We start from the raw sequence: 72,089 nt of genomic DNA, 5'->3' as shown, positions 1-72,089 counted from the left end.
GGCGAGGACGTCTTCGAGAGCATGGTAAGCATCTCACCTCTCACCTGAAAAGCTACCACTAACTCATTTCACATCATGCCTCATGCTGATTCGATTAGCTGAAGTACTCTAGTTCCATTGCCCGGAAAAAAACTAATGTGTGCCGAAATCTCTTCGCATATTGAGTTTTCTGAAGTCTGGTGGGTCAAGACAAAGGAACAAAACCCTGAAGAGCTCAAACTTGAGTTCCGAAAAGATATGTAGAATGTATGTGTGTGCCTCTGCCTATTCATATGTAATTTTTCTATCTATGTTTTTGCTCCTCTCTGACGCAATTGTGTATGGAGGAGGGGCTACCAGTGGTGAAGTATATGGTGCTTAGTAGGTGCATCATTTGTTCTACTTCCACATATTTTGACCTTGATCATACCATATAGAATCCTAGACGTTATGACAAGGAGTCCTGTTTATTCCATTGATGCAAATTGTCAGCAAATTATGTATTATGTAGATTATGTGATCTTGCTAGGAAAACTGGATCATTATTATGTGTATGTGATTATGAGGCTGGTGTTTATCTCTTTGAAAAACGACTAGTTACTCCAGAAAATTATTATTAGCACTAAGAAGAAGTTTTCGCAGTCAAAATTGTGATGACCGGGTGGTGTTCGGATATCATCCTTGCTCGATTTGGGCATCGGTAGTTTTTGCAGCTTCACATCAAAGTCGCCGGCAACGATGATCCAATGAATGGAGCTACATCAGGTTGGGTTGAGTGTGTGGTACGTTCACCCTGATCTCATGCTGTTTTAATATATTTTCTCTTGAGAAAAAAATTACCTTCAGTATTTAGAGTACATGTATTTTCCCCTGAACTTTACAATGACATATCACAAATGAACTCCGTTCATCTATCTGCACATTGTGGTCTGTAGTAATACATATTCTGTATATAGGTGATTGGTTTACTTAGTAGCTAGGCGAGTAGAAAATACATGAATATTGATTCAAGAACTGTGGTTCATTTATACAAATGAACTGTAACATATCAATATGATTGAAAGAGTACATGGATATTGATTCGAGTGCGACAACTACTTATCTATTAAGTGTGCTGATGGTCTTGGGTCAAGTTCAGTGTTCTTGGGAGTGTTTATTTGAAATATTGCAGCGTGGTAATTAGTTACTTTCATGTCAGTTATATCTTCTCTGGCACGCCAATTGTATGCCTCCAATTGCATGATTGAATCTTCCCTGAGCTACAAGATTAAATGAATTTAGTACTAAATTCTAGATTGTCATCTTGATGTATCTATATCTTTAGACGCTTGTGCATCCTTACCATGTATTGAATCAAGTTGATTCATAGCTCATGCCATGCTTCTATGTACTACCAAATGTCAGTTTGATACAGATCGAGCGAGGTGTCTTGGACTGATGGCATTTTGTTCTCAACACGTGTGAGCATTTCTGCTATGGACCCTCTATGTTTAATTAAGTGATAACATTATTTCTTTGAAGAATGTAACTTGTGCAGTGTATAATTGTTATTAGAGAGAACAACATTTGTGTCTTTCAAATAAAAGGTTTGTGCTACTTTTTTTTGTGAGAGACGGCTTGTGTTACAAATTTTAGGGCATTCCATTCCTTTTTTGGATAAAGATATGCTATTCTATTGAGGCAGTGTATCTCCTACTACTCCCTCAGTTTCAAAATACTTGTCGTGGCTTTAATTCAAATTCGAACTAAAACCATGACAAGTATTTTCAAACGGAGGGAGTATAACTTATGCATATTATCAGTATCCATTAGTACGTTATATGAAATGTTTTCCAATATGCCCAAGTGAAGGTGTAGTTTTTATGAGATATTTCTTTAACACGAGCAATGGTGCAGATCAAAAGAGTGCATGCATCGGGAGCAGGAAAAGGTGTGCTGTGATATAGGTAATCAAGGAAACCAAGGTCTACCTTATCCTCTGCTTTTGCATGCAGAGTGATGAATTTTTTTCCTTTCTTAGTGTTGTAATAGTAGCCAGTGACAATTATTTGTATGTGACCCTATTCGTCTCACCCCTCATGGATACTAGCTGAGAACGTTTCGACAATGTTGAGAGAAACATGCTCTATTTCAGGCATGCTGGCCTTGCTAAGTTCTAACACAAGTCCTTTTTACTTTCGCTCCATTGCAGCTAGCATGTTATAGTAGGGGGGGGGGCTCATTAAGTCCTTAGTCTTTCATGGATTTTAACTACTTTTTTTGAGAATTAAGTTGCAACAATGTATCTCTTTAAGAAAATGCATATGACATTTGTTTATTTTCTCCGGTAGTCTTTCATGGATTTGATAGGTATTTTCTACCTTGTAGATCGTCCTTCACTATATGATAGCTATTTTTCTTATTAATCTCGTTTATCCTCTTTGCAATTCCCTTTACTTTCCAAACGTGTTGGTCTTGAACTCTTTTTCTCCTTAATGTAGCTTTGGATAGGGAGGCCAAACATGCAGTTTTTGGTGATTTTATTGAATTAGATTAGCACAGAGCGTGTAGTGCATTGCTGATTTGCCACCTTAAATTTTCAATCTGCATTGTAAATAAAACTTTGGAGTGTTTGTAGCGGATAAGTACCTTGGAGAAGAAGCACAACAGAGTGGTAGAAGCCAAGATGGCATGGGCGGTGGTGCCGGCAATCCAATGCCATGTAAAGGTGCGGGGCAAGTCGGTCGTCCATAAGTGGCAGGTGGCAGCGAGTGCAGCCCAGGCCAAAGGGTGTGATGCCTTTTGTCTTTTTGGTAGCACTTGGTACAAAAAAGACAAATTTAGGGTCTGTGATTTTTTTACTATTCATGCATTATTCTGACCCGATTTGTCCTTTTTGTTGAGAGCTACTCATATGTATAAATATTTTGAAATTTGGAGCGCACCACGCACAAAATTAGCTTCCATGCAAAAAAGTTTTGGATTTGTTGAATTTGTTTAGAATTTTTTGTGAATTTTCTCTTCACCGGGTGTAGATGAGCGTGGGCTCAGAAATGGATATTCGATATAAAAGAGTATTTTACGAGCAAACAATGCCTTTGGGCTGTAAGACTAAAATAGGTTTAAGTTGTTACTTGGGTGGCAACAAAGTTATGGTTAAGGGGGAAATAAGGTATCCAGGTTTAATTTAGAAATGGGCAACTTGCATTTAGGTGATATTTTTTCGTTCATTTCATCTCCACCTTCCGACCTTGCACACATCGGTTTTATTGATTTTTATTCCGTTTTGATTCACCAGCACATGTTGCTCCTGTCTTCTCCTATATTTAGATACATTAAAACTGGCTTTCAAAAAAAATAGATACATTAAAACTGAACACTAATCGAGCCCTCTGAGGCCATCAGCATTTTGACCGTCGGATCTACAATTCTCAACATTTCTAGCCATTGGATGCTCCCTAAACAAAATTGCTGCCGTCCAATCCCCCTCCTCTCGCGCGTGGGCTGCTCCTGGGCTTAATATGCACGGGCCGCTATTCCCGAAAAAAAATCAAAGCCCTCTCGTTATCTTTAGAATGACCTCGACCTCGACCTCTCGCCTCTGTCGTTCAATTCCCACTCCCAATCTCTCCTCTCTCGCCCACGACACACGGTCCGCAGCCACCGTTGTCCTCCCCTTTGCCTCGCAGCTCCTCGTGCCTCAGTCCTTGGCCGCCCTCTCCTTTTCCTGTCTTCTCTCGTGACTGCGGCGAGCTCCACCTCAGGCCAGTTGCGGCACCACACCACGGGAGCCAGTACCTAATTTTTCCTACACAACATCTGGAGTCCTTGGCAGTGCTGCCGCCAAATCCAACCTCGCACGAGCACCCGGTCAGAGGTACGCCGCTGGACACGTTCCTTCGTCTGTACCAACAAGTTTTTTTTTGACGGGGAAAAAAAACTGACTAGGAGTTGGTATGTGGATGGCAACAGAAGATGATCAATAACTTTGAAGAAATCTCAACCTGAAGTTGTCAAACTTGAGTGCAATCTTATTCTCGTTTCCTTTTGTTGTTAGGACTAAAACTGACTAGGAGGCAACTGAATGTACTTTCATTTTCAGAGCAGCCGCTGTCAGGTCTTATCAAAGTGTCAATGGACAGTGAGCACTTGCGCGTGGGAAACCTTCAAGTTGGGTTGAGTTCATATGATTTCTTACCCAACTCATCCATGCAGAAATGCCCTGGACTAATTGCATAACTGTTTTTGTTTTAGAGGTGGCATTAGACAAGAGGTTGTTCATGTTATCATAAAGTGTCACAAGAATTACAGCCCAATAGAAACTGAATTTGTTTCCCATTTACCCAAATTGAAATTATACTGCAGCAGCTTCTCCGAGGTATACAAATAATTTCCTCTCGCATAAACCTTGCTTAATCTATCAATCTCAGGCTGTCAACGTGTTGAGCCATTCTATCTGAACTTCTATACGTTTCCGACCCTTGGATGTACTCCCTCCGTCCCATAATATAATTCTTTTTAGAGATTCCAATATGGACTACATGCAGAGAAAAATGAATGAATGTACGCTCAAAAATACATTCCATATCCAATCCTTATTGAAATATATAAAAAGACTTGTATTTAGAAATGGAGGGAGTACTTCCAATCCCGTGTGGGCTTCGGTGCTGAACACTGAGTGCTATACAAGCTGGGCCGATGCTCACATAATAAATCCACAGTCTGTTATTTAGGCGTATGGGTCTACTGTTCCATGTATGCCTCGCTGGCCTGGCGATTTTATGCCTTTTCCATTCGATACAGGCGAGAGGGTCACCGCATGAGCAACGATTAGTCGTTGGAAATCAAGGAGGTAAATAACCGATGTTACAAGATTTTAATGGTAACTGATCGACGTGTGCCACTTGCCGGCGAGGGATAATTGCATGCACATCTATTGTTGCTCTTTATTTACTCCACACACGTCCATATAGTCTCATCTGACCTATTGTTCCTTCTAATGCAGAGCTCTCGGATCGACAGCTAAAGGTACAAGATGGTGTCCATTCAACAAGGGGTGGTAGTTCGATCCATGGTGCCACTGCACATTCAGCTCCATCTCCATCCGTCTTGGCTGGCGATCAACCCTTCTTCCTAGCCGCCAGCCTCCGTGATAATTTCAGATTGTTGGATTGTGAAGCGAGATTCTAGCCATCAGCGGAGACATGATTTGTTTGAGATGAAAGGATCTCCTAGTCTTACAAGTAAGCTATCTTAATTTGTTTGAGCTGTGATCTCCCTATCATTCAAACAAGCTATCTTACTTTTGTCCTTCTATGTTTTGCCTATCTATCTTATCACTGCTGGGGCAACCTATGCAGGCTGTATGATTTGCTGAACATCTCCTATCTGTCTACATATTCTTGGGTTGATTAAGAATGTTGTAATGTTTAACTCATTTGAAACTTTATGCCCCTCTATATTTTAAGCACTGCCTACAAGGTCATTGTGTTCATCTAAAATAAGCAAACAATCTTATAATATTTATTGTAGATTATAAGACTCCCTCGTGCCATTCTTAGTTGAATCGTACATCATCTGGTTCAGACCATAATCTTGATATAATAGAGCTGAGAGCATCAAAATTAATTAACCAACCAAAAACATAAACATTTGCATACAACCCTCAATGTAAATGTGTACTATATGAGTTCTGCCAACTAGGAAATAGTAAGGAGATCAGGGTGTATGTTTGAAAAATGGATATATTTTTTTTGTTCCAAAGTTGCAATGGAAGACCACAAACCAACAAACATGTAAACATTAACATGAATATCCTGCTATGTAATCTGCATTCTCTGGATACTCCTACTTGATTACGACATGAGCATAACTTAGGTTTGGCTTGGCGCTTGTGAAACAATTTCTATATATCTTTAACTTTCTCAAGTGTAAGAAATAATGTTTGATGCTACTTCTAGAGTTTGTATATGCGTCAATCGATTTGCACCTTTCGGAAATCGATCTCGACTGAACAAAATCTCAGTCCACGTAAAATTAGCAAAACTTTACTTCTATGTGGAAATTAGTATAATGATCATTGAACGGAGGTATATGCATACATCTTATAATGAAATGTACGCTTGGACTTAAGATTCGGCAATTATGTGACTTGTCATGAAGTAGTGTACTACACGAAATCATAGTTTTCCATCCAGCTGCTTGGCTTTAGTTCATCCTTACAATGATGTTTGTTCCCTTACCTACAAAATCATGTTTCAGATTACTGTCAATCTGCCATTCCTCCAATCAGTTAAGGCCAGCTACTGCTCCTGATCATCGTTTAACTTTCACATGTGTTTTGAACTATATTCATACTCCATGTGCTTTGGAGTATATTCATAGTTCAGTAGCGAGTATAAATTAACTCGATGTACAGATGGACATATACAATTATAAGAAACTAAAATAGACCTCCCAGCTCAGTATTTTTCTCTTTTGTGTTATTACTTACTGCTGGTTGGAGTACCTGGTATTTCGGAAGGAAAGGGAAAACTTCTATGAAGTAACTTGTTTTAGTCCATTTTATATCTTTATAGTTTAGCTTTCAGTTATGCTTGCTTTCATTTCCATTTATTTACAAGCTTACTGATTATTGTATCGTTGAAAAGTATGGGCAAGGCAACATGGTCCATCATGGTGGAAGTCTTGCCTTCTCTCCACGACATACTGATGTTACGCAAGTTTCCAATTTGAGGAACACCTTATTCTTTTTTTTAATTGGAGGTAATGGAAGAAATTATGCCATATATGCAATATTTAATTGTCATGACCTTGATGTATGAAGTGCGAACTTGCTTACAATCTGAGTGTCGTCCATCCAACCCTAGGGTGACAGTCAACAAAATTTTGCCCACAGGTGCAGATGAAATGGCTGGTGTGCATTACCTATCAATCAGATGCCTATTGTGCATTACATATCAATTAGAACTGTGAATTCATTTCATCCTATTTTAGAGTAACACATTATATGTTGGGATCTTGACTTACAAAGACTGATTCTTCTGTACATATCCTTGTTCTATTGATACACATAATATTGACTGATCAAAATAATTGTCAAGTATGAATGGTATGGTTGTCTGCGGAGCAGTGATGCTATGCTGTTACGACTCTGCACTCCTTTACTATCAACGCCTAAAATTTGCCTCTTCTATTAATCTCTAATACATATATCTTTACAAACTTATCCCGCATGTTTTGGGCCTCTATACTTACAAATGTTCCTATCATTCTATTGAAAAAATATACGGGCGCGGCAACGCGCGCCATCATGGTCTAGTTTGTTATGTACTAAAGTCCCCTCGCCCCGTAGGATTCCTCTGGAGGTATTACACCATCGCCGTACAATTTCTCATCCCATGCTTGACCCATCGCCCTCTTTGATCGCGGGGGCCTATCCTTAGTGGTCCATGGAGAAGTACCGTGTGAAGGAGAAAGGGCGTCATGGTGATGGTGAGGTGGATGACATCCGGTTTTAAAGGACAAGACTCCAGAGAGAAATGTCATGCTACAGTGGAAAACCGAGCGTGAAGGGCAGGGTGCTTCATGGGTGAATTTTTGTGTTGAGACCACGTGTTGGAGATAGCATGTCAGATAGTCCGGACAACCACATTTCTCCCTCACATATGGGTTGGATTTGAATGAGCCCGGACTATCCAGATGTTTGAATTTCGGGGAGCCCGTAGCAACGCATGGGCGTTCTACTAGTATAACATAGTGTACAAATTTTGATGCACGATGGACTATTTTTTAATACATGGATAATTTTTTTAGTACATTGGAATATATTTTGATACATGGTGAAATACTTCCAAATACATGTCAAATATATTTTATTTCATATGAAAAATAAATACACAATGAACAATTTTTTAATAGACGGCGAATAATATTTTAGAAAAAATCATGCATTAATATATGTAAAGGGTGCTCACACTTTGATATATGAAAGTTCGAACATTTTTAAAAATATATTATATTTTAATTATATAAAATAATTTATTCATTTTTATGCATGATTTTGTGCTTAAATAAAATTTAGTATTTGAACCGAAGCAGGAAACTAAATAAAAATCGCTAACACTGGAATATTGCTCTTCTGTTTGTAGCTCTTTGTGATAAATAGTCGAGAAAACATGTGTAGGGAGTGAACCAAATGAGCAAATGGCCCTGCTCAATTATTTTGGGAAAGTTCCAGCTCCGCTCCCAAATTGGCCTGGTTCCAATATGTAGAATATATGTTGAATATTAATTTTCTTGGTTTTAGGAACCTTCTACAGGCTTTCATTTTGTTCTCTTGCTGTGTTTTCTTAATCAATTTGACCCTGTTTCTTCTTTCATTTTTTTGTGTTTTCAAAGATGTGGCAATCTTTTTTAAAAATGGTCGCAAACTTTTTAAATGTTTGTCTTTTAAAGAAGAAATGTTGAAAAAATGTTTAGTATTTTAAAAGATGTCCACAAATGTTTGATAAAATGTTCAAGCTATTACAAAGAAAATGTTCTATTTTTAATGTAAGTTCAAAAAAATCAATAATTCTTCATGTTTCTTTACGAAAACATGATTGAAAGTTAGTAAAACACTATAAACAAAAAAAGGACAAAAAACTTGACGCAACGATTGAGCCATAATGGACCCTACCCTCCCCCAAGGGAGCTCTTGTGCCAAATGTTGACGGTGTGAATCTTAGGGATCCTATTCCTCGGGCAGGTTAGGGGATAACGACCAAACGAGCACCCCAATGCTACTAAAGGCCCCCCCGTTAGTCCAGTTCCTTTTTCTGTCTGTTTTCTTTAGGTTTTTTCTGTCACTATTTTTGTTTTCAAATCTATGAACCTTTTAAAAACTTAGTGACAATTTTAAAATTCATGAACTTTCTTGTAAATCTTTATTTTTTTGGCAAATTAGTGAACAATTTCTAAATTCGTAATGCTTTTCAAATCATTGAAAAACTTCAAATTTAAGTTTTTTGAAATATATGACATTTTCAAATCATTGAACAATTTTCAAAGTCATGAACAATTTTCAAATTCATGAATATTTTTTTTTGAAATTAGAGAACAAATTTCAAACTCACGCTTTTTTAGAAATCATTTTGAAAACTAATGAACATTTTCGAATTCATGAATATTTTCCAAATTTATGAACATTTTTTATAATTAGTGTTTTTTAACCCATGAACATTTTGTGCATCGGTAAACTTTCTGAATCGACGGACATTTGTTTTTAACTTAGGGAACATTTTTTGAATTAATGAATGTTTTTCTGTTTGGCAACAATATTTTTAAAATTCATGAATTGTTTGCATTCGTGAACTTTTTTGAATTGAATGTTTTCTGAAACCCTAGACATTTTTCTGTGAACTTATTTTCCGATTAAAAACAGTATTCAAATTCATGTTTTTTTAAATTTGGCACATTTCTCAAATTAATGTACTTTTTCATAATTTCTCTAATTTTAAAATCCTGTGGCATTTTTTAATTCCCTTTTTTTGAAACTCAGAATATTTAGAATTGCAGGAACATTTTTGTAGTTTGTTTTTTCAAATGGTGAACATTTTTTTGGAAGTTCCGAATGTTTTTGGAATCAAGAACATTATTTTATGATGCAAAACAAATAGAGAAACAAAGAAAGTAGGGGCGTCCCACCCCGTACATGGGCGGTCCAAGAAGCGAGTGCGGGGGAGTGGGGGTTGGGCGTCTCCCAACCCCCCGTACCTTAAATAGGGTGTCCCATTTGACGATGTTACTGTTAGATAGGAGCTCCTGACACAAGCAGTACTCGTACAATGCTCGAAATCAATGACGTTGAACTGGCCAGCGGCCATGATCGTGTACTGTGCGTCATCCCTCCTATATATGGTACTAATCCTTAGCAAAGCTCCAAGAAATCTTTAAAAATATCTCTAAAGAAACTAAGCTACTTATATTGGGAGTTCTATCCTTGCTCTATGGTTGGGAAGGCTTGTGGGACTATTTCATACGTTTATGTTTTGCGTTTCTTTTCTGTTGCACCTATTTTAAAGCCACATGTGCACAAGCTCACAATAAAGCCTATTTGGCGCCAGCGCATTTTTACTTCTTTCTGTCAACTCGCGCACACCGTCTATACCTTTTTGGGCTCGACCCATTTACATCCTTCTTTCTTCTTTTCTAGTTGTCTTTGGAGCACACCCCTCCCGTCGTGTTCCTTGTTATTAAAGTCCTAGTTTTTCGTGTTAGCCGATTTTGGGAAGCTTTCAAACCGTTTTTTAATACTCCTTTTCCATTTTCTCACTTTTAAAATATATTTTTCATGAACTTTTTCTTTCTAAATTTAACAAAGTTTTTTGAAAATCATGAACAATTTTTAAATCCGTGAACTTTTATTCAATGCATGAACAATTACCAAATTCACAATCATTTTTTATTTGTGATATTTTTCAAAATCGTGAACTGTTTTTCAAATTCTTGAAGCATTTTAAATATTTTTTCAAATATGTGAACTTTTTTCATATTCGTGAACTTTTTTCATACACACGAACTATTTTCAAACTCATAGAACTTTTTCAAATTTAGAAAAAATCATATTCACAAATATTTTCATATATGTTTTGTATTTTCATGATTTTTTTGAAATTCTAGTTTTTTTTCCAAATACATGATTTGTCATTTTCATGTTTCTCCCAAAAGTCAAGTAGTCAACCGATTAACCAGTGTCTCCCAAGGGAACAAGGTGTGCATCAGCGAGCGAGCTCCAGTTGCTGGGCCAGCCCACAGGGCCCACACATGAGAGACAATTGTGTTGCTAGCGCCGTGAGCGTCGAGGAGGAGGTCCCTAAGTTCAAAGCCTTGGGATACGTAGTAGGGATACATTGCCAGCAAACCTTGAACGCTTCTCTCTCCGTCGAATTTTATAAGACAACATCAAAGATACCTAGTTAGAGAAATACGTGTAGGTGAACAAGAGTTAGCCCCCTTCTCTTACATTCCAGAAAGATCTAACAAATATGAACTGATGTCCAACAATAAAGCAATAGGCCCCATAAGAAAAGAATGGTGCGGCAGGCTAATAAAATACTCCATCTGTACCATAATATAAGACCGTTTCTGACACTAACGCTCTTATATTATGGGACGGAGGAAGTACAAAGCTTCTGAAATGGTTCCAGAATCGTTTTCGGAGTAGAACCTTCTATGTGCGTTCACTACTAATAAAATACACAACTCCTGAAACGGGTCCAAAAAAGGTCCATGAATTTTACATCACAAGTACACGCACTTGTTCGCACGCAGAACTTCAAAGTTTTCACACATCATCACTTGGTCATTTTGAGGATGTTAGGGGCATGTCATGTGCATCTCCTGATGCATGCGTATATTTGACATAGCGGAAGTTGGTTTGATTGTGTATGACGTGTTTTTGGCTTGTCCGCCATCAGTGCATTCGATATTCACATGGTCTTAAGGATGTGAGAACGCGAACACTTTTATGATTATACTTATAACATTGTTACAATGTGATCTTGTAGTATATCATTTGGTTGGATCTATTCAACAATGTGCTCTCATTGTTGCTCGTATCCTTGTTACCCTAACAATGCCATGTGATCAGAAAACGAGATCATCATGCAACACATGAGCTATTGTTAGAGGAGAGACTAGGAACCTACTTTGTGTTTATATTTCTACAGATGCAAATGAGTTTTACTTTGAATCTCATATTCAATAATCATTGCAATTGTCATCCTCCCCTAACTCTAGGCGGCTAGAGAAAACTCTACCCACCAGGCTTCATCGACGAGTCCGTGGATTCACCTCCCCTTCGTCTGCCACTCTGCCGGTCGTTGGCGGGGATGAGAATTCTAGTGACTCTGCTCTGGTTAGTACTTTAGGTTATGTTGTTTAGTCCTCACGGGTGCGGCGCTTGGGCGAATGGCGATGCTTCTTCTTCAAGTTTGTCTTCCAGGCTCCGACCCCCCTTGGGTTCATCCATCTGGATGTAGTCGACTGAGCTTTTGTGTAGATTCCTGCCATCTCCTTGGGCGGGGAGGTTAGGGTTTCTCGTCATGTGGCAAGATATGGTGTCAGGTGCTTCATATCTATGCAAAGGTTCAACGGCGACAACTGCGGCTCTAGGGCACTGATCCTTAGGGGCACGTGCATGAAAACTTCCCTGCTATCATCGACAAGGTCAAGCCGGCTCCGGTAGGGGAACAACAACAGCAACACGTCGACAGCTCATTCTAGCGGCACCGGTGGTCTCAGAATGTCAATGTAATTTTTATTATGATTGACATGTTTTGTACTTCCGATGAACTTCTATAATAGATCTGATCCTATTTGCAAAAAGAATAACCATTTCAATTATACCATAGAAAAGTAAATATTAATTACAAATATGAAAAAAATATTAACATTTATTATTGTCTCTAGGGCATATTTCCAATACGAGAGACATACCAGGATATAATTCCACATGTTGTTGACCCTGTTGAGGGTAGTCGGTGATATGACAGTGCTCCCTGCAATCATAAGCCGCATGTCTTTGAACCTCTTGTCGAAACCATTAGTATCCTTGATAAGCTCAAGGACATTGGCAGTTTTAGGCATAGATCCAAGCTGAGAAACATTTCAACTGTGACCTCAACCTCATCGTTCGAGGGGAGCTTGTGCTTAACATCCTCGCCATTGATGATTATCTTTATGCTCCGGTTTCAGATTGTAGATAGTCCCTTACCATTTCCTCAAGGAGTGACCCTGGGTATCAAACCCACAGGAGAATGTGCTCCATGAAAAATATTCAAGCAAGTTATTATTCTCGCAAAATGTTCTAGTTTCCTAGACCTTCTAAATAACCTTATTGGTGTAAAAAAGATATAGAAGTAGGCATGGGGATGAGGACTTATACTTACAAACTTATACTTGTGTGTGATCTTGTCTTGATTTATAACATAGTTCAGGTAGACACTCGTTACGATGTGCTCACAATGCAATGAAGTGAGGCATGTGTCTAAAGTACATCACGATCAGTTCATGACCTGCATCGAGAGTCGTTAACCAACTGTTGGCCTTACCATTATGCGGGGTTACCCCAGTTATTAAGGATTTATCTAGAAAAAAACATTTGACATTTAATGACCACACCTCATATATCCTGAAGGAATTGCTTTTCTCTACCGTACTAATCCTTGTTGTCACCGGTTTTCAGAATAGCTTTCCACACATTGTCGCTTCTTACCTCCTCCTTGATTGATCTCCAGGATCCCGGGTACCTTCAGGGCCTTACAATGAGAAGAAGACAAAAGACAACTCCATTGTGAATCACACATACAAATAACATCAACTAATAGAAGTCATCCAATGACCCCGTGCACAAATACATGGGGTTGAAAGGCCACGTGCCTCAACCCATTTCCTTTAGGAATTAATCACACGTCGTGATTGAATCACAAGGAGAAAACATTATAGACCACATAAAGATGATTGATTGATTGATGAATAGTCATACAATTTTGTCAATTGCGATGAACTGATTACAAGTATGGCTAACTCGGGGGAGAATGGCTACGGCGGTGATCGAGGTGATTGTGATGGAGATGAGAAGGGAGGCGTGTTGGAAATATGCCCTAGAGGCAATAATAGTGTATCATTATATTTCCATGTTTATAATTAAGAGCTTATATTCTATGATATAACTGTTATGATCTTGGAATATGCAATTCAGTGGAAAACCCATATGCACGTACAGAATGATAAACGGTAAAACCCGATTCCTACTCTCGCCTCTAAGACTAGCTCACGTGTTGTTTGTGATCATGTCTCTAATCATGTAATGTAAAATGATGGTAGTGCATGGTGATGGTCGAAATGGCTATGAAAATGCCATGTAGGTAGCTATGGTGTCTGTTTATGTGTAGGAGAACAAAATAAAGCCGTCATGCGGGTTTGGATGTACCTACAAAGTATGCACCAAGTTTCAATGTGAGAGTCTGCAATGCACGACACCGTAGAGGCTAGCAAAATAAGATGAATGGAAGTGTAAAAGGCTTCAAACTTGCTTTAATCATAAAGAACTCAACACTACTGTCGGTGTCAAAACCGGCGGATCTCGGGTAGGGGGTCCCGAACTGTGCGTCTAGGCGGATGGTAACAGGAGACAGGAGACACGATGTTTTACCCAGGTTCGGGCCCTCTTGATGGAGGTAAAACCCTACATCCTGCTTGATTGATATTGATATTGTGGATGTTTACAAGAGTGGATCTACCACGAGATCAAGGAGGCTAAACCCTAGAAGCTAGCCTATGGTATGATTGTAATGGTTGTTGTTGTTCTGTCCTACGGACTAGAGCCATCCGGTTTATATAGACACCGGAGAGGGCTAGGGTTACATAGAGTCGGTTACAATGGTAGGAGATCTACGTATCCGTATCGCCAAGCTTGCCTTCCACGCCAAGGAAAGTCCCATCCGGACACGGGACGGAGTCTTCAATCTTGTATCTTCATAGTCTTGGAGTCCGGTCGATGATGATAGTCCGGCCGATGATAGTTCGGCTGATGATGGTAGTCCGGCTATCCGGACACCCCCTAATCCAGGACTCCCTCAGTAGCCCCTGAACCAGGCTTCAATGACGATAAGTCCGACGCATATATTGCTTGGCATTGCAAGGCGGGTTCCTCCTCCGAATGATAGAAGATTGTGAACACCAGGATAGTGTCCGGCTCTGCAAAATAAATTCCACATTCCACCGTAGAGAGAATAATATATACACAAGTTCAATCTGCTGACGTTTTTTGCGGCATGACGTCACGCCACTACCAAGCCATCAGTTGAATCGTTTTTTACTCTACCACCTCAGCGCATTTAGCGAAGCGGTTTCCTTGGCACGTCTTGTCGAAGCAGAGATCGTGTTCCCCCTTAATCCAGGATTCTCATCAATACAGACGTGGGTAACCCAACCGCGCCATTGATGGTGACGCTTGGGGGATAAGCGAGTTTTACCAGGCCGGTGGGGGACACGTAGACTTCGCCCGCCCATATAAGGGATAAGGATTCACCTTTTCACCTACGCCTTCTTCCTCCTTTGCTTATCCATCTCCGCGCACTCGAGCTCCAGCACCCAAGCCCGCACATCTCGTCTCAACCTTCCCCAGTTATGTCCGAAGCGGGAGGCAAGTGGATGACCTCCTCCGTTACGGAGGAGCACATCGAAAGACTGCGCAGTGCCGGCTACTTGTCCGGCGACACCGCACACCGGCTGCCCGACGAGGGGCAGCTCATCCCCACCCCTAGGCCCCATGAGAGGGTCGTTTTTCTTCCCCACTTCCTCCGCGGACTGGGTTTTCCACTTCACCCCTTCGTCCGGGGGCTCATGTTCTACTACGGCCTGGATTTTCATGATCTGGCGCCGAACTTCATCCTCAACATCTCGGCGTTTATCGTTGTGTGCGAGGCCTTCCTCTGCATCCAACCCCACTTTGGCTTGTGGCTCAAGACCTTCAATGTCAAGCTGAAGGTAGTGAAGGGCACTCAAGCGGAGTGCGGAGGCGCCATGTTGGGAAAGATGCCCAATGTCCTTTGGTTCGAAGGGGCCTTCGTGGAATCCGTCAAGGGGTGGCAATCGGGGTGGTTCTATATCATCGAGCCGCGCGACCCTAAGTGGGCGGCGGCCCCCGAGTTCAGATCTGGTATCCCCACGCAGCTCACCTCCTGGAAAGAGAAGAGCTTGCTGTGGGGTAGTTCAGAGGAGGTGACGGGACTCCAAGCCTGTATCCAGAAGCTAGTGAAGAAGCTCAAGCTGGTTAACGTGGTCCAAGTCATGCTCGTCCGCCGGATTCTCCCATGCCAAGAGCGGGCATTTAATCTGTGGGAGTTCAATCCGGAACAGCACCAGGCGCTGAGCGGGCTCTTCGACACGACGTACGAAGGCGCCTGGAGGGTGCTGTTTAAGGGCGCCGAAGCCCCCGCATCCGCGACTAAAGATCGCGGATTTCGCTCGCAGCGCCAAGCCGATGAGGTAAGTGATTCTACCCCTTTACGGGACACTTGCTTTTCATAGTTTGACTCTATGCGGGTTTTAATTTCCCCTTTTCCTTTGACAGGACTGGATGAGGAAGGCGGAGCAGATTATCTGCCCGGCTCCTATGCCAGAAAACCCAGTAGACGCCCGTCTAGCGAGGCTGCTGGTTCCGGCACCGCACGTGGTGCCGGAGAAGAAGGCCAAGAAGGGGGCCACGGGTGCTCGAAAGAGTTCCCGTTTTCAGGTGTCCGACGACTTCGGGGCAGACTCCTCCCCCGAAAACGAGGAGGAGAAAGAGGACTCTCTCCCAGAGGAGGGAGAGAGAAAGAGGAAGGCTTCCCCAACAAGGGAGGCCGAAGGGTCCAAGAGGGGAAGGACTATTCCCCCGGACAGTTCCGCCAACATCAACGTTGGCGAGGAAGAGTGGCCTTCAAGGGCCAGGACTCCAGCGAGATCGTAAGTATCCGGATTCCTGAGTGATTTATAATTTCTTTTTTTGTGTCACATAGTGTCATCCTGATGCCGCATGCTGCCTGTAGTTCGGCCAATGATGATCTCCCCGCTTCATCGAGCGGGTCGTTGGCTCCGTCAGATGTAGACTCCATCCCGACCGCCTCCACCCCTCGCGACACCGAGGACGCCGAGGTGGGATCCCAAGAAGGGACCCATCAGGGGGAGGCTCCGAAGGCGCCACAAGGCGTCGTCCCGGACTTTGCGCTGGACTCCATATCAGAACCCGCAGTGGTTCCGGAGTCCGGCCGGCGGCCCCTTCACATGAAGGGCAAGACCGTGACGCCGGCGGCTTCCGTCCAACTGGAGGCGCCGGACAATTTGTTGGAGGCGCTCCAGAGCGCTTCCATCGAGGAAGAACACCGCACTATTATGAGTGCGGTGGTTCAAAAGGTACAGCTTGCCAAGAGCGGGCTGACCGAAGCCTGCAATAGCCTTCTATCAGGCTTTGAGGTAAGAAGTTAAAAATATGCAATGTAATACCGCATAGACAGTAGCCCCTGATGCTCGGTTTGGTGTTCGGAAAGAAAAGCCGGACTGAGGATCTGAAAAAAAAGAAGATATACGCAGGGTTGCTAAAAAATTATGTCAATATGGGTTGCAGGCTGCGCTGCTGACCTCTGCCGCACTGACTGCGGAGGTCGGTGCTTTGAAGCAGGAGCTCGAGCGGTCCGAGCAAGAGCTCGGCCGCGCCAAGGAGCAGCTCCAGGACAAAGAAGGTGAGTAACACCACTTTGAACTTGTACCTTATAGAAAAGGATTTAGGTTGCAACAAAAAATAACAAGGATAACATGGGTACTGCAGGGGCCACGAACGAGGTGGCGACCCTGAAGGAGGCCGTGTCCGCGGCCGAACGCAATGTGGCCGCGGAACGGGCAGAGCGAGAAAAGCAGGAGGCGCAGGTGGCGGTGGTTCGGCAAGAGCTCCAGGCTCTCATGGAAAAGCATGAGAGTTTGGAGCGTGACTCAAAGACTCGAGAGTCCGAGCTTGCCTCGGCTCTCGAAAGTGCCAAGACTGCCAAGGCCGATGCCCATAAGTCCCTTCAGGAGATTGAGTTGGTGAGGAAGATAGCGGCGGGTAAGGCATTTTTCATGCAAAGCAAACATGTGAATGTAAATTATGTGTTACTTACCTGAATTCGGAGCTCTCCAGGGGCGTTTGCAGATCTGCCTTGCAGCGTGTCTGATGCCGCCGCATTCTACCGAGCCGAGGAGGGGAGCTCAACGGAGAAGGTCTTCTTGTCTCAGTATGCTGAGGCCGGCCATCCGGTGCCCCCTAGCGACCAGCTGAAGCAGCTGGTCGAACTCCACAAGGTGGCCGAGCAGGCCATGAAGGGCCTCATAGTCTGGCTGTGGCCTGGAGAGGCCATGCCTGGGAGCTACTTCGGCCTCGTGCGACGGTTGGTGGATGCGTGCCCCTGGGTGGAGGCTATCAAGCGCTCTGCCTGTATTGAAGGTGCTCGTCGGGCCCTTGCCCGCGCAAAGGTGCATTGGGGCAAGCTGGATGCGGAGAAGCTAATCACTGACGCGCCACCAGCGGGCAAGGAATATCGTACGCCCGAAATGTACTATAGGACTATCCTGAAGGGTTCCCGCAAGATTGCGGATGAGTGCCCCAGGGATGTAATTATTGAGTAAATTCGCAATGTGTTATCCTGTGCGCTGAAAACTTTGTTCATATGCGCTAAGCAACGCTTGTTAATTTAAAATATTACCTTCTGTACGGCCGTTTATTAAATCTGAGAGATGGCAAGTCGTCAGCTTCAGCCCCCATGCCACGAGTGCTGGGGTTTTCGGGATAAACTTGAGCACTCTTGTTCCCATTTTTGGGTCCATCTAGGGAGGCGCTCAACACAACGAACAAGGCAACCAGACTTATAGTGCTTGAACACTCTCACTTAGCCATAGAATTCTATAATTTTAAATTTCGGCGAAGCCCCTAGTATTCGGAAGACCGAATTAGGGGCGCTATCCACGCCTTCGTCGGACATTATCTGGAACTTCGCTCGAAGCGGCGTAGGTCTTTAAGGACCCCAAAGGACCTCTCGAACAGCGACCAGTCTCTCGCCTTATCATGACAATCAGTTTTAGCTTTCTCCACTGAGGCGTTAACCCGGCTCAACCGGGGCGCAATCGCAGTGGTTCTCCCAGTGCTACCTTAGCCGATAGAACGGAACGTAAGGTGCCAAACATGGGAGCCGGGCAAACCCAACTATTGACCCAAGACATGATTCGGAGCCGATTCATATAATGCTATAAGTTCGGGGTGCCGCACTTGTGAAAGTGTTCGGACTTTATCACACCATAATGCGGGGAACATAAGCCCCTGGTGTATTTGGCCGTATCAAAATGTACGGATGCAACATGTCGTAAATGAACATATATATATATATATATATATATATATATATAAGGTAATGCAATTATGGGCAAAAAGTGCTGCATTTTATTCGAGAAGATCTGCTATGAGTGCGGAATGATACAAATAGTGCGGAAAGCAAGGGATTGGACGAATTAAAGGTGTCTCCCTCCAGGGGTAGGCCGCGGAATGGTGTATTTAACAAATTTAATGCTCGTAATGGAGACCACCTGAGTGTTCGTCGCGGCCTTTGTCCCTCCCTAGCTGTTGCATCATGAGTTCGGCAGGTTTGCCGCCGGACAGAGTTCCGTATAAAAAAAAGAGAGAAATAAAAGATAAAAAGAGCCACACTTGGGAGCCCCTGGTGTGGTCGAACCGCACTCTGGGTATGTTGTGGTTGTGCTTCTCCCCCTATGCCCATGGTATCTCCAGGGCGTAATTATGTACGCGGAGAGTTTGTCTTACAATTGTGCGAGGGCTGGGGTTGAGGCCGCATTGCTACGCGTGCTCGGAACGTGCCAGGTGGTCTTGGTTGATGTTGCTCCGGGCGCGTTTGGCCGTGTCCAGTCGTTTAACGGCCGGACTCTGAAATTGCCTTAAAAGGCTGCTCTGTACTTCTGCCGCAAGAGCCGCTGTATGTTCCTCCGTGCGGAGGGAGCGTTCCGTGTTTCCATTGACTGTGATGACTCCATGAGGGCCTGGCATCTTGAGCTTAAGGTATGCATAATGCGGCACCGCGTTGAATTTTGCGAACGCGGTTCGTCCGAGCAGAGCGTGATAGCCACTGCGGAACGGGACTATGTCGAAGATTAACTCCTCGCTTCGGAAATTATCCGGGGATCCGAAGACCACTTCCAGTGTGACTGAGCCTGTACAACTGGCCTCGACACCTGGTATGACGCCTTTGAAGGTTGTCTTTGTAGGGTTAATCCTTGAAGGGTCTATGCCCATCTTGCGCACTGTATCCTGATAAAGCAGGTTCAGGCTACTGCCGCTGTCCATCAGGACTCTCGTGAGGTGAAATCCATCGACGATTGGGTCTAAAACCAATGCGGTGAATCCGCCATGGCGGATACTGGTCGGATGGTCTCTTCGATCGAAAGTGATCGGGCAAGAGGACCATGGGTTGAATTTTGGGGCGACTGGCTCCATCGTGTATACGTCCCTTAGTGCATGCTTCCGCTCCCTCTTGGGTATATGCGTTGCGTATATCATGTTTACCGTCCGAACTTGAGGGGGGAATCCCTTTTGTCCTCTGTTGTTCGGCGGCCGGGTCTCTTCCTCGTCATCGCTGTGTAGCGCCTTGTCGTTGTATTCGGCGATTAATTTGCCTGCCTGCTTGAATAACCAACAATCTCTGTTGGTGTGGTTGGTTGGCTTTTCGGGGGTTCCATGTATTTGACAGGAGCGGTCGAGTATTCGGTCCAAATTGGACGGGCCTGGAGTGGTTCTTTTGAATGGCTTCTTCCGTTGACCGGGCTTGGAGCCTCGGAATCCGGCGTTGACTGCCGTATCCTCATTGCTGTCGCCGTTAATGTGGCGTTTGTTTTTGTTTCGACGCGACCTGCCATTGCGGTCCTTGGTATCCGGACTGCCAGCGTTTTTGCTGAGGTTGTTGCTGCGAGCTAGCCAGCTATCCTCTCCCGCACAAAAGCGGGCCATGAGTGATGTGAGGGCTGCCATGGATTTCGGCTTTTCCTGTCCTAGGTGCCGGGCCAGCCACTCGTCGCGGATGTTATGTTTGAAGGCAGCGAGGGCCTCTGCATCCGGACAGTCAACGATTTGATTTTTCTTTGTTAAGAACCGTGTCCAGAATTGCCTGGCCGATTCGTCTGGCTGCTGGATTATGTGGCTTAGGTCATCTGTGTCCGGTGGTCGCACGTACGTGCCCTGGAAGTTGTCAAGGAATGCGGCTTCCAGGTCTTCCCAGCATCCAATTGACTCTGCGGGCAGGCTGTTAAGCCAATGCCGAGCTGGTCCTTTAAGCTTGAGCGGGAGATATTTGATGGCGTGAAGATCGTCGCCGCGGGCCATATGTATATGGAGGAGATAATCCTCAATCCAAACCGCGGGGTCTGTTGTGCCATCGTATGATTCGATATTAACGGGTTTAAACCCTTCAGGGATTTGATGATCCATTACTTCGTCAGTGAAGCATAGTGGGTGTGTGGCGCCTCTGTATTGAGCAATATCGCGACGTAGCTCAAGAGAGCGTTGTCTGCTGTGTTCGGCCCGGCCGGAGTAGTTGTATCCGGCGCGATGGTATTCATCGTGGGTCTTGGGGTGCCCATGTGATCCATAGATAGATCTGGATTGTCTTGCCTTGTCCTCCAATATATCCCGCAAGTCTGGCGCGTTCCCCCGTGGCTTCATGCTTTTTGAGCGATGCCGGGGTACGGTTTTGGTGGAGGGCTTGCACGCCACTCTGTCGCAGCCATGAGGTGGTCTGTCTGCCGTATTGTGCGCTGGTGATGCAGGTTTGTACGCTTCCTCCTCTAGTCGGGGGAGCAACTTGCGTTTTGGGTAACTTTTGGAGGGGCGTTCGAGTTCATACTCTTCGGCCGCGAGGACCTCGGTCCATCTGTCGGCCAGTAGGTCTTGATCAGCTTGAAGCTGTTGCTGCTTTTTCTTTAGGCTGTTTGCCGTGGCCAGTAGCCTGTGTCTGAAACGCTCTTGTTCGGCGGGATCCTCAGGCACGATGAATTTGTCGTCGTCGAGGCTTGCCTCGTCTCCGGAGGGAGGTAAGTAATTATCATCCTCGACCTCTTCGTCTGCCGCCCTCTCGTGAGGGCTTGCATCTGCCTCCTCCTGCGCTGGATCGTGCTGGAGGGGGTTGTCTTCGGCACTTTCTGGGGTGTTATTATCTCCTGTGCCGGAATCTCTATTCTTGCTGTGGCGGGATTTAGAGCGGCGCCGCTGATGTCGGCGCTTGGGCTGTTTCTTTAAGGAATCGGCCTCTGTTGCTTCTTCGTCGTCCCCATCTTTTGGGGTGTCCACCATATATATGTCGTATGACGAGGTGGTCTTCCAGTGTCCTGTAGGCACTGGTTCTTGATAGTCTCCGGCATCATCGTCCAGACCGTCGATGTCTTCGGAGTCGTAGTCGAGTACGTCGGTTAGATCGTCGATGGTGGCTACGAAGTGGGTGGTGGGTGGGCCCTGAATTTCTTCGTCGTCCGCATCCCAACCATCCTGGCCGTAGTTCGGCCAGGGCTCTCCGGATAGCGAGAGATGCTTCAGCGAATTTAAGATATCGCCGAAGGGTGAATGCTGAAAGATGTCCGCAGCGGTGAATTCCATGATCGGCGCCCAATCGGATTCGACTGGCAGGGGATCAGGAGGTTCAGAGTCATGAGCTTTATGTGGGACAAGGTAAGTGTTCGGCTCCATCACCGTAGAAGTTGCAGCTCCCGAGGCGGTGTCTAGCCATCCGTCCTCAATCTGAGCGATTGGCTCCGGACTATGGGTCGGAGCGGATTCGTGTGCAGCCTCCAAGGTGCTATCCGGCGGCAGAGTTTGGTCGTGCCCATCGTGACAGCGCGACACACTCGGCCGTGGCTCAGATCCATCGAAGATCAAGTCCCCGCGGATATCGGCCGTGAAGTTTAGGCTTCCAAACCTGACCTGATGGCCAGGGGCGTAGCTTTCGATCTGCTCCAGATGGCCAAGTGAGTTGGCCCGCAGTGCGAAGCCGCCGAATACGAAGATCTGTCCGGGGAGAAAAGTCTCACCCAGGACTGCGTTGTTGTCGATTGACGAGGCCATCAAGCCTATCGGTGATGACACAGAGGAACTCTCAATGAAAGCACCAATGTCGGTGTCAAAACTGGCGGATCTTGGGTAGGGGGTCCTGAACTGTGCGTCTAGGCGGATGGTAACAGGAGACAGGGGACACGATGTTTTACCCAGGTTCGGGCCCTCTTGATGGAGGTAAAACCCTACGTCCTGCTTGATTGATAATGATATTGTGGATGTTTATAAGAGTGGATCTACCACGAGATCAAGGAGGCTAAACCCTAGAAGCTAGCCTATGGTATGATTGTAATAGTTGTTGTTGTTCTGTCCTACGGACTAGAGCCATCCGGTTTATATAGACACCGGAGAGGGCTAGGGTTACATAGAGTCGGTTACAATGGTAGGAGATCTACGTATCCGTATCGCCAAGCTTGCCTTCCACGCCAAGGAAAGTCCCATCCGGACACGGGACGGAGTCTTCAATCTTGTATCTTCATAGTCTTGGAGTCCGGTCGATGATGATAGTCCGGCCGATGATAGTTCGGCTGATGATGGTAGTCCGGCTATCCGGACACCCCCTAATCCAGGACTCCCTCAACTACACAAGAGAATTGCGGTGTCATGTTGCATAAGACTCAAAAGCTAAGTACCACAAGGGGGTAATTTGGCGGGGATAACCCCGTTGCGCGTCCCAGATCTACCAAAGATGTCGGGTTCGTCAGCAAAAAGCCTCTACAATCATTCAACCGCTAATCAAGCCACCACTAGAGTCTCCAACTTATGTAATTAGGTGAATGAAAGGTGACAGTTCAAAGGACTCCGTTATTGGTTTTTTATAGAAGAACATGTCAACATTTTTTAGAAGATAGCAAGGTTTCTGCATGTTATGTCAACAAAATGCAAAGCAAGCATGTCAAAACAGCGGTCCCCACTATTGCACAAAAACCTTACAGGAAAATTTTGTTTTTGTCACTCTAGATTTTGCCAATTTTCCTTATGCCAATCTAGATTTTGATATTTCACTTTTGCCACTCTCAGTTTTTGAAAATTATCACAATTGCCATTCCCATGGCAAAAAAATAATTCAGAGTGGGAATTGTGATACATTTCAAAAGCTAAGAGTGGCAAAAATGAAATAAAATTATTTTGCTTTTGCCATGGAATGGCAATTGTGATAATTTTCAAAAGCTAGGAGTGGCAAATATGAAATGTCAAAATCTAGAATGGCATGAGGAAAATTGGCAAAATCTAGAGTGGCGAAAACAAAATTTCCCCAAAACCTTATGATCACGAGCATTGCACAAGACACTACACATGCAAAAGTAACCTTCCCACCCTTAGAACTAAACTAGGGAAAATTATGGAAGTAATAAGAAAGTGTAGTTATTAAAAGAGAGTGCAAGAAGTGGTTACTGTCGGCGTTCTGGATATGGGGGTATCCAGACTTGCCTGCCTGCATCCTGCGGCGTGGCTCAGCAATGGCCCAGTATGACCCGTCTTCATCAACCCAAGTTCAAGACCCTCGCGAGGGGCCAAGCCTCGCGGGGCGGATGACGCAAGGCCTCCTCAGGGGCGACCTCACCAGGCAGGCTCGCGAGGAGGCGGAGAGATCAAGGCACGGGGTACCTCGCGAGGTGCACATGACACAAGCCATGACGATCAAGACCAGGCGGGCGCCGGCCAGTGCAGTGTCCTCGTTTCCTCTTTGGTGCAAAGGGGGCAAGTGTAGGCGCGGAGTATCGAGGCATCAAGCAAAGGTTTCCATATAGGTGCAACAAGACCAGGACCAGGAGGACGGCAAGACGGAGGTCACCTGGAGCCCAAGACGGCGTCATCGCTAGTGCCTTTGGCAGTCGAAGACCACTTTTAGTTAGGATAGCATGTACCGCTGTCCCCTTTCAAATCCCGCCGTTGTGGAATCCCTTCTCGCTCAATATTTGGGAAGAGGACCAGGGCCTCTATAAATTGGACTAGCCACCACCGTAGCAAAGGGGATGGATGGAGACTCAGTTCATCCACACCAGCACAAGAACACCTCTCCTCGCGAGGCTGTTCTTCCCCTTGTACTGTTCATCATCAGCCCAAGAGGCAATCCACACACCACACACTGGAGTAGGGTATTACACCACAATGGTGGCCTGAACCAGTATAAATCTCGCGTCCCTTGTGTTGCCCATCGTCTCAGCTTAGAACCGCGGCGAGGTTGTGGGCGTGGATCGGTAGGGAGAAGATCTTTGTGTGCACCCCAGAGTTTGAACCTTAAGGGTTTTGCGGGAACCCGATATCTGACATTTGGCGCGCCAGGTAGTTTGCGTCGGAGCTCTCTCTTCCCTCGGCTCACTCTCACACCGCGCTTCGCCCTCATGGCGGACGGCGCGCCACCAGCTCCGGCAACCAACGCCAGCGCAGGGGTCAGGGGGCTCCGAGCCTTGACCCCCACCTTGCGGCATGTGCAGTGGCCGCGCAAGTTCAAGCCATAGATGTCGCCTCGCTATGACGGCGCGGCGGACCCGCTGTTCTTCCTGCTGGCATACGAGGAGGCCGTCCTCAAGGCCGGCGACGACGACAAGGTCATGGCCAACTGGTTTCCCCTGGCCCTCACCGGGGTTCCGCGTGCTTGGCTGCTCAACCTGCCCGCATCTTCTGTGGCCTCCTAGGAGGAGGTGCGCAACCTCTTCCTCACCCACTATGCAGCGCCGGCACCATCGGTCGTCGCAGCTCTCCTAGGAGGATCGCAGGAGCCGCCCTCGGACCGCCACATCAAGCCGTTTGTCCGCTAGATCGGCGCCGCCCTCACGCGGCAAGGAGCTCCTCCGGTTGGGTGGCACCCAAGGCCGACCTGACCTTCAACTCAGACGATCACCCCGTCAACACCGCCTGCTCAGGGGCGCTCCCAATGCTCTGCATGCCCACCATCTTCCAGGTGGCCGTCACCAGGACCCTCATCGACACCGGCGCCGACCTCAATGTGCTGAGGCGGTTCCTCTAGCTCCCTGGGGCAAATCCGCCTCCCCGAGACCTTTGGCACCCACGACAACTTCCGCACGGAGCTGATCGACTTTGACATCGTGCATATCGGCCTCCCGTTCAACGCCATCTTCGGGTACCCCGCCTTGGCCCGGTTCATGGCGGCAACCCACCCGACCTACAACCTCATGAACATGCCCGGGAGCAGTGGCGCCCTTACCGTAGTTGGAGATACCAAGGATGCTCTGCTGGCACTCAAGCTCGCCCTCAAGACGGCTGCAGCAGCGCAGCCCACCAGTGCAGACACTTCCAAGGACAAGGAGGCTGCGCCGACTAAGAAGAAGCAGTTGTTCACCCAGGACAAGGCGGAAACCAAGCAAGTACCAGTTGAGGAGGACGGATCCTTCGGAGCCACCTTCACCATAGGTGCCAACCTCGGCCCCGACCAAGAGGAAGCGCTGGTGAAGTTCTTGCGCATGAACAAGGACGTGTTCGCGTGGGAACCCAAACAGCTAGAAGGGGTCCCAAGGCAGGTGATTGAGCACCACCTAAATGTGTGCCCCAATGTGCGCCCCGTGAAGCAGAAAGCCAGGCGACAGTCCACCGAGAAGTAGGCCTTCATCGTCCAGGAAACTCGCAAGCTAGAGGCGGCGGGAGTCATTCGCAAGGTTCACTACCCCGAATGGCTGGCAAACCCTGTTGTCGTGCCGAAGAAAGGGGGAAAGGAGCGCATGTGCATCGACTTCACCAACCTCAACAAGGCTTGCCCTCAGGACCCGTTTCCGCTCCCCCGCATTGACCAAATCGTCGACTCCACTGCCGAGTGCGACTTACTGTGCTTCTTGGATGCGTTCTCGGGCTATCATCAAATCAAGATGGAAGTAGAAGATGTGGAAAAGACGGCTTTCCTAACCCCATGTGGGGTATACTGCTACACATGCATGTCGTTCAGGTTGCGCAACGCGGGCGCAACTTTCTAGCGGCTGATGCACATCGCCTTGGGCCGGCACCTTTGGAAGAACACCGAGGCTTACGTCGACGACATTGTGGTGAAGTCTCGGGAGGCAAAGACCTTAATCCAAGACTTAGAAGAGACCTTCACGAGCCTCCGCAAGGTGGACCTACGGCTCAACCCAGAGAAGTGCGTGTTTGGCGTTCCATCGGGCAAGCTTCTGGGCTTCCTCGTGTACCACAGGGGGATCGAGGCCAACCCAGAGAAGGTCAAGGCAATCGACGACATGAGTCCACCGCAAACCCTCAGAGAAATGCAGAAGCTCGTCGGACGCATGACGGCGCTGGGACGCTTCATCTCCAAGCTAGGGGAGCGCGCCTTGCCTTTCTTCAAGCTGATGAAGAAGAAGGGCCTGTTTGAATGGGCACAGGAGGCCGAACAAGCGTTTCAAGACCTCAAGAAGTACCTGACCAGCCCTTCGGTGATGGTGGCACCACGCCCTCTCGAGCCCCTGGTGCTATACCTCGCCGCCACGCCCTACTCCACCAGTGTAGCTCTAGTGGCGGTTCGGGAAGAACGCCAGGTCAAGGCTGCGTCACGACCGGCCGCGGCCTCGGCCACGACAGCGCAAGACCAAGAAGACCTCGCGAAGACCGCGGCCTCGGCAGATGGAAACCAGCCTCGACAGGAGGACGCCCCTGGGGCTGAAGAGGCCTCACCAGGCAGCCAGGTGCCGGGGGCTCTGTCGACTCAGGAGGTGTCTAACCCTCAGGAGGGCATGGACCCCGTCAGCACACCCACCCTCATCGAGCATCCGATGTACTTCGTCAGCACGATGCTGCGGGATGCAAGGGCACGATACCCCATGCCTCAGAAACTCTTGCTCGCGCTGTTGGTGGCCTCACAGAAGCTGTGACACTACTTTTAGGGTCACCCCATCAAGGTCGTCTCTGCTTACCCGTTGGAAAGGGTACTCAGGAGCCCCAACTCTGCTGGAAGGGTCGCTGAATGGAACATCGAGTTGCAAGTGTTCCAATTGGAATTCAGCACAACCAGGGTTGTCAAGGGAGCCGTGCTTGCAGATTTCGTGGCGGAATGGACAGAGGTGCCAGGGCTCGAAGCAGGCGAAGACCGATCACTTTCCCCAGGAAGTGAGGCGCCAGATGGTTTGGTCATGTATTTCGACGAAGCATTCTCGCGGCACGGCGCGGGGGCTGGCGCAGTGCTCATATCCCCCACCCAGGACAAGCTCTATTACGCCGTGCAGCTCTGTTTTCAGCATGGCGAGAAGGTCTCCAACAACATAGCAGAATACGAAGGCCTCATAGCGGGCTTGAAGGCTGCAGCAGCTATGGGAGTGAAGCGCCTCATCATCAAGGGTGATCCACAACTCCTCGTCAACTTATCCAACAAGGTGTATGAGCCGAAGGACGAGCATATGGAGGCATACCTTGCGGAGGTGCACATGATGGAAAAGCAATTATGGGGGCTGGAGCTGCAGCACGTGCCCCATGACACCAATCAAGAGGCTGATGACATTGCCAAAATGGCATCCAGGCAGCTGCCTCAGGAACCTAGCGTTTTCGAGGAATGACTCTTCAAGCCATCAGCAGCACCTTCATTATCAGGCACAACGCAACCTCGGGAGGAACTCCCTCAACCACTTGCCACAGGAGCCCCGGCCTGTGGCCCAGCCTCGGGAGCATGGTTGCTCCTGGCGCTGGAGCCTCAGGAGGGATGCTATACTATAGAATTCAAGGGCTACCTGATGCAGGGGACGCTACTAGAGAAAGAGGAGGACGCGGAACGCATGGCCCGGCAGGCCACGGCCTACTACATCCAAGACGGAGAGCTCTACCGGAAGTGACCAGATGATGTTTCCTTGCGTTGCATCTCCAGGGGACAGGGAAGGAGTTGCTGGCTGACATACATGGTGGAGATTGTGGACACCACTCATCATCATGGACCCTCATTGGCAAGGCGTTTCGCAGCTGGTTCTATTGGCCTACGACACTCAACGACGCAATCGAGCTGGTGAAGGCCTGCGAAGCCTGCCAATTCCATGCCAAGCAGATATATTAGCTAGCTCAGGGCCTGCAGACCATCCCGCTCTCGTGGCCGTTCGGGGTCTGGGGGCTGGATATCTTGGGCCCGTTTCCTTGAGTGCCCGGGGGCTACCGCTACCTCTACGTCGCCATCGACAAGTTCACCAAGTGGGCGGAGGTGGAAGCCGTCCGCACCATCCCAGCTGGTTCAGCAGTCAAGTTCATCAAGGGCCTCGTGAGCCGACTCGGGGTCCCCAATTGCATCATCACCGACAACGGTTCGTAGTTCACCAACAATCTCTTCAAAACATATTGTGCTAACCTTGGAACACAGATATGCTACGCTTCGGTGGCGCACCCCCGAAGTAACGACCAAGCCGAGCGCGCCAATGCAGAGGTCTTGAAAGGCCTCAAAACACGGACCTTCAAGAAGAAGCTGGAGGCCTGTGGCAGGGGCTGGTACGATGAGCTCTAGTCCGTGCTATGGTCCATCCGCACTACCGCCACCAAGCCGACTGGTGAGACCCCGTTCTTCCTCGTCTACGGAGTAGAGGCGGTCCTCCCTCATGAGGTCAGGCATCGCTCCACGCGGGTCCTAGCATTTGACGAAGCGCAACAGGACGCCATGCGGGGGATGGACCTAGTGCTGGGGAAGGAGCATCGTCGAGAAGCCGCACTACGAGCAACAAGATACCAGCAGGCGTTGCGGCGGTATCATTGCCGCAACATCCGCCCAGGACTCTCGAGGTAGGTGACCTCATGCTCAGGAGGGTGCTCTCCAGGGAAGGGCTGCACAAGCTCTCGCCCATGTGGGAGGGCCCGTTCAAGGTTGTCCATGTTTCCAGGTCTGGCTCCACGCGCCTGGAGACTCAGGAGGGAGTGCCCATCCCAAACGCATGGAACATTCAGCACCTCCGGAATTTCTACCCCTAAAAAGGCCCAGTGCCTGTGAAGAAGGCCCGGTGCCTATGAAGCTTGCCGCCCTAAAAAGGCCCAGTGCCTGTGAAGAAGGCCCGGTGCCTCTGAAGCTCGCCGCCCTAAAAAGGCCCAGTGCCTGTGAAGAAGGCCCGGTGCCTGTGAAGCTCCCCGTCCTAAAAAGGCCCAGTGCCTGTGAAGCTCGCCGCCCTAAAAAGGCCCAGTGCCTGTGAAGAAGGCCCGGTGCCTGTGAAGCTCGCCGCCCTAAAAAGGCCCAATGCCTGTGAAGAAGGCCCGGTGCCTATGAAGCTCACCGCCCGTGACACTCTCACGTAATACTGAGTTGGGGTTGTACACGCCCCGGAGTCTCCGGAGTGCCGCCCTTGGGCCTCGGGGGCTCCCGCCCACGCCCAGTGGTAGCACTTAGCTCCGTGCTAGTGAGAAGAAGTCGAAGACTAGGCTAGGTGCCGGACGCGGCTTTTCATTTGCTTTCCGCAGTTGGCTTGTTCTCCCTTGTCTGAACCTTTATTGAAGTTGCCTCTAGTGTTATTCGCCGTCTTCCGCCCCTGTCCTTTGTTTTCAGCTTTTGTTTGGCTCGCCCTCTCTCTCACTCACAACCTCACGACGGGGCTGCGCGGGCGCCCTCATGAGCTCCTTTTTCGCCTAGATTTTGCGATGCCCTCATTCAGGTTCACAGTGGGAGCACCCCTCCCGGTCCGTGCCACGCGGGCATAGCGACACAAAGCGCCATACCTGAGCCGGCAACCCTCGCGACCAAGGTTCGGAAACTATTCTCCCAGCTGATCCTTGTAGATCTTAAGATGCCCGGCGAGGGGTCGAGTGGGTACCTCGCGAGATGAAAACTACTGCAACCATCCCGAGCTAAGTTGTTCTTACACGCGGGCACATAACCGCAACACCATAGCACAACACAGGGACGATACATATAGCATGATAATTAGGGATCATAATCTGTTGCACGCCCCCACGGGGCTCCATACTTCTCTCTCTCTCAATGCAGGAAAAGGAGAAAAACAAAATAAAAATGGCGCGCGCCTTGCGACAACTCGCGAAGGGGGACCCGCATCATCCTCCCAAGCCCAATCAGACTCCGCTTTGCACTTCACTGGGGCGTGGCGTTGGGACGACCCGCCACCGCCCTCGAAGTGTGCGCGGCGACATGGAGGCTGATCGCGGCCACCGCTGGAGGAGCTGTCACCAGAGGAGGAGCAGCTGAAGCTCGGCAAGCTGTGGACACCGCCAGGAGCGGGTTCGCCTTCGCCCTCGTCCCGACCATCGCCAAGGGCAGGAACCTCGCCGCCGTCATCATCTTCAGGGCAGCACCCAACATGGTGGCCGTCCTCTCCAAACACCCTCACATAGAGGGTCGCGTCACCATCGAACTTGAAGTGGAGAGTGCACCACCGGCCCAGGCCAGGCGCACGGGCAAACGTCTGCCAGCCTCGGGCCAGGGCCACGTTCCCGGCGATGGAGATCTCTACCGCGACCCACAAGGCATGGCAGCAGCAGCCGTCCGCCTGCATCCAAAGCCTGCTGGTGGCAGTGGCCGGCAGTTCGCTGGCGAAGAAGCGAGGGAGATGGAGCTAGTTGCCGGTCAGGTTGTCTGACCAAACAACAAACTCCGGCAGCACCTCAGCCGAATGGAAGCACGGCCGGGGAGGTGGCGCAGCCATGGCGCGCCTTCCTCCACCTCCTGGGCTGCCTTGATGCAGACGACCACCACCGCGACCACGAGGAGCCACGATGGGAGTCGCGGGATGCTTGCGAGGGTGACCGCGGCCTCGCTTGGGCGGAGGAGAGCCAGGCTCTTCCCGATGAGCCTTCCCCTTTTCCACGGCCGAGAACCTCTTCACGGGCGCCATGGGGCGCTGCAAGCAACCAGAGCAAGGAGGGAGAAGAAGCAGGCAGGGCAAGAAGAGATGCGCAATGGGGGCTTCCACCCCTCCTCATTTATAGCCCAAGGGAGGCCAACCGCCGGCCTCCATGATCATAGGTAATGATGACTCCTTTTTGCATGCAATAGGCACTCGTCAAATCGGGCAGTTGCCGAGGCAGCGTGGGAAGCGGAGACGCCCACGTCCAATCAGTCGCCACACGTCAACCAAGGCCGTAGGCTTTTGGGGCCCGTGGCGCTCCACACTTGCCCTTTGGCTTCGCTGCTAAGCCAAATCCGAGCACGCCTTGGGCCTGGGGGCTGCTGTCGGCGTTCTAGATATGGGGTTATCTAGACTTGCCTGCCTGCAGCCTGCGGTGTGGCTCAGCAGTGGCCCAGTACGACCCGTCTTCATCAACCCAAGTTCAAGACCCTCGCGGGGCGTACGACGCAAGGCCTCCTCAGGGGCGGCCTCACCAGGCAGGCTCGTGAGGAGGCGGAGAGACAAGGCACGGGGTACCTCGCGAGGTGCACATGACGCAAGCCATGATGATCAAGACCAGGTGGGCGCTAGGCGGGCGCCGGCCAGCGCAGTGTCCTCGTTTCCTCTTTGATGCAAAGGGGGCAAGCGAGACGTGGAGTACCAAGGCATCAAGCAAATGTTTCCATATCGGTGCAACAAGACCAGAACCAGGAGGATGGCAAGACGGAGGTCACCGTGGAGCCTAAGACGGCGTCATCGCCAGTGCCTTTGGCAGTCGAATACCACCTTTAGTCAGGATAGCCTGTACCGGCTGTCCCCTTTCAAATTCCGCCGTTGTGGAATCCCTCCCCTCTCAATATTTGGGAAGAGGACTAGGGCCTCAATAAATAGGACTAGCCACCACCGTAGCAAAGGGGACGGATGGAGACTCAGTTCATCCACACCAACACAAGAACACCTCTCCTCGTGAGGCTGTTCTTCCCCTTGTACTGTTCATCATCAGCCCAAGAGGCAATCCACGCACCACACACTGGAGTAGGGTATTACACCATGATACGTCTCCAACCTATCTATAATTTATGAAGCATTAATGCTATATTATTATCTGTTTTGAATGATTATGGGCTTTATTATACACTTTTATATTACTTTGGGACTAACCTATTAACCAGAGGCCCAGCCCATATTGCTGTTTTATTGCCTGTTTCAGTATTTCAAAGAAAAGGAATATCAAACGGAGTCCAAACAGAATGAAACCTTCGGCATAGTGATTTTTGGAAGAATATCATCCTGGAGGCTTGGAGATCAAGTCAGAAGATCCTCGAGGAGCCTAGGAGATAGGGGGTGCGCCCCCTGAGGGAGTCCTGGATAAGGGGGTATCCAGACAGCCGGACTATATACATCGTCCGGACTATAGAAGCGTCAAGATACAAGACTCAAGACTTCGGCTTGTGTCCGGATGGGACTCTCCTTTGCGTGGAAGACAAGCTTGGCAATCCGGATATTATGTTTCCTTCCTTGTAACCGACTCCATGTAAACCCTAGCTCTCCAGTGTCTATATGAACTGGAGGGCATGGTCCTTAGAAGGCCGATCACAATTACAGTCATATCATCATAGGTTAGCTCATAGGGTTTAGCCTCTACGATCTCGTGGTAGATCTACTCTTGTATTCCACATATCTTCAATATTAATCAAGCAGGAAGTAGGGTTTTACCTCCATCGAGAGGGACCGAACCTGGGTAAACATTCTGTCCCTTGCTTCCTGTTACCATCAGCCTAAGACGCACAGATCGGGACCCCCTACCCGAGATCCGCCGGTTTTGACACCGACATTGGTGCTTTCATTGAGAGTTCCTCTGTGTCGCTGCTGCAAGGGCTCGATGGCTCGTCTCATTGTCAAGGACGATATCACTTCTTGGGGAGCGCTGGCTGTAGGCCAGACTCTCCGGCTTGGCGGCTTCATTATGACCTCCCCATCGGTTGTCGCGCCGGCGATGGCCTCTCGGGTCATCACGCATAACCTTCGCATTGGTTCGGAGCTTTCCGAACAGATGGATCCGATGGAGCTCTCCTCCCTTAACGAGCTCTTGGATCGCATCGCCGCCTTGGGAGTCGCTATGGACTATGACCGGATTGGGCTTAAACCCGACCAGAGGGACATTAGATCCTCGCCGGCCACCCATGAGATAGCGGTAGTGGAGGAATCACATGTGGGACGCCCCTCAACTTTGAGGATGGATTATGTTCGGATCATCGAATTCAATGAGCCGAACACCCACCCAAAGGACTACATGACCTAGGGCCCGGACTTAGAATCGGGCGCTTGGCCAAAGGGATTAGGTAATACTCCAGATCCCAAACTATCAGCCTCGGTACTTCCTGTGCCCCCGGGCGTCAGATCGGATCAAAATCCGGCTTCAACCAATGACGCCTGCTCAGACTTAATCTGTCTCTCCCATGTCCGGCAGGAGCCCCAGGAGAAGGTACATCGTTACTGGGCCAGATTTCTCCTTGCTCTTAATAAGGTCAAGGACTGCCACGAGGAGGACGTAGTCTCTCTTTTCTGCAGAAACTGCACGAACAAAGGACTCCTTAATGCTATAAGTCGTCGTGACATAGAGAACCTTACAGACTTGGCAACCATAGTACAAAAGTACTGTGCAATGGAAAGTGCCTGGAAAACCCAGACAGAATTTTGGGATAGTACGACCCTCATCGGAACCTTTGTCCGAACTAAACGGCCAAACTCCCATAAGTCGATCAACTCAATTCCCAAGAAACCAAAACCCGCCCTAGGGCATGGAACCGTATTGGAAGGATGGCTCAACGAGCTGTGTAAGCTTCACAACACACCGGACGCTACACCGACCCATAGCCTTAGAGCATGTTGGATACTCCGGCAGGTAGCTAAGAGTGGCGAGGATCTCCTCAAGAGCCATAAAGCAGAACCACCTCCCACCAAAGAACACAATACGGTGCTGACAGTTTTCGAGACCTTCACCTCAAACAATAGGCGCAAGCGAGCGCATCGAAGCTCCGTTGAAATTTGCCATGTGGCAAAAGTAAATCTGTGGAACAACACTGCTATAACCTTCAATGCCAGTGACGAACCCCAATTCCAGTCCGTCCGGGCGCCGGCCGCTCTGGTCCTCAGCCCAATAGTGGATGGATTTCGGCTCACTAAAGTACTCATGGACGGGGAAGTGGATTAAACCTAATCTATGAAGAAACCCTCAAAAAGATGGAGATTGACAAAAGCCGCATTGAACAAAGTGGCACGACCTTCAGAGGAATTATCCCTAGTCGGGAGGCTTGGTGTGCGAGAAAAATCACACTCGACGTGGTATTCGGCACCCCAGAGAACTACATGTCCGAAGAAATCACATTCCAAGTGGCTCCTTTTAACAGCGGATACCACGCCCTTCTAGGGCAGGACGCGTTTGCGAGCTTTCAAGCCATACCCCATTACGGGTACATGAAGCTTAAAATGCCCGGACCCAATGGAATCATCACTCTAGCTAGTGATCCGGACGTCGCACTCCGCGCCGAAAACAAAACCACAACGCTGGCCTTGGAAGCATTATCCGAAGCCCTAGCAGCAGAAGAATTAACCACCCTACGCGCCACCGTGGACAGGGACGACGTGATACTCGACAAGCGACCCAAGTCCACCTCATTCAAACCCGCAGATGAGATAGTCAAATTCCAAGTCCACCCAACAGACCCCATGAAGACAGCTTCCATCGGGACACAGTTGAACCCTGCTATGGACGCTGCACTGCGCGACTTCTTACGCGAGAATTGGGATATCTTCGCCTGGCACCCATTGGACATGCCGGGCATCCCACATGGATTGGTCGAACACAACCTTAACATACTAAAGGGATACAAACTTGTTAAACAGACCCTAAGGCGATTTTTGGAGCCCAAACGGCAAGCCATGGGGGAGGAGCTAGCCAAGTTACTTGAGGCCGGATTCATCAGAGATATCAAACATCCGGATTGGTTGGCGAACCTGGTAATGGTACCAAAGAAGGACAAATCTTGGCGCCTATGCGTCGACTTCAAAGACCTTAACAAGGCTTGCCCGAAGGATCCCTTTCCCCTCCCTCGCATCGATCAAATTATCGATGCCACAGCCGGACACGACTCGCTGTGTTTCCTCGATGCATACTCTGGATACCATCAAATAAAGACGGCAGAGTCCGACCAAGCTGCAACAACTTTCATAACGCCATATGGCCCTTTCTGCTTCAACACTATGCCTTTCGGGCTTAAGAATGCCGGAGCAACATATCAACGCATGATTCAAACATGCCTGGAAAAGCAAATCGGCAAAATAGTGGAGGCATACATGGATGACGTCGTCGTAAAAACAAGACACGTCGAAACCCTAACTGATGACTTGAGGCTTACATTCGACAACTTATGAACATACGACATCAAGCTGAATCCGGAGAAATGCATTTTCGGTGTCCCCTCTGGGAAACTGCTGGGCTTCATCATTTCCAATAGAGGAATTGAAGCTAATCCGGCAAAAATCCGAGCTTTGTCACAGTTGGCTATACCAACAGACCTCAAGCACATCCAGAAATTAGCTGGATGCGTGGCTGCTTTGAGCCGCTTTATCTCCAGGTTAGGAGAAAAGGCATTGCCTCTTTACCGCCTCCTTCGGTGCACCGAACACTTCGTGTGGACGGATGCAGCCGCGGCCGGACTAGATGAAATAAAGACCTTATTGGCTAGTAATCCAGTGCTAACAGTGCCAACTATCGGCGAACCTATGCTGCTATACATAGCTGCAACACATCAAGTTGTAAGCGCAACACTCGTCGTCGAACGAGAGGTTGACGGATACAAATTCCCGCTACAGAAGCTGGTTTATCACGTATCCACGGTCCTCACCCCATGCAAATCCTGATACCCACAATATCAAAAAATTGCATACACAGTCTTCATGGCATCCCGAAAGCTACGACACTACTTTCAAGAGTGTTCGATTACGGTGGCCTCCGAAGTACCACTCAATGATATAATAAATAACTGCGATGCCACGGGCCGGATTGCTAAATGGGCCATTGAACTCCTTTCGTTTGAGATAATGTACAAGCCTCGACGGGCTATCAAGTCGCAAGTATTAGCCGACTTTGTCGCCGAATGGACGGAAGCCGAACTCCCTAAAGAGTACGGTGCGTACTCTAACTGGATCATGCACTTTGACGGCTCTAAAATGCTGGCCGATTGGGAGCAGGTGTAGTCCTTACTTCTCCCACCGGGGACACGGTCTAGTACATCCTCCAAATATTATACACAGACTCCAACAATGCAGCCGAATACGAGGCTCTGTTGCATAGTCTCCGGATGGCAGTCTCTATGGGCATTCAATGCCTAGAGGCGCGCGGGGATTCAAACCTCGCAATATCACAAATAAATGGAGACTTTGATGCTAAGGATCCGAAAATGGCGGCCTATCACAATGCCGTACTTAAAATGTCAGCTCGGTTCGAGGGGCTCGAATTCCACCACGTGGCTCGAGAAAACAATCAAGCGACAGATGTCCTTGCATGCATCGGTGCTAAACGCGACCCCATCCCACCTAACATATTCCTGGAAAGGTTGTTCAAGCCATCCGTGGTATGGGAAGGGGAGTCCGGCAATACTAGCATGGATCCGAACACATCTCCAGATTCCGAACTATCAGACATAGTCGGAGGTTCTTCCACCGAAATAACATCGTCAGCCCACGAAATAATGGCTGTCATCGCCTCATGGACTGAGCCTTTCTTGGCCTACCTAAATAGGCAGGAGCTCCCTGAAGACCAAAACGAAGCACACTACATTGTCCGACGTTCTAAAGCTTACAAAGTCCATGAAGGAGAGCTCTATAAGAAAAGTGCTACCGGAGTGCTCCAAAGGTGCATCTCCGAAGAGGAAAGGCGACAGCTCTTGGCTAAAATACATGTCGGACTAGGAGGGTACCACGCTGCGGCTTGAGCACTAGTCAGCAAAGCCTTCCGTATAGGTTTCTATTGGCTGACAGCCCGGGCAGACGCACAGGACCTTGTCAAACACTGCGTCGGTTGCCAGATCTTCGCCAATCAGAGCCATATGCCCCCTACCGCTCTCCAAACAATCCCCATAACTTGGCCCTTCGCGGTCTGGGGGTTGGATATGGTTGGACCCCTTAAAGGGGGAAGCCATAAGAAAAAATACTTATTGGTCATGGTTGACAAGTTCACCAAATGGATAGAAGCCAAACCAGTGAAAACGGCCGAATCCGGACCAGTTATAGACTTTATATCTGGGGTCGTACACCAATACGGTGTCCCCCACAGCATCATCACCGATAAAGGCTCGAATTTCACGGCCGATGAGGTGAAATCTTGGTGCGGCAAAATGGGCATTAAGCTCGACAATGCTTCCGTCTACCATCCTCAAACAAATGGCCAGGTCGAACGGGCAACCAGTCTTATTATGAGCGGCATCAAACCCATACTAGTTAGATCCTTGACAGAGTCGGATACTCAGTGGGTCGAGGAGCTCGACTCCGTACTCTGGGGGCTGCGGACCATGCCGAATTGTACCACCGGATACACACCCTTTTTTATGGTGTACGGGGCAGAAGCAGTACTACCATGCGACATAATACATGATTCGCCACGCGTACGCATGTACGAAGAGAAGGAAGCCGAGTTAGATCGGCAGGATAATTTGGATGCCCTGGAGGAGGAGCGCGATGTCGCTAAGGCCCGTTCCACATTCTATCAGCAACAGGCTCGACGATATCAAAGCAGAGTAGTGCGGGCCAAAACTTATAATATTGGCGAACTCATTCTACGCTTACCAGAGAAGAAGAAGGACAAGCTCAAACCCAAGTGGGAAGGCCCCTTCATTATCGACAAAGTTCTCACTGGAGGAGCGTACCGCTTACGTAATGCATCTGATAACAGACTCAAGCCGAACCCATGGAACGCGGCCAGACTTCGGAGATTCTACGCCTAAGCGCCAAACTCAGTGTTCGTCTCCTTAACCCTCCTTTTTCAATTATGCTCCCTCCCTTTTTCCTTTCTCGATCTCTTTCTTTTCACACAAGTATTTCATACAGTGCGGATTCCCGGATTACTCTGGCCGCACTACGTGTGTAAACTTTACCTGGGGGCTTCCTATACGTAAGCTTAATATAAGTTACTTTAAGGGCTTCTTGCCCATCACACATGCGTTTCTTTTTCCATGTGTGCCTTTTCTTCGCCATTATATGCATCGATATGACTTAAGACGTGGCCAAGCTGGGTTGCCTGGCTCCTGTGTTTATGCCCTATGTTCCTGTTAATTTGGCTAGGGCATAAGGGGAGCACCTCTGCGATTGTTACTGCCAGTTGAGCCGGATGTGTACCTCAGACTGGGTGAAGCCGAAAGCTAGTTTCCTTAAGAGAATATTCGGTCAGTGAACAAAAGATGTCTTCGTTTATTATAACTTTAATCCCCAGAAGTTTTGTGTCCTGCGCTTTGGTTCGCAGTCGGGACATGTGCCTTGACACATGCTTACCCAGGGAAAGGAACCCTTAACGGAACTATTCTCTCTGGAAGATGTTTCTTACTAACCATGTAATATAACATAACTTGTTGGGTAATTGTCTGTTCAAGCACTTATGACCCCTACGCCTGGTTTCCACGCATACTTTGGTTTCGTATAACCGAGCGGGTATTCAGACACACCCCGGACTTTAGGATCCGGGGGCTGAAGAGAAAAGGTCCGCCAAGACAAACGATTTTAATCCGGCTAGGCGCTACTTATGTCCATCGAATTACACAGTCATTTGGACTGATTATATTCATCCTCTATACCATCCAACAGGCTATCTAGCTTACAATCCTGTTGAGAATACTTTGCGGCTAACGGCTCCTGGTCATATACAAGACTCACGGGAATTTCTTGCCCATCTGGCCCGGCCAGTCCAACTTGGGCCATATGGTTCGGATCCATCTTGGTATAGCGCGTCTTCACCATCGCCCATGCTTCTCTTGCACCTTGCCGGAAAGCGGATATCTTCCACAAATGGAAGCGCTGCCGTGCTCCCTGAAGCATGTCCACAAGCTCCCCCATGCCATTTGGCAGAGAGCTTGATGGCCACAAAGACCGCGCAATGCCCTGCATCACCTGCCGAGCTCGCTCGCGCAGTTGTGAGAGGTCCTGTAGTAAATCACCTGCAGAAGCAGGCATCTCCTCCTCAGGGCAACCCGTCAGCATTCCTGCAAACATAACTTTTTCATGAAGTCTTTTGTTCTCCTTCACGGAGTCCGCCAGCTGTGCGCGGACGTCTTTCAATTCCACGTCCAGCCGAACATTGGCATCTTGGAGCATATTCTTATCATGCTTCACTTGCGTCAGAATGCGCTCACCGGCATTTAGTTGCCTATGGAGATGTGACTCGCCCTCCACGCCGCCCTCCGGATTTACTCCGGGGTTGTCTACAGAACTCTCTATTAAATTTGTCATACTAGCCGGTTGCCAACTGGTGCATTCTTATATAATTCAGATAAATATTACCACACGAGGCCTTCTGGGATTCCTCTAGCTTGGCAACTGTGGCCCTCAGTTGAGTCTTGCACTCCTCTAGCTCCCGAGCCAATTGCTCATTCTTATCAACAAGAACCTGCACATGAATTGATACTTAAAACTGTTGTTTCAACCGTTTCAAGTATCAGGGGCTACTACTATATATATGCTCATCAAGCTTTCTTACCCGTATATCTTTGGTATACTGGACTGTCGCCCGGGCGAGTCCGCTTTGAGCAGCTCGGATGTATGCGTCTCCTGAATTGAAGGCATTAAACGCCTCTTCAGAGAAGATGTTGTTCCGAAGCACGACCCGTTGACGCTGATGATCCATGGCGCTCTCTACCTCCGAATTGGTGGCAGAGAGCATATCTGCGTCCTCTGTTGGAGGACTATGCAGCGTCGGCCCTACGTCTGCCTCCTCTCTTGAAGTTGGTCTTGGAGCCCGACTGGTGGAGGCGTGGTTGGCAGTATCTCCGGATATAGTCCGGATACTCCTCTTCCTGCCAAAATGTACGAAGGGCACTGTTATACTTCAAACGACAACAAAATTGCATGACAGGTTGTTTTCTTACCTCTGTAGAGGCATGTCGATTCTACTCGCCTTCCTCTTAAGCCTACCCAATCCGGACGCTTGTGGCTGACGGGTCCCTAGGGGCTTGGCCCTGCGCTCCGAACGTTGCTTCTGCAAAAGCATGACATGTCAGGGATAAGGTGGGCTCCTACTTCTATGACAAAAAATCATGACAGAAAATGGGCTTTTCGTCCTGGGTGGGCCGGAGACGCAGCTGCATGACATTCTTTGGGCCGTCCATGACAGAAAAAACCGTGGTAGAAGCGAGGGGTAGGAAAATTTCAGGGAGTTGCCGGTTACGGTGGGAGGTCGGGGGCCGAGCGATGCGTGTTTCTCATGTACACGTACGCGCGTGTGTGCGAGGCGCTGGCTCTAACTGAACCCGAGCGAGGCGTTGGGCTCTAACTGAACCCGAGCGATTGCACTGCAGGCTACGCGTTACTGAACCCGATCGATCGATCGATGGCTGTTAACTGAACCCGATGGAGCGATTCCTTCGCTACTGCTGCTAACTGAAGCCGATCGATTGGATGAACAGTGAGCGTTGCGGGGGGTTGGATGAACAGTGAGCGGTGGCGTTGCCTCTAGATGAACAGGACCCCGTGGTGTGGAGGGTTGGATGAACAGTAGACGGTGGAGGGGTGGCCGTGGAGGGGTGGTTGAACAGGACCCCGTGGTGTGGAGGGTTGGATGAACAGTAGACGGCAGAGGGCTGGATGAATAGTAGACGGTGGAGTAGCGCGCGGTGGAGGCTGGATGAACAGGAGCCCGTGGAGGCTGGAGGAGGTCGACGGTAGCCCGTGGAGGCTGGAGGAGGTCGACGGTGGAGATGAATAGTATACCGTGGAGTCCTGTTTTGCGGTATGCCACACCCCTCCCGATGAACATGACCCCCGTTTCGACCGTAGGAGGTCTGTTTCCTCCGTTTTGCGGTACGCCACACCCCTCCCGATCAACAGGACCCCCGTTTCGACCGTAGGAGGTCCGTTTCCTCCGTTTTGCGGTACGCCACACCCCTCTCGATCAACAGGACCCTGTTCCAAACATAGGAGGTCCGTTTCCTCCGTTGTGCAGTACGCCAGGCCTCGTTTCCATCGCCTGTTCCGTCCAAGCCGGTTGGCTCCCACGCGTTCCATTGCCTCCCGATGAACATGACACATTCCATTGCCTCCCCATGAACACGACGCATTCCGTTGCCTCCCCATGAACATGACGCATTCCGTTGCCTCCCCATGAACACGACGCATTCCGTTGCCTCCCCATGAACACGAGCCCTCGCCGTACGTATGCACGACTAAGCGTTCGAGACCCCGCCCGTATGTACACATACATGGCCGTATTTTCTTTCTTGCACCCTGGCCGCTGTACGTACGTGTACATGCTACGTGCGCGCCTCTACTACGACACGTGCGCGCCTCTACATCGACCAGTATGTACGTACACGTTCGCGACCAGGATGACAACACTATGTACGCTTCGACCAGGTGGGTCCCGACTGTCAGGCACTTCCTTGCCTGCGAAGATGTAGCAGGTGGGTCCCAGCAGTCAGGGGGGCGAATCATTTTGTTTTTTCTGCCCGGACGCACTTCCTTGCATGCGAAGGTGTAGCTGCTGGGTCCCAGCAGTCAGGGGGGCGAATCGTTTTTTTTTCCGGATACACTTCCTTCGTGCGAAGGTGTAGCTGCTGGGTCCCAGCAGTCAGGGGGGCGAATCGTTTTTTGCCCGGATGCACTTCGTTGCATGCGAAGGTGTAGCTGGTGGGTCCCAGTAGTCAGGGGGGCGATCATTTTTTTGGACGTACTTCCTTGCGTGCGAAGATGTAGCTCGTGGGTCCCAGCAGTCAGGGGGCGAATCATTTTTTCGCGAAAGACGGCGGCCCGTCCGGTGGGTCCCCGTTGTTAGGTGGAGGAATAATTATTTTGCGCGTAATAAGGAGGCACTTCCTTGCGGCTGCCGTGGACCCAGCTGTCAACCTCTCCACGTACAGTCCACGTCCGATGGAAGTCGTTCCTTGACCATGTTGACCACGCCGCGCCGAGAGCACCATGGCGGTGGACGACAACGAGGCCTAGGAAGGGGATGACACGGAGCCGGGGAAGACGCGGCAGTGGATGCACACGCGGAGAGGAGTACGAGGGTTCATTGCCGTCGCCGCAGAATAACAGGGGGTGTGGGTGAGTGGAGGGATGGCCTGGCCAGCGGTGGGAGTAGTAGGGGGCGGTGAGGCCTCCGCGGCAGCACAGCCCGCCACGGGAGGCAGGAGCAGGCGGCACAACCGGTGCTGCTTTGCGCGGCTGGAGCAAGAAGACCAGAGGTTGAAGAAGCACGACGGCCGTTGGATGGACATCATACGGTCACTACAGCTAGAATCGTTTATATTGACTAAGTTGACAAAGCCCTTGGTACGTCAACTTAGTAGGCCCATAGGTCAGCTTCCGAAACGGTGCACCCCAGATGTCAGGGGGAGGAATCATTTTTTGGGCAGGTGAAGCTAGAATATCCGAGATTGAAGAAGAAGCACGGCATCCGTTGGATGGACATCCAACAGCCACTGCTGCTAGAACCGTGTGTTGACTATAAGTTGACAAAGCCTTGCATACACGTCAACTCTATTTTTTAGGGGACGCGTCAACTTAGTAAGGCCAGAAGTGTGTGGCAGAGAACTTATAGCCCATTTGAGATTTGTAAGAATGTGTTGCCCATGAATTCTAATGGAATTTACTACAGTCCATTTACAGTTTGTTAAAAGTATAGCCCATTTCAACCAACCGTTGAAAACAGAATTCAATAAAATTTCCCACATTTTGATGGGATCCGAATATTTTTATCCCAAAATTTCTAGTCAGATTAAATACAATTTCAATATAAATTTATATTACGTAAAAATCCAACAAAACATTGCGCTCGCAACAATTAATGAAATTAAAATTTTCAATATTCCAAAAATAATATTTTATAAAGTAATCACTGTTTGGTGCATTTTTTTATAGTTACTACCTAGTTTTTATAATTTCATCCCATTTATTATTTCTTAAAGCCCATTTTCTTGTTAAGCCTAATGCATCCCTCCTAGGAAAGATTTGCAGGCCAGCGGGGCGAAGAATAACCACTTGACCTTGCCTGGGTATTCCTCAAAAAAAAGTATAGCTGGGCTAGCCATTTTCAGCTTGAAAAAAATTAATATCTGGGATGGATATCTGGCCTGGGCTAGACGGGCCACAACAAGCCCAATTAATACTTGCAGCGATGTTTTCGTTGTTGTTCAGAGGAGAAAAATTAATATCTGGGGTAAACATCGAAAAACTCTGCAGTGCTCACACCTCAAAAACACAAATACTGCTCGAGCTGCTTGGTCTCAGCTGTTGGCCGCTTCTTGTGCAATTCTCTCATTTATTGACTACTCCCTCCTTTCCGGTTTATAATGCTCAATTCAAAAATCTCACCAATCAAGGTAGATGGTGAGTGGTGGAATACTTTTTTTAGTTTTGCAAAAGCACCTAACTAATGCTCTTGTTATCCTCAAAAGATTATGTTTATCAATGCATTAGTTGCAATGCATGCATTGGTCAATTTTCTCTTAATACTTGCATGCAATGATTTAATGCACCTTGGAATCTGAACATGTGATGGAAAACAACCAAATTGAGCCTTATAAAATGGAAAAACTAAAATTTTGAGATAAGCCTATAAACCGGAAAGGAGGGAGTACATAGGTTGACAATGGTGTGGGACCGTGGTGTCAGGAAACCAGGAGGAAGCAAAATAAATAAGGAGGCACTTGCGTACGTGAGGCTATGGACCTGGTGGGTCCCCATTGTCATCCTATCCAAGTAAAGTCATCTCCTCGCCCGCGCGCGCTTTCCGCTCAAAATAGTCAGCGCCGGTCGCCCCGCTTCCCGGTGCAGGCGATTGCTCCGCCTTGAAATGACACAAGTGTCGTCCGTTCGTCCATCTGCCGCACACTTTAATGATACACGGTTGCCGAGGCGGCTACTCCGGCGCCACATGTCCGTCCCTCCGCCCGCCCACCATTGCTATATAAACTGCTGCACCAGCCATAGCCGCAGTCACCCGCATCCGTTCCCTTTCTCCTGTCCACACCACTACTGCCCACCATGGCTTCCTCGCGCTCCAGCGCTCTTCAGGATGGGCAGACGATGGACCACAAGGAGATGGCAGCCATTGCTGCCGACCGGCTGGCCGGCAGGCAGCTGGAGGACGACGACGTCCCAATGGAGAAGATGGTAGTCGATGATCCGGTGCCAACCCCCTCCTCCGTTCCATCCTCGCTGGTGCATTGCAACATGACCATCGGCGAGGCCCGTGCCCAATATATGGACAGGGTGAGGCAGATGCGTGAGGAGCAGTTCCGAGAGGCGCAGGCCGACGCTACCTACAACCACCATCTCCTCCAGGAGCACCTGCAGGCGGAGGAGCAGATCACCGCGGAGCAGGAGGCACTACTCGACTCGTACCGCTCCGCATGTAAGGGCCGCCTCGAGCGCTGGCGGTACCGCATGTGGGTGGCGGAGGCTGCGGCCGCCTACAAAGAGGCTAGCAAAGAGGGCGATGAAGCGGGTGAGGCGCTGTTTGGCGAGACCGAGGACGAGGCAGAGGACAATGCCGGCTCCGACGAGTCCCTACTCCGCTGGCGTCGATGACGCCCTGCTCCACCGAGGCCCCGCGGTGCCAACAACGAGGCAGAGGACACTGCCGGCTCCGCCGAGGCCCCGCCCCGCCAACAATGAGGCAGAGGACATCACCAGCTCAGCTGAGGCCCCACCCTGCCAACAACGTGGGGGAGGATTTCCACCGCTCCGCTGAGGCGCCGCCCACCGGCAACGAGATAGAGGACATCGCCGGCTCCGCCGAGGCCCCGCCCCGCTGCCAACGAGGCCACGCCACACAGAAAACGAGGAAGAGTAGAACACGGTAGGTCGCCACCGCTCGGGTCCAAGTAAGGCCACCGCTGCTACCCTCTGGTTGAAGCCAAGCTAGGCGGGTTGACCATTGACGGCTGGTTAGCTTCTTGGCGGCGACGTGGAGTCAAAGAGCTGTGCTGGAGAAGAACGCTGCTTCTACTTAACTGCTGGTGCAGTTGGCTGACTAACACGTGGGCCTAATAGGCCACATGTCAGTTACGCAACTGCACCTGTAGTTAAGTCACTGAAGCTTCTGTTCGGCTCAGCGGGACACATGTGGGTAGCTTCGGTTAATTAATTATACCTCCAGTGCACCCCTTTTTAGTTTTTTTAGAAAAGGAGGATGACCCCGGGCCTCTGCATCTGGGAGATGCATGCGGCCACAAACACCCATTTTTAGTTGAAGAATGTATGAAATATAATGAAATCCGGCATGTTTATATGAAATCCGACCGTGTATGAATGAATTTATTTCGATTAGTTCGAATTCCCGTATCACTGGCATTGGATGAACATGCAAAACAATACGTACTAGCATTATTCCCAGGGTGATCACCACGTTTGCAGCAGTTTCACATGTACTCCCTCCGGTCCTTTCTAGTATGCATACAAGTTTTGTCTGCAGTCAAAGTATCTCTACTTTGACCAATCTTATATAAAAAAGTATGCACTTTCACAATGTGCAAAGTAAAAAGGAATAGAAGGAGTACAAAGGGTTTGAGCAGCTTTTTAGCGTTTCTGTACATTGCAATCAAACACACATGCCTGGCAATTCATAGAGAACATTCAAAACAATCGATGATTATGCATCTCAGCGACTCACATGTCAGAGGCAATATTTACTTCACAACTAAAGAATAAAGAAAAAATTGATCGCCACTGCTGACAGCAAAGGGCGTCCCATTCGAAAATATCAAACGCATATCTTGCTAAAATCAATGAGCAAAATTTGACAAGGTTGTCCCGTTCCAAAATATCAAATGCCTACGATTGTGAAATGGGCAGGTTTGCCATCAGTTCGGACATTGACATGGCACCTCGTGCTAAATAAACCAGCTGTTCTTTTTGTGCAGTTCCACCAAAATCAACCAAATTCGCACGTAGCTTGTATGATTTCGCCCTTATATGTTGCAACGCCTTAAACTTATGGGCACCTCCTTTCTTGTGGTGGAAATAAATGATTCGATGTATTCATGAACATTTTGTGCAGTTCCCATTGAAATCAAGCTGAGCACCCCTGTTTGCACAAATACAAAAAAGTGATTAGTATAAAGCAAACTATACTATTAATTGACAGTTTCAACAGGCACATACATGGTCCATGTAGAGCACACTTTTAGAAAAATGGAACTCACCAGAAAGAATCCTAGAACAACATTGTACTCGCGTATCATAGCAAAAAAATGGAGATTTGTTAGTCCTTCTGAGCTGAAGTTAGTTTGGTCTTGTGGGGAGTAATGTAACCATCCTTCAACTGCTCCTTCTGATGAGAAGATAGACATGGCTTCTTCATCCTGGCATAATCCGGACTAGTCACTTCATGTACTCCATATTCTTCTTCAGAGGAAGATGATCCTGTTGTGCAAAGACAAGAGGAAAACTAAATGCTAGCATCCCTATTTGCTCGAAAAAAGGAAAGGAAATATTTAAAACATCATAGATGAAGCACTTCTCAAGGACAATACCACTTTTTCATGACAGTATCTAAACAGTAGCACAACACCAATAGAGATGACAAAGCTCAATGATATGGATGAATTAGTGGGCGAGTACCAACCCTTGTCAGGAGGCTTATTGTGTAGAGCATACAGATCAAGCACTTCTCGGGAACCATCTGTGGTGGCCATGCTTACTATATACTCCTCGATTAGTTTAATGTTTCCAACATCTTTTTGTGCAGTTCCACTAAAATATATGGTATCTTCAAAGAAGATCCCTGTTTGCACAAGTAGAGATAATTACATATTACATTAAGAGTGTCATCAAATCAGTGGCAAAACAATTGCTCGTTCCAGCCATAGCAATAAATTAATATGCAAAACTATATCATTACTTGTCTCATCATAGTTCCAGTGCTTCATTACATCACCGGGAGTTGATTTTTGTTTTTCCGCTTGTTCTTCCCCTTCATCACTTGGTTCAGTAACAGACAAGCTTCACCTTCAATGTAAGATTTGGCATGTCAATTAGGGAGCACAAGTATAGCACTAAACAATGACATTAATTTTCTGATGAAAGTGGCAAAATACAGGCCAATAGTTGTGAAATATCCTTATCTTACCTCAATGGGATATTACGGTGCACATACAGATTGGACGTCTTGTCTCCATTTGGGCAGTTCAGTAAAATCAAGCAACATTATCGTACAAGTAGCACAACATATGAAAGCACACTGCAGAATCATGTGAAAGAAGGCTAGTACTGACCTCTCATGATGCGGAATTCAAACAACTCACAAGAAGAAGATCTATACCAAATTCGCCTTAACGGATAGGAAGTAAGATCTCCTCTTGTGCAGTTCCACTAAGATCAAGCAATCAAGCAACGTTGTCGGTGTGACATTTTGGTTGAACTGCACAAAACACTCTTAAAACAAAAGTGTTTTGTGCAGTGCAACAAAAGGTCACAATGGCAACGAGGTGAAGTAGATAACCCTGTTTACACAGAGGTGCAAAGGAAACAATTAGTGGTCAATAATGGTGGATGACACATAAGCCAACAAAAAGAAGCATTTACCTTATCTAAATGGGAAAGAAAGCAAGACAGTAGCATTTCTCAAATGGTGGCATTGATTAATATTAATATAGATATTATATTAACAATAAAATTCATTAAACATGTAATTTGCTTTTAACTGTGGCATTGCATCAATTTTCCAGCGACATTATTAGAGGGTGTTTGTTTACAGGGACATTTTGGTGTAGGGACTAAAAAAACTCCGTGTCAGTCACATCTAAACCAAACAGGAGGGACTTTTTGAGACTAAAAGTGGGCATTTGGGACTAAAGAAAGAAGACCCCGAGGGAGTCTTTTTGGGACTTTTTCCAACAGGTGCCCCTGCCATGCATCGCACCTTGTTTCTATTAGTTCATTACTAGGGGTAACATGGTCTTTTATCATGTCATTTAATAACCTCTAGTCCAGGTTTAGTCCCTAGAACCAAGCAGGTAGGGACTAGGGAGTTTTTAACCAAACAGGGCCTTAGATTAACAATAACTAATGAGTTGCACGGGACAGTGGATGCACCAGCACCATGTGCATCTACCGATGTACTGTGGTCATGCACAGTCTGTTGCAACAAAGAACAAACAACCAAGGAGCATATTTGTGTTGGTCCCATTTTTGTTATCTTTAGACACCTTTCCCTATGTGAGCGCAGCAAATCTAGTCCTACTCAAACTCTACAGCCTTGTCCCTTCCTTTCCTTTTTGAACTAGTACTTTCGCCCCTCCCTTTCCTCTTTGAACCACGTCCTAGATTTATGCGATACAACTTTCCGCACTACTTTCCCCCATTCCTTTCCTCTATGAACCACGTCCTAGATTCATGGTTTACAACTTTCCCCCTTCATTTCCTCTTTGAACCACGTCCTAGATTCATGCTATATACAACTTTTCCCACTATTTTCCCCCACTCCTTTCCTCTTTGAACCACGTCCTAGATTCATGGTATACATGCATCTAGAGCAATGCATGTGGAGTAAGTAAAATATACCTTAAAGGTTCTTGGGGCGTGGTTCGGTGGGCGACGGGACGACAGCGAAGAAGAAGGGGTCGGAGGCCCTCCCGCGCCGCCGCTGGGTGGAAAGTGAACAGCAGCGCCGGTAGTGGATTCCCTCCCTCACCGAGGGCGACAACGTTAAGCCTCCTTCCCTTCCCAGCGGACGGATCCTGCCGGCTCTTTGAGCAGCAGTGAGGGGAGAGAGAGGCTAACGAAGTCTTGTTTAGATCTGGAGGGTGAGAGAGTGTGAAGAGAGCAACTACAAGCACTGAGGCTCCAGCGGGAGAGTGTGAAGAGAGCAACTACAAGCGCTGAGGCTCCAGCGTGTATATATATACTGGAGAGAGAGTGTGAAGCATGCAAACCATAGAAAACATTTTGACCAGTCAAAGAATCCTCCTGGCAAAAATTATGCTCAAGTGTAGTTAACGAACCCGAGACCTCATGTTTGATGAGCGAACAGGCTAACCAGCTACACAACCCTCCCGTTATGTTCAACGAGAGGAAAATAACCTTTTATACATTCCTGCATTTGTGTGACAGGCATGCCGTGTTTTGTGTGTGTGTGTGGGAGTCATTAGGATTTCAATCATAATCGTGTCATGTGGCTTTGGTGGTAAGACTATCCACAATGGTGCAGAAATAATGCAGCCTTAGTCACCTTACCTCTCTTCATGTAGTACGTTGGGTCCCACCAGTCAGATGGTGAAACAAACAAATTAATAAGAAAAATTAAAAGCGCTAGCGGTGTATCTTACTACCTCACACATCTCGCTACTACTCGGGAACACTGTCCAATTGATTCCTCTGTTCGTGTACATACTATTTTAAGTGAATCCTTATTATAACATGCAGACAAATTTTGGGCACTTGTATTCGACTTAAGTCAGTGTGCCACCGTATCTCGTATACTTACTACTCCCTCCGTCTAGGTGTAATAAGTCACGTTAGAAGGTGCAACGGGACCAAGGTGCGTGCGTGTGCGTGTGTGTGTTTAACATCATGTGTGTGTTAGAGAGTGCGACAGATCGACCTACTCCTACAGAGATATGGTGTGTAGTGTACGATTTTAGCCGCGAGAGTTGGTGCATCCTCTCGTTTTCGGGCGTGTCCGGTAGGGACATGCGGACAGCTGCCACGCTCGCTCCTGACCAGCCTGGCCCACCCAAAGCCCATCCATCGCCCGCGCATGCTTCCCGCCCGAAACGGTCAGCGCCGCTCCAAAGAATCGGTGCCGCATTCATGCCCGGGCAGAGTGGACGTGACCTCTCACTGGCGCAAGAGTGATGGTTGCTTCGTCCGTCCAACTTACTGCTGGGTCTATGTGATTTGATGGCTCATTGGTCTTTATTACTGAGGTGGTAGGACTGCTGGATGTCCCACGCTTTTGGCGAAAGGAGGTAGTAGATTACAATTTTCTCCATTCTTACAGCGGAGGAGTGCAAGAGCAGTGAAAACACGCAGGCTCAGTGATTACATGGCCCACCACACACTATCACCGTGCGACACCTAACTCTTTACATAGTACTCCCTCCGTTCCTAAATATTACTAGATGAGTCCCCGTGCATTGCCGCAGAACAGCGGTATATCTCTCTGTGCAAAATTATCAATTTCATAGAACTAAAAATAATAATCTATAACCGCATAACAAATGTGGTAGCCAAACTAAATAAACTCCCATCATCATTTAGATCATCCCACATAAGGAAAAAAGATCAGCCAACTCCTACTGCATAATGGGATTATATTTTTCTTTTTGACATGTTAATGGGACTTAAAAGCTCACTTACATGCATGCTACCAGTGCATGCTTGCATGTAGACATGTTGATGTGATTTAAAACCCACTCACATGCATGTGCCATGGTATTTCTGCATGCTTGCATGTGGCTTAGTGCGGAGCCTCTCAATGTCTAGATCAGACGGCTATTACGACTGATTTACTTCATCTAACGGCTACGTCAATTTTGATGATGTGGCTCAAGGAGAGGATAGAGAATTCCTAGTAGTGGGGGCTAGCTATTACTAGTAGATAAGTCTTTGTAGAGATTCCACTAGGTGAACTTCATACGGAACAAAATGAATGAATCTACACTTAAAATGCATCTATATACATCCGCATGTGGTTAATGGTGAAATCGCTACAAAGACTTATATTTAGGAACGGAGGAAGTACTAGTATAGTACTAGTACGTACTGTAATTTATCAGCGAGATAAATTTGTACAATGCTATGAAGCTTCCAGCTCCTGTTACATGTATCTTGCGTCCAAGGTTGCCCATTGCAACATTTCATCAAATACAAAGGAGACTAGCATGCATGCTATTGCATCTCAATGATTGACAGATCATAGCAAATATGTACTCACTCCGTTCCAAAATAAGTGTCTCAACTTTGTGCAAACTTTAGTACAAAGTTGTACTACTACTAAAGTTGACACTTATTTTCGAACAGAGGCAGCTAAAGAAAAAAAAACGATCCATGCAGTCCCTAGCCCTTGAACCGTGAACCCTGACCAGGCTTCAATTTGCTGGCAACGTTCGAGCTTCCTAATAAATGAAGTTTGCAACCTTTTGACCATCGGATCATTTTGTGCAGTTTCACCAAAATCGAGATGAGCATCCCTGTGGCAAAGAAATTGAAGAAGCGTGATTAGAATAAGATTACTAGGACTAGTTGATGAGACATAAACTCATCACAAATACAGTACGTAGAAGCCAGTAGAGGTATCAGGTATGTGCGGGGCAAAGAAGTAGAGAAATATCCACAGGGAGTGATGTGGGCAGCTAGAGCAGTGGTGCAAGCCGGCTGTAAAGGGAGTTGTACCTAAGGGACGTAGCTCATCCTTGAGGAGGGCGGCGGGAGGCGGAAACTTCCCACGTCGCGGCAGTGAGCAAGGGACGAAGGCAACCTCATCGACTTTGTGAGAGAGAATGGCCGGGACCCCTGATCGGGACTTGCCGATAGTGGGTTTTCGCCGTCGGCGATGGCCACCGCATCTACACTAAGCATCCACCCCTTCCCCAAGCGTACGTGATCCGCCGGGATGTTAGCGATGTGGCCACAGTCATTTTGTGTGAGAGAGTGTGAAGAGAGCAACCCCAACAAGCAACCGTGTAGGCTGGCCCGTCCTGACTAGGTATATAGTGGAGCGGTTTCCTTTTCTCTCCATATGAACCTATCATATTGCGTACGTGCCACTGAAGAAAAAAATATATATTTATAAATGACGTGGCACCTACTACTCGTTCTCCTATAACCTTGCGCTTGGCATCTCCAAAATATTAACCTTGCGATTGGCTCTTCGCCTCTTCGGGAAGTCGAGCAATAATGGTAGTGCAATATATATCGTTCTGGCTATATGAGACCGAATGAATTGCTGCACGTCCACCACGTGGGCGAGGGTCGAGGGGAGAGGGAGAGTGCTACTACATAGGGAGCAGAATGAGTGAATGTACACTCTAAAATACGTCTATATACATCAGTGTTTGGAGTATGTACTAGTAGTTCATATTGAACTCTACTAAATGACATATATATTCCAAACAATATGGTATAATCTCTATAACCAAGGTAGTAGGGACGAGGAGTAAACGGAGGGAGTAGTAAATTTTTCTCCTCGTCCTGCGAGCCACCGCGTGCATGGGTGAGGGAGGAGCAAGCTTCACCTCATCCTGCGAGCCACCACGCCCGTGGGCGGGGGAGACGGCATACTAAGCAAGCTTCTCCTCGTTCTGCGAGTTGACGGGACACATCAAAAGTACTCCAGTGTATAGAGCCTTGCCTCTAAGGTAGGCCCCACATGGTTTGCCTCTTTTTTTAATTTAACATAACATGTCAAGTCGCCATTTGTTTGTTTACCCGTGGTAGATGATCCTCCCTCCACCAAGTGGACAACCAGTACACGTGCCAAATTACCACGTGGGCTGCCTTTTTCATACAGAAATGAGCTCCACCATGTACCCGCGCGAGTGTGGTTGGGAAAGAGACAGGAGTATGTGCACCCTGCATGCACCTCTTCTCTTCATGCACGTCCCCCACCTACGTGTGTGTGTAAGAGATACAAACCGTGTTTGTGAGTGTTTTTTGTTTTGTGGTGGGGGTGGGGGTGGGGTGGGGGGTTGATTTCGTGAATTATTTGTGGGAATATGTGTCGATGACATCTCAAACAAAATTTTGCATGCAATGTGTGTGAAATGGAGGCCTATCCATATCATACATAGAGGGGCGGGCAATCCACGAGGAGAGAGGGAGGGGTCATAGCTATCGATAGAGTCGAAGAGAGGATCAAGTGGGTGGGTGCGAGATCGATGAAGAGAGCCATCAAAATTGTGTGTGTGTGTGTGTGTGTGTGCAAGTCAAAGATATAGGGCGACTGGCCTACCAGAACGTTAGAGGGCACATGTCAAGTTTGTGTGTGGCAGGGAGACATGGCTAGAGCGCTTGATGTATCGGTGTGTGTGTGGGGGGGGGGAGGGGGTGGGGGGAGGGGTAGGCAGATGCCTAACTATAAAGGTAGAACGACTCGTATATGTGTTGAGAAGGAGAGACCCAACTATGTCTTGAGGGAGATCGGTCGACATCCATACATAACCGAAGGACGGGAAATATGATGGGACAAAGAGAGAGAGAGAGAGGAGAGAGAGAGGGAGGGAGAGGGAGGGAGAGGGGTAGAGTGCTGGATGGGTGATGGAGTTGCTTCTCGAAGATGTTGGGAGAGGCCTACTAGACAAACTGAGGGTGGAACTGCAATGTTATCAATAAGAGTGGGGATGTGTTTCTGTGTGTGCCTGTGCGTGATAGATCTGTCGGGACACATCCATGGATGATGAAGGGGAACCACGTGTTTGGTAAGCAAACCTAACTAGATCGGTAGATCAATTGTTGTTTGTCAGAGGAAGGGAGAGACACAACTAATGAGGTAGATCGATCGATGTGTGGGTAAAAACGAGTTATAAGGACCTAGCTGGCTATATGTATAGCGAGAGATCGGTCGGTGTACGTCCATTTGTTAGAGGCAAATAAGGCCCAGCGAGACGGATAGACAGAGAGAATGGAGCTAGGAGGTGGTGCGAGAGGCCCAACTACTAGCTAGATAGGGGGAGGAGTGTGCGGTTGTGAGATCGATGAAAAGAGGGGCGAGAGTTTACACGTGTGTCTGACCATATGAGAGACACGAGGCAAGGACACATAAAGGAGGAGATTGAAGCTGTGTGTGTATGCTGTAGGTAGGCATCGTGTCACATCCCTAGTCCTGGCATGCACTAGGCTAGCCCTTTATGTGTGCATCATGTTTATGTTTTTTTTCAAATAAACTTGAAATGGGGATTGTCCAAACCCTAGCATTAAAGGTATTCACTAGGTTCACCTAAAATATTTTCACTAAGTCCAAATGGCTTTCAAAAATGTTCATCATTTCTGGATAATGCTAGAACCATAACCAGTGGTATTGCACATTTTTCCATGACATATTTGGTCACTGAATTAAATCATACATTATTTGCAATTGGGCATTTAAATGATATATATTATTTTAAGTGCTCAATTAATTCTGAACTTAAGTGTGGGCTGTTAGGAATAATCCCAACAGAGCCCACAATTATTTGCAGGATTTTTGGAAACGTTTTACTATTTTTAATAAATCCCAATATTTACAGATAAATAGAAAATGGAAACAAAAAGAAAGAGAGGAGAGAAACCTCACCTGGACTCACCTGTCGCAGCCCAGCTGGCCAGCCCACCTGGCCGGCCCAGCCCAGCACCGCTGCCAGTCATCGCCTACCTCTGCCAGTAGGCAGAGGAGGGACACCGCGACGCTGCCGAGCTCGCCACGCCACCACCCTGCCTGCCTGCCTCTCCCCCTCGACGCCCGGACGCTCGGGACGTCGCCACGCACTCCTCCTCGACCCCCTGGACCCCCTCGCTCTCTCCCTCTCCCTCGTTCCTCTCCTCTGTCTCGTTCTCTCACGCACACCCGAACGCGTCGTCGCCCCGTTCGTCACCACCGCGGCCACCGGCCAGCGCTAGGCCCATGGACTAGCCCCCGAGCTCCGCTGTGCCACCCTCGTCCTCTCCGTCAGCTCACATGGCTGGAAGAGCTCCAACGCGCCGTCCCTGACCACTTCTTCATCGTCGGCCGCCGTGGATCTCCATCGCCGACTCGCCACCGTCCGAGCTTCCCTGAGCACGTCGAGTCCACCACTGCACTCCACGTGAGCTCCTAATCATCCTCCCCCTCTCCATTCTCTCTGTAGCATGCCGTAGCCGCCACGCCTCTCTCACCCAACAGCACGCCGCCGCATGAGCTCGTCACCGACGAGGCTCCGGTGGCCATTTGGTTCCGTGCGTGCCTCCGTTGGGTTCGTGAGCTCTCATAGAACGCGTAGGTGCTAACCGTAGATCCTCCCATGCACGGCGTCGTCGTTTTCATCGGCGCCCGAACTCCGGCCGCCGCCACAACCTCGCTTACGGCGAACGCCGGCCACCCCGCACCCTTCCGTTGGTTCCCCTGGATCCGCGCGGCCACGGGCTACCTCCTGGTGGCCTTCGCGCATCCAGCCGTCGCCCGCAACTCAAGTACGGCGAGTTGCCGCCGCAGTTTAGGTCGTCGTCGGCCAAACTCCGGCGTGCCGACGTGGCCGCGTGATTAGCGGCTAATCCCCCACTAAACAACTCCCTGGCCTATGACACATGGGCCCCATGCCCGTAATTAATATTAGTTTAGCTCCTGTTTAGGTTTAACTAACCACAGTGGCCCCACGCGTCAGCTTTGACCATGCTGACGTGGTTGTTGACTGGACCGACATGTCAGCGACACAAACCGGCCTGAGACACTGACGTGTAGACCCCACTGTTCAGTTTTGACCCGGCTGACCTCTGTTGAGCTGCTGACATTAGAGTGATGTCATGCTGACGCAATATGTATTTTCTGGATTTACTCTTATTCAGGAAATTCCAAAAAATAGTAGAAACTTCTAAAATTCATAGAAATTCAACCGTAACTCCAAATGAAATAATTTATATATGAAAAATTATCAAAAAAATCCAATCTATCCATCTATACCATTTTCATGCATGTTAGAACAACTTATGACTACTTTTTAGGACAATTCAATTAAATGGCATTTAAATAACCACATGTGGAGTTTGAATTTGAATCTTGGGTTCAAAACAACTTCATTTAATCTGGTTTTAGTTGCATTAGCACCAACCACAGCATATTTCCATGTCACATTCATGCATCATATTGTTGCATTGCATTGATTGTGTTTCTTCTTTGTTTGTCGGTGCTTGTCCCCTCTCAGTAGACGTGGTTCCGACGATGAGTTCGATGACACCGATGAAGAGCTATATTATCTTCAGAAGTGCCAGGCAAGCAAAACCTCTTTGTTCATTCCGATACAATCCCACTCTCTCGCACCTGCTCTCTTTTACTGCATTAGGACAACAACGACATATTTGTTACTTGCTGCGGTAGCTGAACCCCTTTCCTCTGCATGACTTGTCATTGCCACATGAAATAGATGAAACCCACTAGCATGAGTAGGAGTTGTTTGAGCCCTATTGTGCCTACTCATTCATGCTTGTTTGTCATGCCTGCTACTGCTTAGAGTTGAGTCGGGTCTGATTCATCGAGGATGAATCAGAGGCGTGTGAACATGTCCTACTGTGTGTGAGCTAAGTGTGTGAACACGATTTGGTAAAGGTAGCGGTGAGAGGCCATGTAGGAGTACATGGTGGGTTGTCTCATTGCAGCCGTCCTCAGGAACTGAGTTTTGTGTTTGTGATCCATGACTAGTTACTACCACACATTGGGTTCCGGTAACTCGGCCCCTCTCGGCTTATTAACCAACTTGATCTCTGTCCAGGAGTTGCAACTAGTTTCTGGTGTTTGTAGGTAGTGTTAGTAGTCTACCAAGTGGCACCCGGTACAGGTGGGCTTGGGACAGACTAGGCACAGTGGCCTGGTGTACCAAGTGGCACCTGGATGGTGGGCTTGGGAACCCTGCACACATCGTTTGGGGCAGTGAGCGACACCCCGGCCGGATCTCCTTGCGGATGGAACCCGAATAGGCGATAAACCTGGACGAGAGACTTGTGTGGTTAGTCAGGTCGTGGCCGCACCCTCGCTGGGCTTCCGCTTGAAGGTTGCCGAGTACATGTCGTGTAAACGGCGGTAAGTGGTGAGAGCGTGTGTGAAGAAGTACACCCCTGCAGGGTTAATATGATATATTCGAATAGCCGTGTCCGCGGTAAAGGACTTCTGGGTTGCCTGTACAGTTCATAAACAAGTGAAAGTGGATACTCTAAAATACGCAAGATAAGCATGAGTGCTATGGATGGCGTTCTCGTAGGGAGACAGGAGCGGATCCATAGTGGTCTATTGATATGGTGAATATGTGGACTCATGTGCGCCACCTCAAAAGAGTTACTTGCAGTCGTAGTTCAGGATAGCCACCGAGTCAAAGCTGGCTTGCTGCAGTTAAACCCCACCATCCCCTTGTTGATAATGATGCATATGTAGTTAGATCTGATGTAAGTCTTGCTGGGTACATTTGTACTCACGTTTGCCTATTTTATGTTTTGCAAAGAGACTTCAGTCTCATTAGTAGTTCCTCGTGGACTTCGACGTTTAGCTTGTTACCTCAGCTACGATCTTGTGCCCTCGGCAGGATCTGGTAGATAGTCAGGCTTCACAGCCCTTTTCATTTGTAGATGTCTGTACTCAGACATGTTAAGCTTCCGCTTGTGCTTTGACTTGTATGCTCTGAGTGTTGGGTCGTGAGACCCATGTTTGTAATATCTCGCTCCTCGGAGCCTATTGAATAAAATGCTTGAGTTGTAGAGTCATGTTGTGATGCCATGTTGTATTTGCACATATCGAGCATATTGTGTGTATGTTATTGAAATGCTTGGTATGTGTGGGATCTGACTATCTAGTTGTTTATCCTTAGTAGCCTCTCTTACCGGGAAATGTCTCCTAGTGTTTCCACTGAGCCATGGTAGCTTGCTACTGCTCCGGAACACTTAGGTTGGCCGGCATGTGTCCTTCTTCGTTCCTGTGTCTGTCCCTTCGGGGAGATGTCACGCGATGAATACTGGAGTCCTGTTAGCCCGCTATAGCCCGGTTCACCGGAGTCCTGCTAGCCCAGTGCTACAGCCTGGATTCACTCGCTGATGACCGACACGTTCGATGTTGGGTCATGGATGCCTGTCCCTGTAAGTTTGTGCCACTTTGGGTTTACGACTAGCCATGTCAGCCCGGGCTCCTTATCATATGGATGCTAGCGACACTATCATATACATGTGCCAAAAGGCGCAAACGGTCCCGGGCAAAGGTAAGGCGACACCCGTGGGAATACCGTGCATGAGGCCGCAAAGTGATATGAGGTGTTACATGCTAGGTCGATGTGGCATTGAGTCGGGGTCCTGACACATCGTTGGAGAGGTTTATCAATCGGTGTGTGTCGGAAAGGAGTTGTGGAGACTCTGGGAGAACGACCTAAAGAAAAAAAATGAATGTGCCCGATGGATAGAATGCCGAGGGAGGGGGAGGGCGAGGAGGGAGTGTGCATGCACGAGAGAAAGTTAGTGGTAGCTACAAATGTTAGAGGATTGTGTGGGTGTAAGAGACTAACAAAGAACATAATTTGATATGAAAGAGGATTCATATATTTGAATAGGAGATCATAGTGTTTTAAACATTGCATGCATGAATATAGCGGTGATACACGTGTTGTGCACATGTTATACCATAATGTGATAATGCATGGCGTTTGCAACTCACAGCTAAATGCCGAACAATCTAAACCATACTATACATCAAACAATCTCGCATTTTATTTGAATTTGTGATAATGTGCGGCATTTGTAGCTTACAACTAAATATCGAGCAATCTAAACAATACTATATATCGAACATTCTCACATTTTATTTGAATTTGTGGTAATGTGTGGTGTTTGCAACTCACATCTAAATACTTGTAGGCGTAGGGGGCGGGGCACCATACATAATGTGATAAACACATTATACATATGAGACATGGTTTAGATTATGAAGATCTAGCTAGAGCTAGAAATGTAACGTGATTTGAAATCAAAATAAAGTGGATTCAAAAAATCTAGTTCGAGTTCATATAGTACACATAGTTCATATGTAACTCGAGACTAATCATGTGGTGTGCTCTGAAGATAATACACAAACGATGGTTTAACTTGACAATAATGATGATTGTAGATCTTATTAAAACAGAGAAACAAATTCAAATGCTTTGACTTCACAACAATCATTACTGTAGATCTTATTCAAATTTAGTTCATATTGAAGCGGTAGTATATACGTTTGGAATGCACTAAAACGTTCATTTGAGTAGTAGGTTGAATGCATTATACACGTAGCAAAATATTTTAATTGAACATAACATGAATTCAAAGTTTTGAATGACATTTGTAGTGCGCTTTGATTTGGTACAGTACACGTTAGGCTTGTCCGAAAATTTCAACCCGCGCCTTGTTAGCCCGAATTATTTAAGATATATCTTTGTCTCGTTGTGCTCCGACAACTCCCTCCATCTCAACCCGTGCCTTGCTATTCTGAAATTACAACGCGCGTGAAAACTCCCACCTCCTGTGAAATCCCGACACGCAAAATGCCCGTGGTACCCCTGAACCGAAAGAACCGCCTCAAATCGATGGGGGGTACTTTCGTAACTTACCCCACATTTCGGACAAGCGCGTCTCTAAGCCATGGTTCCCCACTGCCATCCCATCTGCCCACCCATTCGTACACCGAGGCTGCGAAAACCCGCGACGAAACCCCACACCCTGCTCCGTCCGCCACCCAGCCGGAGCCTCTTCCCCAACGACGTCATCCACAGCAGCACCTCGACGTCCCTCATCCACCGTACCAGATGAGGATCCATCGTCGATCTCATCGTCCCGCCAGTTCAGCCACCCCGTCCTCCACCTCCAAGGAGCAGCCCCGACGTTCCCCTCGTCTTTTGCGCCACCTCCATTCCCACACCGCCATCTTCACCTGCACCACCGGAAGAGCATCATCATCACCGTTTCCTTGGATGAAGCTGCGGCCTAATCAGCGCCACCAAAGAGGTTGTACACTAATCGCCGCATTTTCTTCTTGATTCGATCTCACGGTGCTGCCGGCGCTCGGTCCCGAGCTGACACGGTGCGGCTCCATCCACAGCGGCGTCGTTGGCCACTTCCTCCACGGCGTCGCTCCCTCGGCGGCGACGTCCACATCAGTAGGAGTTGCTGCTGCTTTAGCTCTTGCTCGCGCTGCTGCTCTGCTCTTGCTCTCGGTCCCCTGCCTGGTATGCTCTTGCTATTGCTCTTGCTCGCGCTGCTGCTCTTGCTCTTGCTCTTGCTTGCGATGCTGCTCTGATTTGGCTGCACTACAGTCGACTGAATCGACTTTTGGGTCAGTCGATTTTCAAGGGGTGGGCTCGCTGGGGTGAAGGAAGAACCAGCTGCAGCGGGGAGGGGGGCTCGCCGGAGAGGTACCCCACTATCTATCTTAGGGTTCAGGATGTTGGCGGTGGTCGCCGGCGGTGGCGGGGCGGTGGCGTGGGGATCGCCGGAGAAAAAGCTCGGCATGGGGGGGGGGGCTAGAGGGATGGCCAGGGCGGCGGCGGACCGACAGTGGGGAGTGTTTTCGGGGCGGGCGGGGCGGCGCACCGCCAGCCGCGGGCGGCGGGGGGCTGCTGTTTGGCCGGTCGTGGCTGGCGGCTCAGGTGGGTGGAGGTTGAAGATGAACCGCAGGCCCTTGATTTCGTATCCAACGGCTGCAAAATCGACTGACCAGAGATGAAAAAGTCAGTCGACCGACGTGTAGCCTCACCTTGCTAGTGCGTTCAGTTTCGACAACAAAATTCAGTTTCGATAGTTAGGTTCAATTTCGACAGTTAAGTTCAGTTTCGACAGTTAAGCTCAGTTTCGACAGTTAAGTACAGAGATGAGCGGCTGATGTATTTTATGTCTAGCACTTTGTGGTTATGTATTTTATGTCATGTGTTGGAGATGCTATTTGAATTCCACTCAGGTTAATGTTGTTCGTTGTCTCTCTTGTCCTGCTTCAGCCTCGGCGTCGTACAACTCACCAGAGCTGCTCCAATGACGAAACCCTCCATCACAACGGAGCAGTACCTCGGGCTCCATCTCCAGACGCCTAAGATCTTCTTCCCCTCCTCCGACAGCAAAGTCAGCCGGAGCATCCTCACCGGCCAACCCAATCACGCTGAGATCGACATGGATTCGCCAAAGAGGTCGTACACTTTTTGCATCTCTTTTTTACTCTACATGTTATATATATTGTCCACTGAGCACACGGATTTGTTCCTTTAGTGTCTCCTTGAAAGAAAAAACGTAGGAATTTTAATTTTCACTTGTCCTCCTTTTCAAATTCCTATTCATGAAGCACAAGACTAAGAGATAGTAGCATAATAGCATTATAACCGTACATTTTCTTGTGGTTTGACTTAATCTCACCATGCTTCTTTGCATCCTGTGATCTTCCAATTGTTGTGAATCAAACACCCAGATTGGCAGAAATCCTGTGTTTTTAAATTCTCTGTTTTGCACGTGCATTCCTATCCTATTCCTGTCTATTTCCTATCCCCGCATTGTTGGAATCCTCCAATTCAAACGAGCCCTTACAAAATTACTTCTCTTACAGATAGTTGTCAAAGAAGACCTTGTGTGGTTTGTCCCGCTCCTGCTGCGCCGTCGTCCACCCCAGCTCAGCTGCTCCAACGACAGAAGGGTCTAGCACAGTAGGGATCCAGCCTCCAGACTATATTTCGCCGCCTCAGATCTTCTTCCCCGCCGCTGGTAGCCATGAAAACTGCATTACCATCATCAACCGAGCAGATGACATCGAGGACTACATGGGTCCACAAGAGAGGTCGCACTCTTTCGTGTCTGCTTACGTTATGCATCGCTTAATATTACATGCTACTTTATCGTCCTGTTCACCGATTAAACTCTGAGTCAGCTCCAAACTAATGGTCAAACTTGAGTTTTTAAATGGTTGTGGGGTACATATCGGGGCCGCTATCAATAGTATATATCTATTATCTGGTTAATCTCCGGTGTCTACTATGAGTTTCATGTTGGGTGGGAAACAAACAGTAAAGAAGCCATTATCTGTATTTATTAACTGAAGCCATTATCTGCCTGCTATTATTGGTTTTGGGTCTATCCACAGGTTGCTACCATCACTCTGGATTTCTGCATGCACTCCTTACATAATCTCACTATGTTTTATTCCTATGCATGACATTTATTGTAAACAATGGAGCTGAACATGTAGAGCAAAAGAGATGAGCCTTGCGTGGCAATATAATTTCATGCAGGCGTCGCTCCATGGTAGGAGCAAAGGCAGCCCCCCCCTCCATGCATTTCGGATTGTAATCGAGAGGAAGATATCTGTTCTGAGGGGGATTCAGAAGGAGAAGATAACTCCCCCTGAGGTCTTCGCTCTAACTTGGCATGCTGATGTTGGTTATATCATGCATATGGTGTCTTGCATTGCTTACTTTATACATCAAATATGTCATCTTCTTAGTTTAGACATCCTTTGTGCGAATGCCATCTGTTTAGTTTATTCATTGTTTATGTGAATTATGCAACATCACCTTTTTTTAGCCAGGCATCATATATGTGAATTTTGCAATGCCATCCTGCTTAGCCAGTCATCTTATATGTAAATTATATCAGGCCATCCTTTTTTTGTTACATATTACATTTGTCAAAAATGTTAGTACATTCAACTGCTCCTCGTGTGCATCAGCCATTTGACCCGGTGATGGCAAATTCTGGAGTGAAAACAAGGTCTTCTGAGCACACTATGCTATCTGACGAAGCGCATATCTCGCTGGTTACGAATAGCACCTTAGAGGAGGATTCAGACACAGATGACCAGTCCTATCCCCCCCCCCCGAGGTGTATGCTCTAACTTGGCAGGGTTATGTTGCTCATATCGTGCGTATGGTGTCTCGCATTGCTATGCCATTTGATTAGTTTAGCCATGGTTTGTGTGAATGCCACCTGTTCAGTGTCTAATTACCATATATGTGAATTATGCATTGCCATCTTGTTGCAAGACATTATATATGTGAATTATACAATGCTATCTTGTTGCAAAGGCATTATATATGTGAATTATGCAATGCCATGCTGTTTAGCCAATCATCATGTATGTGAATTATATCATGCTATCATTTTTTTGTATTACGTGTTCCATTTGTCGACAATGTTTGTATATTCAACTACTCTTCCTGTGCATCAGCCATTTGAAGCGGTGATGGAAGTATCTGGAGTGAAAACAAGGTATTCAGAGCAGACAATGCTACCTGCTGAAGCAGACATCTTGCTGGCTACAGAGAGCTCCTCGGAGGAGGATTCAGAGACTGATGACCAGTCCTTTTTCCCCGCTGAGGTCTATGCTCAAACTTGGCAGGGTTATATTACCCATGTCATGCATGTTGTCTTGCATTGCTTAGTTTTTACATCATATATAGATTGCCATCTGCTTACTTGCTTACTATATAAATCATATATTTGAATTATATCATGCCATCATGTTTACATAGTACATACACATCATCTATCTGAATTATGGCATGGCAACCCATTTAATAAAGACATCATATAGTTATATCATCTCATCCTGTTTAGTGTTTACAGTCATCATATTTAGAATTATGGCATTCTATCCATGAATGTATGTGAATTATGGCATGCCAACCTATTTAATAAACACATTATATAGTTATGTCATGTCATCCTGTTTACATAGTCTCATATTTTGAACTATGTCTTTCCATCTTTTTTAGTTAGCCATTATAATGTGAAATTGTGTCATGCTATCCTGTTTAGTTAGCCATCATATATGTGAAATTGTGTCATGCTATCCTGTTTGGTTAGACAACATAAATATGAATTATTTCATGCCCTCTTTTATTCCCCACTATCCATCGCACCTGTCTATCATACAATGTCTATACTTTCAATTACTTTTCTTGTTTATCAGCCATTTGAATTGGAGAGCGTGATGGTAGTATCTAAGGGAGTAACAACACGGTCTTCAGAAAAGATAGTGCTACCAGTTGATGCAGATAGAACCACGGTTGTACTTGCCCAAGGACTAGATCCACCACACATAACCCAGACTCTCACAGATTGTACCCCTACCCAGTAGGACAGAGAACCAGCTCCACCCCTTGTAACCCCAACCCCGGCAGATAGTAACCCAGTTCTAGTTGACACAGCACCGTCTCCACCACAGAGCACCCAAACACGAGCGGTTAGTAAGGGAACTGCAGTGCCCAAAGCACGAGGACCACCACTCCGAATCCCAACTCAACGCTTAAAGGAGAAGAAGATTTGTTCTCAGGTCAGGTTCTGTAGCTATGGTTCATACTCCTTTTCTCTTGCATTACTGTATTTACTCATACCAACTATTTTCAAATTTGAAGGATGGAATTGAAACTCCAATGGCGCAACAGGTATGTTTTAAACGTGTTTCTATAACTGGTTTGCTATTGTCACCTGCTCTATGTTGATTTCAGTTTCAATTGAATAAACAGTTATGTTCTCATGTCATGCACATTACAAGTGTTGTTATTGCTCTATAGTTACCCACACTTATATTCTGTCTATTCTGCTTTGTCTTGAACAAATATTATTTGAAATGTGTCTCTATCTTGATTTGGCAACAAAAAACTAGAATGATATAGACCATAAAGTGACCATGGTACATAGATATACGTTTGTTTCATGCTGTTATCCTGTCCACGTTACTACTGAACTCATTTACCAAAATGAGTTTCATATACAACATGGTAAACATGTGATGTGTTTGCTTGTTTCTCTTTTAGAATGCAGACAAAATATTGGAGAACAGTACCGCGTTATCCAATGGTAAAGGAAGTAATGCAGATAAGGTTCAAGATAGTGAGACATCCCTGTTGGTCTCTGTCGGTGTCAAAACCGCCGGATCTCGGGTAGGGGGTCCCGAACTGTGCGTCTAGGCGGATGGTAACAGGAGACGAGGGACACGATGTTTTTACCCAGGTTCGGGCCCTCTTGATGGAGGTAAAACCCTACATCCTGCTTGATTAATATTGATGATGTGGGTTACAAGTGTAGATCTACCACGAGATCAAGGAGGCTAAACCCTAGAAGCTAGCCTATGGTATGATTGTTGTTCGTCCTATGGACTAAAGCCATCCGGTTTATATAGACACCGGAGAGGGCTAGGGTTACACAGAGTCGGTTACAATGGTAGGAGATCTACATATCCGTATCGCCAAGCTTGCCTTCCACGCCAAGGAAAGTCCCATCCGGACACGGGACGAAGTCTTCAATCTTGTATCTTCATAGTCTTGGAGTCCGGCCGATGATGGTAGTTCGGCTATCCGGACACCCCCTAATCCGGGACTCCCTCAGTAGCCCCTGAACCAGGCTTCAATGACGACGAGTCCGGCGCGCATATTTTCTTCGGCATTGCAAGACGGGTTCCTCCTCCGAATAATTTATAGAAGATTGTGAACACCAGGATAGTGTCCGGCTCTGCAAAAATAAATCCCACATACCACCGTAGAGAGAATACTATTACACAAGATCAATCTGCTGACGTATTCTGTGGCGTAACGTCACACCACTTCCAAGCCTTTACTCGAATTGTTTCTATTGTTCCACCTCAGCGCGTTTAGCAAGGCGGTTTCCTTGGCACGTCTGTCGAAGCGGAGATCGTGTTCCCCTTATTCCGGGATTCCCATCAATACAGACGTGGGTAACCCAACCGTGCCCGTTGCCACGCCCCCTCCATCGAAGGCGGGTTCCAAACGGTCACGGGGACGGCTCTTGGTATTCTTCCTCTTTATAATGAGACCAAGGCCCGTTCTTATTATTCAATCCTCTATCGAATCCGCCCCTCTCCCTGAGTTCCAACACCCAGGGCTCCGAATTCAGGTACCTTCGATCCTCGACAATGTCCGGTCCTGATCTACAAGGCCAGTGGATGCCCACCTCCGTCACGGAGGAGGACGTGCTAAAGCTAAGAGATGCCAGGTATTTAACCTACGAGATTTCGCACAGGCTGCCTGCCCGAGGGCTAGTTATCCCAACTCCCGAGCCTGCCGAGATCGTCGTGTTCACATCTCACTTCCATCGGGGTTAAGGCTTCCCGACGGATCCCTTCATGAGGGGGCTCATGTTTTACTATGGGCTGGAATTCCACGACCTGGCTCCAGAGTCCATCCTCCATATCTCATCATTCATTGTCGTCTGTGAAGCCTTCCTCCGCACTACCCCTCACTTCGGCTTATGGCTCAAAACCTTCAACGTGGAGCCGAAGATGATTGAGGGGTGTCAGGCAGAGTGCGGCGGGGCGGTTATAAGCAAGAGGGCCGAAGCTCCATGGCCCAAGGGCTCTTTCCCAGAGGAGCTCGGCTTGTGGGAACAGGAGTGGTTTTATATCACCGCTCCCCGGGGCAGCAGGCAGAAGCCGCCGCCCATCTTTCGCTCGGGCCCTCCACAGTAGCTGACATCATGGGTCAACAAGGGGCGTGACTGGGCGCCGCCCAAAGACGCCCCCCTGTTGCAGGACCGGATTCGAGGCCTCCAAGAAAGGGAGATCAATCTGGTCGTAGTGGTGCAGGTCATGTTGATCCGGCGCCTACTGCCCTGCAAACGTCGCCCCCTCCGCCTGTGGGAATTTAATCAGGAGGGGCCGCGAGCTCTTCAACACTTCATGGGTTTGACTCCCATGGAGATGTATAAACTGTTCTTCGGATCCCAAGAGACGCATCCGGAATTGACCAAGGATGCCGGCCTAAGCTGCAATCGCCCGGATACTCAAGTAAGTAGCCCTGTGTCCGGACACACCATCCATTTATCTATCGTGGGCTTGCCTTTTAACCAGCTATCCATGGACAGGATTGGATAGCGCAAGCAAAACTGATACGGTGTCTGGCCCCCCTTCCTGAGACCACGCAGGATCCCGTGTTAATCAAAATGTTGGAGGTTGCACCTTCGAATGAGGGCGAAGGGGGGCACGGGGAAACTATCACCTCTGCCAAGGAGGCGTTTAGTAAGGGAGGAATCGAGAGTCCCTCCTTCCAGGGGGAGAAGAGGAACGCTTCCGAAGACCCGGAGGCCAAGGCCTCAAAGCGGGGAAAGAAATCTGTACCGGAAGGTCCTGCACCAGAAAGCGCCCCCGCCGTACTGTCTCCTCGGAGGAATCAGCCCTCTAACGAGCCGTAAGCGAAAAGGGGGATTTTATAATTATCACACACCCCTGCTTAATGTCTAAAGGTAACGAAGTTTTTACCTTGTAGTTCGGATCCCCGCCCATCTTAGCACAGCTCATCTTTGGGAGACCTTCGTCCGGAGATGATGGAAAGTGAAACGCCTTCATCTGCCGTCCCATCGTGCGGGGCGAACGACCCTGAGGTGTCGTCGCGGAGGGTCTCCCCGAATCCGGCGGGACTGGAGAGTTCGGCGCCCATTGGAGTATGGCCGGTGGAGCTGCAGGATTTGCTTAAGAGGGCGTCCATCTCAGAAGATCACCGCACATTGATGGGTGATGTGATTGAGAGGATCTCGTCCGTCGAAACCGGGTTGTATGAGGCCATCGGAAGTTTACTGATGGGATTTGAGGTACGCAAAAAATGACATACCTGTTGACTGTTTTGCACATGAAGTGCGCCCTGTATAGATAGTAGCCCCCGAGACTTGGTATGCTGTCGAAAACGACAGCGTGCCTAGGATCGTAATCTCGGTTATTAACTGTCGCCTTTCCCATGCAGGTGGCAGAACGTTCGGTGGCCAGCCGGACTGATGAATTTGCCGAGCTGAAGAAGCAACTCGACGCTGCAGATGCGGACATCTCGCTGGTCAATAGACGACTGGATGAGTCACAAGGTATGTGTTTGCCCCGCGGTTGGTTAGTAAGGGAGCTGACGCCCATTCCTTACAAATTGTATGCTTAGATGCAGATGGTGCTGCTGCTATGGAGGAGCTTCGAGCAGAACTTGCTCGGGCCAAGGAGCAAGCCAGAAAAAGCGAGGCAGCTGCCTTGAAGGCAGCGGAAGGGCTAGAAGCCGAGAAGGCTGCTCACTGCCGAAGAAGGGAGGAGATGGATAGAATGGCCATGAAATTAAGAGTTGCTATCGACCGACTGGAAGTTCTTGAAGGAGAACCCCGAGCGGAGCAAGAGGAACTGAAGAAGGCCGATGCCGAGGCCAAGGATGCCCGTAGTGCGATGCGGGCTATGAAGGAGGAACTGCGTCAGGTCGGAGACATTGTGGCTGGAAAGCCCTTTATGCTGCGTAGGAAGTTCACGGATCCGAAGTATGCTCAGCTAGGCCGATTGTACGGTGTGGAGGATCCTTATATGGACTTGGCGGCGAGTGCGGCTGACGCAGTCATGCACTTTCGAAGCCAGGAGGATCATGAAATGGAAGAGCTTTTCTGGTCTCAATTCCATAGTCCGGAGCGTCCACTTCTATTGAGTGATCGGCTGGTTGAGTGGGCTGAGCTGAACAGATTGTTCGGACTGGCCATGACGGATGTGGTAACTCATCTGTGGCCGAAAAGGCCCAAGCCGAAGAGTTATTTTGGCTTGTTGCAGCAATTCCTTGGGGCAGTGCCGCATATTAAGGCGATGAAGTGGTCGGCATGCATAGAAGGACAACTCCCCCAATAGACAAACAAAGCGGTGATGCAAGCGCTGCCCAAAGACCGGCATTGACAAAAACGGTACCCATATGGACCCGGCCCTAAAGCAGGGCGAAGCAGTGGACGACGCACACGTCAACAAGCAGCCAGCCGGACATGAACCGGACAAGCAACCCATCCCCGGCGAAGATTATCTCACATCACCAGAGCATATGAATCTCCATAACAGGCTCGTCGCCACTGCAAGAAGTTTGAAGAAGCAAAAGCGGAAGCTCAAAACAGCGGAAGACACACTCATAATGAGATGGAGCAAAGTACTCAACACCGCAGATAAATATGGCACTAGTCGCCAGACAAAGAGCTACCCGAAGCGCAAGCTGTTGCCCGAATTTGACGAGGAGGCCTTCGAGCCCCCGCAGTCAAAAAAGAAAGGGGCCGCCTGGACGGATAGACGACCATATGATAGGCCAAGAGCAACACGGGGCGCCACACACAAGCCGGCACATGATCAGCATAAAGATCTTCAGAAAAAGGATAACCCGGCCAGGTATATCTATGGGCCAAAAAAGAAGACTCCAGGAAGTAACACAACCAGCCGAGCATTTGAAGACAACGGCACACCCAAATACAGGGGCGCCGCACACCCACTATGTTTTACCGACGAGGTACTGGATCATGGATTTCCAGCGGGATTTAAACCCATAAACATAGAGGCATACGACGGAACAACAGACCCCGGAGTCTGGATTGAGGATTATATCCTACACATACACATGGTAAGAGGAGACGATCTCCATGCCATAAAATACCTTCCCCTCAAGCTCAAAGGGCCGGCCCGGCATTGGCTTAAAAGCCTCCCAGAAAATACGATTGGGAGTTGGGAAGAGCATGAGGATGCGTTTCGAGCAAATTTTCAGGGAACTTATGTCCGGCCTCTGGATGCAGATGATTTAAGTCACATAACTCAACAGCCCGGAGAATCAGCATGCAAATTCTGGAACAGGTTCCTCACTAAAAAGAACCAAATAGTCGACTGTCCGGACACTGAAGCCTTAGCAGCCTTCAAACACAACGTCCGAGACGAATGGCTCGCCAGACACCTCGGCCAGGAAAAACGAAGAACAATGGCCGCACTAACAAGTCTCATGACCCGCTTTTGCGCAGGGGAAGACAGCTGGTTGGCTAGATGCAGCACCAGAGACCCGAGTACATCCGAAATCAGGGATGGAAATGGGAAATCACGACGCAAAAAAGATCAGCGCCGGAACAAGGAGAATGGCCCAAATAGTACGGCGGTCAATGCCGGATTGAAAAGCTCTCGACCGAACAACAAAACACTACCCTTAAAGGATAACAGTGACGAGCTATCCAACCTCAACAAGATTATGGATAGACTGTGTCAAATACACGGTACCTCCGGGAAGCCTGCAAACCATACCCACAGAGATTGTTGGGTCTTCAAGCAGTCCGGCCGACTTAACGCCGAACACAAAGGGCTCGACACACCAAGTGAAAGTGACGAAACCCAAAAGCAGCGCTCCAGAAACCAAAAGACTTTCCCATTAGAAGTCAAAACAGTGAACTCACTTCACGTGATAACACGCAGCGCGGCCCCTGCTATACCAGGACACCGTCCGCAGACTGGGGATAGAACCCACCAAAATTCGCTATAGCAAGCACTTCCTTCAAAGGAGTGACGCCAGGCCTTTTTAGCCAATTTTACAGGCTCTGTACCACTAGGGGTCGTGTTCGGTTCATCCGACAACCTCCGTCGCGAAAAGCTCACCCTCCATCGCCCCATTTAGCAGTAGCCCTTAAGCACTACTAAGGCGTGCAGCTTTCGCCCGCTTTAATGCAATACCACATTACGCGTCTCTTACGCTTAAAAAATGCCCGGTCCACATGGCATATTCTTAAAACTCCAGGTGTCTCTCGACCATGGAGAATGTGCGGCTGCCTAGACAGCCACACATTATTCCGACCTTGCAGGTCAAAGCCCCTAAAAACAGGTCATTTAGACCTCGGACATGGTTAGACGAGTCCGGCGTAACTTAACAAGGGGCTTCCCAGCCGCATACCCCCTTTTTTTAGGGGGCCGCGTGCATAAATAATGAAAGCTAATAAAGCTCAACTTTCTTCATCTTCCAAATATACTTTATTTTGATACACCTTTTGCACGATATTTCTTAGAAACTAAGTCCTTCTCTTTTACAGATGAAGCACGTGCTACACCCGTCCAGGATATAGCACAACGGAGACACATGCGCAGACGTGCAGTAGGGACCCGTTGCAAGGATTCTTTTCAGATTAAGACCCTGCGTAAACCTTTCTCACTTTCTCTTGTTGATAAACATCCCCCGATTTCTTACCAGAGCCGAGGAGGAGGCTGGCGTTTTGGCATTGGCGGCGTCAGAAGTTCCCGCCTGTACCTGGACACTAGGGGCTTAGGGCTTTATTCTGCCCGATATCATAAAGACCGAACACCTCAGGGAGTGTTCGGCATCTCGAGTTAGGCCTTATATGCATCAGCTCCGAATCATGTCTTTGGTCAAATGTTGGGTTTTCCCGGCTCCTGTGTTTTGCTGCCTTACGTTCCGTATCATCGGCTAACGCGGCACCAGGAGAACTACTGCGATTGTGCCCCGGTTCGGTCGGGAGAGCACCTCAGTAGAGAAAGCCGAAAACTGACTGTCATGATATAGCGAGAGACTGGTCAACCACTCGATCAACCATTGGAATGTTTAGAATTCCTCCGCTTTGACGAAGGACCGCTTCCTGGTCAGGCACATACGCGCCCCAAGTTCGGAGAATCGCGGTGCCATCAGGGGCTATATAGTAGCCCCACATTCGAGCTCCTACGGCTAAGTGAAAGTGATAAAGCATTATAGTCCAGTTGCCTAGTTTGCTATGCTATCACCTCCTTAAAAGGACCAAGACGTTGGATTAAGTGTGAAAAAGCGTTTTTCTTTTTGCAAACACCCCCGCACCATGTGCGTGGGGGCTGAAGCCAAAGACTGCCATCTTTCAGATTATACATACATATACGGCCGCACAGGAGATAGTTCAATACTTGAACACACAAGTATAAAAAGTCATTGCATTATAAACATGATCTTAGAAATCATACATGTCATTCAAACATAACATCTTTCGAGCACTGCGACTCTATTATACGAGCGCCCTGCAGGACTTCCTCAAAGTAATGCTCGGTGGGGAATCGGCTTTTGTTCGAACCCCGGGATGCAACAGCGGTGGCA

The sequence above is a fragment of the Triticum aestivum genome, chromosome 1B (genome assembly GCF_018294505.1).
Source record: "Triticum aestivum cultivar Chinese Spring chromosome 1B, IWGSC CS RefSeq v2.1, whole genome shotgun sequence".
Taxonomy (NCBI): Eukaryota; Viridiplantae; Streptophyta; class Magnoliopsida; order Poales; family Poaceae; genus Triticum; species Triticum aestivum.
Note: the sequence above shows the minus strand (reverse complement) of the source record.